Source organism: Scomber scombrus, chromosome 2, assembly GCF_963691925.1.
Source record: "Scomber scombrus chromosome 2, fScoSco1.1, whole genome shotgun sequence".
In the NCBI taxonomy this organism is placed as follows: Eukaryota; Metazoa; Chordata; class Actinopteri; order Scombriformes; family Scombridae; genus Scomber; species Scomber scombrus.
Genome location: NC_084971.1, coordinates 10,227,054 through 10,299,142, shown reverse-complemented (window position 1 = coordinate 10,299,142; position 72,089 = coordinate 10,227,054). Strand labels below are relative to the sequence as shown.

Here is a 72,089-nt window from a genome sequence, read left to right as displayed (position 1 = left end):
TACCTTCACAAACCACACCAGCATCCTCATGGTGACCACAGTTGTGAGATCCAATCCCTCCGTGTCCACACTCACTGAGCTCTGATTCGCTGTCTGTGCACATGACATCATCCAACCAAATAGGCCCTCTGCCCTGTCCAAAGCGTGCATTACGTGGTGCTGACAGGACCGTGCCACAGCCCAACTGTCTACACACCACCTGAGCATCAGTCAGGTCCCAGTGATCATCACACACTGTGCCCCACTGTCCTCGGTGGAAGATCTCCACCCTACCAGAGCAGGAGCTGTTTCCTCCGTCAGCCAGGCGGACCTGCCCCTCAACTGTTGTGTTGACAGTGGCCCCAGATGTCACCTCAGTGTTGGTGGAGTACTGTGCTCTTGGATCAGGTGTGGTTGGTAAAACTGTGCTACTGAATTCTGATTGAACTGAAAGAAAAGTCTCTGTCAACTCACAAGATAACCACAGCCTGAACTGCTATCAGCATTAATAAGCCAAAACCCCCTGTCTTTATCATAGCTTAACATGATTAGTTTATCACTGGGTACCAAACTTGGACCAATTGTGCTAAAAGCAATATATATTTTGTGTGGTAAAAAGTGAAACTTATTGATCAGGATATTATGTGAACAATAAACATTTACCTTCACAGATAACACTGGCATCCTCATGGTGACCACAGTTGTGAGATCCAATCCCTCCGTGTCCACACTCACTGAGCTCTGATTCGCTGTCTGTGCACATGACATCATCCAACCAAATAGGCCCTCTGCCCTGTCCAAAGTGTGCATTACGTGGTGCTGACAGGACCCTGCCACAGCCCAACTGTCTACACACCACCTGAGCATCAGTCAGGTCCCAGTTATCATCACACACTGTGCCCCACTGTCCTCGGTGGAAGATCTCCACCCTACCAGAGCAGGAGCTGTTTCCTCCGTCAGCCAGGCGGACCTGCCCCTCAACTGTTGTGTTGACAGTTAAAAAATTACACAGTGAATATGTGTCATAATGTGTAACCCAAGATGATAAGATGTCAGATGGTTTACCTGAGGTGCTTCCTGCAATAATCTGCAAAATGAGGATCAATAATAAACCCCTCAGCACCCCCATTGTGGACAACATCCAAGACACAAACCTGTTAAAGAAGACAACAAACATGTCTTGATACAACACAATACAGACAACACAACACATTACAGAATCACACTGCGATAAATGTGTTTTCAGAGGACACAAAGTGATGAACATATCTGGGCATGCTTGTTGTTACCACAGTTGTGACTCATGACGTTCTTGAAGTCAGATATCTGTCAGTGGTGTTGGAAAATGAGCTAAAAATTCATTTTTTTGGTTATTTTAACGTTGTGATCACATGATCACATAAGATATTATCGAAGGCATCAGGGTTAAATAGTTTGAGCAGGTAGACAGAGGTAGTTACATACATTTCTTGACAACATTAACAAAGAAATAAAGCTTCAAAGTGTCTGGAGGAATGATATCATCTTATAAATTAAAAAAATACCCAGGTAAAATCTCCTTTTAACACAGTGGAGCAATCCTTTAGCCCTCTTCCTTTCAAACCACCAGGCCTCAATACCTCAATACCTCAATACCTCAATACCTAGCTACTGGAGATTATATTTAATAAACCATTGGCAACTATCCAAGTCTATCTCAACACAGGGAGGGTGAGTAATCTGATACAGGAAGTTCAGACTCCTGTTTTGGCAAGCATCCACCCTGCTGAGGTTTCAGGCACTGTTCACCGTTGTTACCATCTATCAATTGCGAGCATGCTGGGCCATAGTTGACTGTGACCCTTGACCCTTTCTATGGAGAGGGTAGAGACAATGGGCCTCATTCACAAACAGTGTGTACGCACAAATCTGTGCAAACTGTACACACGATTGACACATAAATCTGGGATTCATCAATATGTTCTTACCTAAATTTGTTCGTACTCTGCGACCAAATTTAGAACTTCCTCAGACCATGCCTATGCACAAATGATGGCAGGGCTGCAGTGCTCTACGCCTTAATGCAGCATCTTCAATAATGCTAAGTTAAAATGCCTTTTTACCAAATGTAAACTGAATAAATTTGTGAAATAATTCACTTTTCCTCATGGGTTTATCTTCATTTTTCTGAAGTCATGCACTTATTCATTTGCAAACATATACAATAAATGTTCCAGTGTTTCATTAATGTTTTCTATTGCATCATCCGGGCCTAAAAATTATATTCTTAGCCTTATTACCGTAAAAACCCGGTGTATAAGACGCACCTTTAACGCGATTTTTTTCCTTTAAAAGTGGGGTGCGTCTTATACACCGGTGTCCTATACACCAGTAAAATACAGTGAGAGGTTGGATCTGGATATGATTTTAGGTATGTAAAAGGCCGTCCAAACTAAGAATGATAACTATCACAATAATTATAAACATAATGATGTGAGCATCCACACTTATGAACTAGGCTATAATGTAGATAACTGCTGTATGTTGTACAGAAAAATAAAAAAATAAAACCAGGCGGGTTCACTGGCGGGAGGTGATCCAGTGTGTTGATCGGATGTATTTTGGGACACCGGGTCGAGACCGACATTTAGTTAGTTTAATATTCAACATTCATTTGACATTTGAAATACAAACCTATTATGCGCTTCAACCATTTGAGTGAATGATGTCAAACCAACTGTATAACATACAGATTAATATCCCTCATGTGCCACAAGTCTTATTTTTCAAATATATCTTTTCGTCAACGTTTACAATTAAAATGAATAAATAAAGTTATTATGCTCCTTGACCTTTTGATCTCAGGATGTCAAACCAACTGTAAAACATAGGTACAGACTAATACATGTTGGATATTAAACTAACTTAATGTCGGCTAGTTAGCGACAGCAGCAGATGTTGAAGCGAGATATGCAAAAGAGCACAGATGAGCAGCTTTTATTGAGCTGTGGCAGCGACACACAGAACCAGCATATATTTGAAGCCTAAAATATTCACTAACTTTGGTGTTTTCCACTGGATGGAACAGAGGATGATGCTTTGTTTGACTCTGGGACTGACACAGAGTCCGAGGACAGTGTGCTTGGTGAGACTTACTGCGACTTGGGCACAATATTTGCGCACAACGACAGCTCTGATGAAGAGTTTTTGGGACTCCAGTAAGCACACAGGTACACACTGTATCAAAGGTTACCATGTTCTTTTAAAACGCTTAATTGAAACTCATAGCTCAATCCGAACCCGGTCTGAGTTAATACATACCGGCCCTGCTCAGTTAAACAAACCATTACCCATCAACCCGACACACTATTTCAGGTGTGTCTTTTGATGCTTTTTCAAATAAAAGTAAATTGAGAAGTTTTGGAGTTTGAACGTATATGTTTATAAATTAATAGCTAGTGGTGCATTCAAATAAACCAGTCTTTAATAGAAAAGCGTCCCCCCCCCCCCCCCCCCCCCCGCCCCGCCCCCCCCCCCATAGACGGCGTCTACTGTCAGATCGGGTGTTCCTTGTCCTTCTCTTGTTTCTATATGGTATCTGATCTGCGATTCGTGTTTTGGCATCAACTTTGATGTCAAACCATTTTTTTTACATGTACCAAAGTGGTGGACACAATATTCACAGCATCAGTAATTGCTGACCAGGTTTTTTTTTTTTTTTTTTTTTAACATCGTCACTCCGGAGGACACGCTACGGTAAAGTGCGCCTTTTCTGGCTTCCACCTCCAACACAATTATTTCAATTTCTGCTGTTGTGAAATTTTTCAGATTTTTACCTTTTGGGGTCATATCTTATAACTCAACTTCTTTCAACTTCTCTGTTCAGCTCAACGCTCTCTTCATGATGACAACAACTCTGTTGTCCTCTAGATAAAATTTATTCGATTTTGGATACAGGGCACATCCCTTGACTGGCATCACTTTACCCAAGACACAGAGGTGCATAAGGTATATTGTAGATGTAATTCCTTCCCTTTCTCTAAAGCCTGATAAACAAATAATCCACTCAACACTGATTTAGATTCATTTCCATATTTTAACGTTTTTTAAAGATACAATGGAAAATGGAAATTATTTATGAGCTTTGCACGTGTTTGTGTGTGTGTGTGTGTGTGTGTGTGTGTGTGTGTGTGTGTGTGTGTGTGTGTGTGTGTGTGTGTGTGTGTGTGTTGGGTATTTCTGAAAGAAAATATAGATTTTATGTTTACTGCAATGAATTTCACATCTTTTAAGAATCTGCCAATTCGTTTTCATATAATTATTGAATGAACTGTTGTAAGCTTTTTATCACAATGTAGTATGCTCTTAACTATTGTAAATTGACATTTTTTTTATTATCTTAGGATGCTTTACAAAGGGATTACTGATGAAAACTAGCCTTTTGGTTAACTTGGTCAAATAAATTGAATTAAAAATTGAACAGAAATTCATCCAAATCTTCATACCCATTGTAGTTTAGGAGATAGAACTTACAAAAAAGTATCATCCTGTATTGTTTTCAGGTATTAAAAATGTTACAAGAAGATGAGATAAGACAAAATAATAAAGAGCTGTCTAAAACAATAAAAATACATAAGGCCGATCTAAGCATAATGACATACATCGAGATTCTGAAATACCACAGAAAAAGAGAATGCAGAATGTATGCAATGGTCTAAACTCAACTTCAGGTGGTCCTAGACAGAGCCAACTACAGATAGTAGTTATGATGAGTAGTAGTAGTAGTAGTAATGATTCCAAAATTGAGTTTAGAGAGGAACAGCCCACTTTAACCAATTAATATTAGACTTTAAAAAAAGAGTGTGCAGGTTACTTGCAGGTACTTGATTCCGAGGTTTCTCTGATGATGCTTCAGCTCTTTGTTAGACTCGTTTTCTTCTTCTTCTTCTTCTTCTTCTTCTTCTTCTTCTTCTTCTTCTTCTTCTTCTTCTTCTTCTTCTTCTTCTTCTTCTTCTCCTTCAGGCCGACTGCTCTTTCACTGCTTTTATCCCTTTTCTGACTGTCCACACCCCAGCACTGTTGTGACAATTATCTTGTCATGTCTTTGTTTGTCCCAACTGGTTCTGACTCAGGACATTTTCTAAGATTACTGCTTGGCACGCAACTGTTTTTCACAAATCAAGAGTGTAGGTTTGATTTGATGTATGACAGGGAGAAATAAATAGTTACAAATAGTTGTGCACTCATTCATAGCCAGAGGGAGTTGCCATCTTTCCATATAAACTGCTGGAGCTGTTCATGGTGCTGAAAGCACTGAAACACTTTGCCCCACTGCTGACAGACAAGCATGTGGTGGTGAGGACAGACAACATGACAATAGTGGTGTATATAAATCGCCAGGGCAGTATTCTCTCAGCTCGGCTTTTGGAAATGGCCAGAAGTCTCCCAACAGAAATGGGCCAAATGTAATTTGGGAGGTCCAACATAAGTGTGGAGATTGAATCCCACACTTATTCAAATGCTGTGGGACAAATTCAGGAACGGGGAGGTGGATCTGTTTGCCTCACAAGGAGATGCAGAGTTTGTGTTATGGTTCTCCATAAACACACAAAATGACTCTCCACTGGGAGTGGATGCCTTCGCTCACCGATTGTGGCCCTAGCTCTCCTTTATGCTTTGTTTCCAGTCCCCTGATTCCTCATCTTCTAACGCACACAAGGAGGAATACATGGATAGTTTATGGTTCCTGACAATGATACACCTGCTACTGGGGAAGCCATGGTGGCACAGAGGTGAACTCACAGCTCTAGATGGTTCGTCCTGCACTTACAGTACCAGTAGTTATGGTAGTAGTAGTACAGTAGTAGTAGTAGTAGTAGTAGTTATGGGTGGAAATTATTGTTCTTCATGTCTGAGCATGTCTTTATTCTAGACTTAAGGACATTAAGCATTTAAAAAAAAAAATAATAATAATAATAAAAATTATAAGGAAACGGATGCCCTTGACATGTGTCAAAGTTTCCAGAGAACACAAACTAAAAGAGACACTTGGCAGTGAAAATAATTTGGTTTGGAAGATCAACAAAGATGTATTGTTACACATTCCACTGACTTAACAGTCAGAATGTTTCCTCATTCACAAAAATAGTGTTATGTTTTTCCAAGTAGGCTATGTGTTAAAACAATGACAATGTGTCAATTTGGACATTGAAACTGTTTTTTGTTTTGCAATTGTTCCTCCTCAGGGTTTTAATATTCTAGGGTAATGCCTTATGATTAAACCTATTGGCAACAGGTAGGCAAGTTAATGGATTTACTAAATTTAACATTGAAAAACTTTGATTTAACTTGTATATTTTACTGTTGGGTCACGGGGCATATGCATGTAAACTAGAGACAGAGAGGACTACACTACAAAGGACACACACACACACACACACACACACACACACACACACACACACACACACACACACACACACACACACACACACACACACACACACACACACACACACACACTCTCTCTCTCTCTCTCTCTCTCGCTCTCTCTCTCTCGCTCTCTCTCTATTATATATTATGTCAAGGCAATCCGTTTCCTTATAAGGACATAATATATTAATTTTTATTTGACATGTGTCAAAGTTTCCAGGAAACAAAAACTAAAAGAGATAATTGGTTTGGAAGATCAACAAGGATGTATTTTTACACATTCCACTGACTTACAGTTTCCTCATACACAAAAATAGTGTCATGTTTTTTCAAGTACTTTGGACACCTGATGCTTAGGCATTTACAGAAGTTAAGGTACACAGAACGCCTGAGGCTGACGTGTTTACAGAAGTTGAGACACACACGACACAAAAAATCCCTCACATAGACTTTAAGACATTAAGCATTATTTTTTTTAAATTATGTTTAAGTATTTTTGTAATAAAGTGAAAAACAACCACAGAATAACATACTGATTTGCAGTGGATTTCTAGTATACAAACAGTTAAGTTTTGTTATACAGCAGAGAATTCCCTGACCCTTATACATTTGGCTGTGAACTCTGAAACTCACTGCTCTGCATGCAACACTTCATCAATTGTGTTATTATAGGATATAAAGCAACAATTGAGCAAAGATAACAATTGTACATGCAGTACATAAATAGCAGCTTGTTTGTTCTTGGCGTGTTCAACAATTTGGACATTGAAACTGGTTTTGCTTACTGTAATTGCTCCTTCTGTTCAAAACAGCCATGATTAGATCTCTCCTGAATGTGATAAAATCTAGACTTTATTCTAAAATGTTATTCTAAAAACAAAATTTTGTTGTGTTTTTATAAATATATAAAGTTCATCTGAAGTTAACATCTACATCAACAGTCATCTACTTAGCCTTTTTACCATTAAATTCCCTCTTTGTGTTACTATCCTTCCACCAAAGCACAGCAAGCAAACTATGTCCAGGAAAAATAAAAAGTAGGAATTTTGTCCCAAAAAGTCTGAAACTTTGGAAGACAATCACTCAACAACCAACTCTGAAATTTTATCTTAGCTTTAAGTAAATTTACACATACATTTTTGTACAGAACAAGACATTTGGATTTATTCCTTACCACTTACATTAATCAATCAATCAATCAATCAATCAATCAATCAATCAATCAATCAATTTTTATTTGTATAGCGCCAAATCACAACAAAGTCATCTCAAGGCACTTCACACATAGAGCAGGTTCTAAACCGTACTCTTCAGGTTTTAATTTTAAAGAGACCCAACATTCCCACATCGGGTCTAAGAGACAGGTTGATGGTTTGGAGGAAGTAATCATTGAGGTTAGTTCTATAAGAGATGTTTTCTGTTGTTTTTTTTAAGGGAGCGATGGAGTCCCGAGTTGTTCTCAGTAAGTCGGCAGTGCTATTGACAATACAGTCAATCTGGGGGGGACTGAAATCAGAATAAGTCATCTCTGTTGTATTGATACATGGCATTGAGTTCAACATTGATGGAATGATTTCTTTAAATTTAGTGACAACACCATCAGACAGACATCTTGTAAGAACATGTCTGTCCAATGGTGTATAGTCCAGTAATAAAAATTCAAATGTTATTAAGTAATGGTCTGATAAAGAAGGATTATGAGGGAAAACTATTAAATGTTCAACTTCAATACCATATGTCAGAACAAGGTCGAGGGTGTGGTTATAACAGTGAGTTGGCTCATTCACATTTTGAGAGAAGCCAATTGAATCTAATAATGCAATAAATGCAGTGTTAAGGCTATCATTCTCAACATCCACATGAATGTTAAAGTCACCTACTATAATTATTTTATCAGTACTGAGGACTAAATTTGATAAAAGCTCTGAGAAGTCAGATACAAATTGGGCGTACGGGCCAGGAGGACGGTAGATTACAACAAATAAGACTGGCTGTAAAGTTTTCCAGGCTGGGTGAGAAAGGCTGAGAACAAGACTTTCAAATGATTTATAATTAAGTTTAGGTCTAGGGTTGATTGTTAAGTCTGAGTTAAAAATGGCTGCAACTCCACCTCCTCGGCCGGTGTCTCGAGGAATGTGAGTATTAATATGACTGGGAGGAGCGGATTAATTTAGACTGACATATTCATCCTGACGCAGCCAAGTTTCAGTAAGACAGAATAAGTCAATATGATGATCTGATATTATATCATTGATTAATACACCTTTAGAGGAGAGAGATCTAGTGTTTAAGAGTCCACATTTAACTCTCTTATTTTGATGATCCATTACTGAAGTGGTATTAATTTTGGTCAGGCTTTTGTGTATCGCTCTTCTATTGAAAGCTGATTTAATTGGTTTAGGACGGGGGACAGACACAGTCTCTAGATGCATGTTAAAGCCCAGACACACCAAACCAACATAAAGAAAGTTGCACTTCAACACACCTCAAAGACTGGTGGTAGCCTGTATTCATCTTTCAAAAAGGGAAAACCTAGGAATGCAGATATACAAACCATAAATAAAGCATTGTTGCTTACCATTTTCACACCACTCTCACTCACCACTAGCATTGACAGTTTTGTAACATAGATACTTCTAGTCAAGAATATGTCTGATAAGAACATGTCCTTGGCCTTTTGGTTGTGGAAGAAGAAAGGAATACACAGAGGCATTTCAGTCTGGACCAAAGTCACGCATCATGGCTGCAATTTGGTTATACATTTTCTTCTTTAACTACAGCGTATTCCACCATCAAGGTACAGGGTTTTGTTTAAAGAAAAGGTGACAGTTTACCCTGTAATATGGAAGATCGGTTACTGGATTAAAATAAGAATCCATGCTATTGTTTAGAAACATAATTTCATAATTTTTATGGACAGGATTTCTAGGCGCAGCCAGGGCGTTGAGGGGTTCCGGTTTGGTGACCTCAGGATTGGGTCACTGCTTTTTGCAGACGACGTGGTCCTGCTGGCTTCATCAGACCGTGATCTCCAACTCTCACTGGATCGGTTCGCCGCCGAGTGTGAAGCGGCCGGGATGAGAATCAGCACCTCCAAATCCGAGTCCATGGTCCTCAGCCGGAAAAGGGTGGAGTGCACCCTCCGGGTCGGGGATGAGATCCTGCCCCAAGTGGAGGAGTTCAAGTACCTCGGGATCTTGTTCACGAGTGAGGGAAGGATGGAGCGGGAGATCGACAGGCGGATCGGTGCGGCGTCTGCAGTAATGCGGGCTCTGCACAGATCCGTCGTGGTGAAGAGGGAGCTGAGCCGAAAGGCGAAGCTCTCCATTTACCAGTCGATTTTCGTTCCTACCCTCACCTATGAGCTTTGGGTAGTGACCGAAAGAACGAGATCGCGGGTACAAGCGGCCGAAATGAGCTTCCTCCGCAGGGTGGCGGGGCTCTCCATTAGAGATAGGGTGAGAAGCTCGGTCATCCGGGAGGAGCTCGGAGTAGACCCGCTGCTCCTCCGCGTTGAGAAGAGCCAGATAAGGTGGCTCGGGCATCTAGTTAGGATGCCTCCCGGACGCCTCCCGGGTGAGATGTTCAGGGCACGTCCCACCGGTAGGAGACCCCGGGGAAGACCCAGGACACGCTGGAGAGACTATGTCTCTCGGCTGGCCTGGGAACGCCTCGGGATCCCCCGGGAAGAGCTGGACGAAGTGGCTGGGGAGAGGGAAGTCTGGGTTTCCCTGCTTAGGCTGCTGCCCACGCGACCCGACCCCGGATAAGCGGAAACAAGATGGATGGATGGATGGATGGATGGATGTTTAGATACATGCAACAGAGGAAATATTTTGTAAACAAATGCAAGAAAAACTTTTTTTTAAAGGAAAGTGATGCAAAAATGGCTTAGTTTTAATATTTAACCCCCCCCCCCGCCCAATCCTCATGTTATGTTTGACAGATATGGCTGTACTGAAAATAAACACAGAGAAGCAGAAAAAGTACTATTATTAATTATGATGTATCATTTTATTATGACTCATATAATTTGTCGTATTGAAGGATAATACAAAGTATGGTGGGATTTAATTGTTCGTTGTAACCAGATTTTAGAAATGTATGTCTTCATGAATATAAAAACATCTTAAAAGAAAATAATATCACATCACAACACGTGTGTGCGTTGTTACTGTATGTAACCAGCTCACTCCGGTGACTTGTCCCCTACAGACGAAGACAAAAGGGAAAACCGTCTTATTATTCCATATAGTTTATTGTGTTGAAACATCAGATGAGAACAGATTGTAAATCATACTCACACATGATTGGTCCAATAGTGTGTGGCTTCATAGGAGCAGAAGTCGAAACAGAGCGAGGTGTCCTCCTTGTGCAAGACTGCGTGGTGGGATTAAACAATACCATTAAAACCCAGTGTTTAAGCAACTTTGATTATTGATTGACAAAGCTATTGATAAAGTGACACGTGTGACTCACTGGAACACAGGAGGAGCTCTTCTGGTCACACAGGCTGAGGCTGCAGTGAAGGAAAACGTCTTGGTGTTCACCCTGGAGCAGGAAGAACAGGGCAGAGAAACGAGCCCTGCGAGATGAGCCGCTCTCAACCACTGACACCTGTTGGCGGTCAGTGGGACACCTGGTAGAGAGGATGGGGTGGGTCATCAGGGCCATTTCACATCACTATACATTGAACTTTTCCCCCCATTTTCATTATACTATACAAAGCATCTGCTGAGGGACACATACTTGTTCTGGATGAGAGTGTATCGCATGGGATCGTCAGGGTTTGATGAGTGAGTGGCGTAGCAGTCCTCCAGAACAGCTGCAAAGTTTGTATCCCTCTCATCCACAGAGACCCCCACGAACAATGGAGAGCCCACTGGTAGGGTCACCCGTCCTGCTGGATAAATCTCTGTGTAGTTGGAGTTGCGGAACAGAGACATGGAGGCTCTGGCTTTGATACCTGAGCCCGAAATGCCACCTGCCAGTCTGTCAAGAAAATTATGACAATGATTTACAGCCCTGTAGATTTATGGTCACCCCTATAGAGGCCACTGCAGCACTGTCATTGTTATATGTGAAGCAGAGACTTGCAAAATAAGACTAGCAGAGAGCTAAGCTAAGATAGCAGCCAGTAAGCATGTGTGCTAGTGTAATCTTCATGAATGACCACTCTGTTGAATAACAAGTTAAGCTGCATGAGTGTACTTCATGACAGTGACTGACTCATCTTGTAATCATGTTTATATGTAAAATTGGTTTCAAATTAAAAGGTAAAGGTAACTATTTTTCTATCTAGTGCATGATAGCCTTAAAAGTCAAAAATATAACTAAAATTGTATAGACTTTGGTGGGTCTCAGTGTTTAATCATGTAACACTTTTCTATTTTACAACTGGACATGGTGAAAGACACCATAATCCCCTTTAATAAAAGACTACTCACTCCAGGAAGGGTCTGATAGCCACATTCAGGCTGGTGTTTGTGACCAAGGGATAGGCACAGGAGAAGGGAACACTCACAGGAACGACGAAGGACATGTTGTCCATTGGATAGATGAATAAACTGTTGGAGTATGTAGCATGTGTGTGGTTGGTCTGAAAGACGGAAGATGATAAATTATCAGTCAGTACTATTAGCAGCACCTGCTGACCCGAAAACCAGTGTTAATTATAACAATAGTATTTGGTTGGACTAACATACAGGTAGCACAAACATAATCAGAACCAATATGATCTGCATCACTGCTGACTGTGGCTTCCATTTATGTCCCATACACCAGTGAAGCAGGTAACTTTTATTATTTATTATCTTGTCTGTCAGAAATAACATGCTTGATGTTGCAAAATGTTCCCCCGGCTTAATCAAAAATCATTCTTTTTGTCCTCCAAAGTCCACCCACAATTTTACAAATAAATCTTGGCTCCCTGTCAGGCCTGGACTGGGACAAAAATTCAGCCCTGGACCCTGGACCAGAGTGGCCCACTACAATCCAACTGTATGACAACCACTTTCTAAAGGTGCCGTCCTCGCAGCGGAAAACTCTCTGCAATTTGGGGTCCCTTGTTGATTGTTGAGGGTGATGATTTAAAAACAGCTGAAGGGTGTCTGTGTTGGGACGGCTGAAATAATCTACAGGTGGGCTTGGGGTCTCTGGTAAGCTCATCTCCACAGGAGATGATCTACCGGGACTGCTGCTGTCAAACCTGGACATGAAGAGTAGAGAAATAGTGTGGAATAAGTTTACAAGATTACATGCAAATAATGAGTCTGAATGCAAAGAGAACTTTAGCTAGTTGACTAAAGTATGGAAAATAATAGTATAATGATTCCGATTCTGAACAATCAACACTTTTTATAGCTCAACATACTGACAAGTATGACAGAAGAGGAAATACTTGTAATTTTGTAATAGTATTGTTAATATTTTACATGACTATACATATTACTTTTGTAACTTTTTGGTACTGTATTTAACACAAATAGCTCAGTTTGTCATGACTTTTCATGAGCATATGTTTGCTTTACAATTGTCCATCAATAAAAATTAAAAGATTATCAGACATTTGAGCTTATCTTATTGTTAAAGTTTTAATTTTGATACATAATTTACAGTTAAAATCCCAAGGAATCACAGTATATTGCAATATATTTAATATCTCAATAATACTGTATATACTTTTTATTGTATCACATATCCTGACCAAATTGGACTGTGTACAGAAGAAAGGTGCATGATGATACATAAAACACTTTAATTCTGAGTTGGGGAATGTAATTATAGGTTACAAATTGTGAAAATAGCATTTATACATGCTCAAACCACATCTAGTATAAAATAGTGGTTAATAAACGCGTCAATTAATCATATGAATATGGTTATCATTTTCCCATACTTTAGATAACTAGATGTAGTTGTACACTAACACTCCACGCTATGCAGAGTTTGCGATTGTGTCAAGTAATGTTTATTACAATTAACGGTGTTAATTGTTTATCCACAACGTGTTAGCCTAGCACACACCTGCCATCACCACCACTAAGCTCCTCTAGCACCATGGCTGCAGGAGCCTCACTTTCTCCCTCCTCCTCCTCCTGATGAGAGGGACCCGCAGCTGCAGCTGAAGACCCTGAGGCGACACCGGCCCGCGCAGCGAACATATTTAAAATATTACCACTCTTCGCGGCATCTTGAGCTAGTGCTTTTTTCTTTTTTTCTCGCAATTTTTCGGCACCACCTTTTCATTTTTTCTCCATTTTGCGTGCGTGTTGTGCTGCGCTATTTCTCTCTGTCTTTTTCTCTACCTGTCATAACAATTGGTCATCATTAAAGCTGATCAGATGAGGGGGGGTCTAGAACGTGCATGGGTGGGACTCCTGGGCCTGTGTAGCCCATCATTGGGCCAGCCAGGTAGACAGACAAGTCACAAGCCACAGGGCATCAGTATGCATTTGATGTGTGAGAATTACCATTGCGAGACGCAGAAAAAAAAAGAAAGAAAAAAAAAGGGCAGCCACTGCCGGCCCATTATTAAACGGCCCACCGGGAAAACTCCCGGGATGAGAGCCCAGGATGAGAGCCCTCAACTGATTATATGTGTCATTGGGAGAAAGGCCCTGATCATTATTTGTGCGAATGCACCAAACAGCAGTTAAGAGTATTTGAGCTTCTTGATGTTTCTGGGTGTGGTCCTGCTTTGTGACTCCATCGTTCTACTTTAGGACTTCAGCGTGGACAACAATGAAGGAACCTGAAGGGAAGTGATTGGGAGGAAATACCGGTCTGATCTGAACCCAAGTGGTGCTTTGTTATTGGACCTCTGTGCTAGTCATGTATTGGCCCTAATGGGTGAACTGTAAATATCTGGTGGAGACCCTTGTCTGCAGGACCTTTGGCTTCCACCTCCGGAGGAATTTCTCTTGCCTCAGAGTTGTTGAAAAATGCTTTATAAATACTGTATAATAAAGATTATAAACATTAGTATTATAATGATTATGTGTAACCCAACAAGGACAGGTTTATAACTGGTGAGATGTCAGGAGGTGCCAGGCCTGGCTTCATCCCACAGTGGCCAGAACCGCCATATACTGCACACTTGACCTTAAAGCAGAATATCTGAACGTTAATGTGTCAAGTGTAGTCTACAACAGCTAACTAAAAAAAAGAAGAATGGCTCCTGTTTGCTGAGGATGTGGACTGGATCATGGAAGCCACAGTCCACAGTGATGGCGACCAGAAGCACTGATCACCACCAGGTGGTAGGAGTAAAGTACAAGTACAGGAGCTGAAATCTCTAAGGAGGAGGTAGTGAAGGGGAGAATGAGACCTCTTTAGCAGATCTTTGTAATATCATGAAGATGAAAACCATCATCCTCTGCAGTGCACACTGGCACAGAAGAAGGGGCAAAGAAAGCCTGAAAGCAAGCTGCAATCATGCCAAACCAAGTTCACCAAGAAACTGCTTGGGTAGAGGTGAAGTGGCCTCTTGATGTGCTCGAAAGAGGAGATTAACCAGTGCCTCAACAACACTTATAGACACAGGGCCCTATCTTACAGGCAGTGGACAGCATGTGTCTTTGCTAGTTTAAGACTGACACAGTTGCCATTTTCCCGTCCAGCGCCCATGTTGCTTAAATAGCAAATACACTCATCTGTGTGCATATGAGCGTGTTGGTCTCAAAATGAGATGTGCTGAGGTGCATTGTTGGTGCATTGCTATTTTGAGGCAGAGTAAACTGATTGCATATTTCATTGTTATTTTAAGGGTGCATTTATCAAGATTTTAATAGCCAGGTGCACAGTGTGTAGACTCTGCCTGTTACACACACACGGACATTTAAAAAAAATAAAAAAAAAATAAAAGGATGACATCAACATATACATTTCATAATGGTTAGTCTTAATATTTATCAGTATTAATTAATTGCAAAAATAACGGATTCAATGAGAATGAGCCTTCCACTACTGCAGGGCCTTCAAATTCTTTACAAAATCAAAGGACTGCATAGTCAAGACAGCCATCAGGAACATCACTAATGCCACAACAAGGCATTAAGATGGTTGTGAATCATTAGCTATGAACCATGCGTTCTACTTGGACACAAGGTGAGGAGGATAAACCCTGGTTTGATTGTCAGGATGATGGTGTCTGATGTTGAAAAACCCAAAACACTCCATGACCCCAGGTTATATTACTGACTATGTGTCTATAGGCATCACAATATGTACAACAACAACAAAATTGAACACTAAAAATGTTAAGTAAGTGTATTTTCATAATGTTGCAATGACTCTACAGACTTAGTAGTGTAGCAGTTCACCTTCAGCTGTATCTCCAACCAGCTAATGTTCATTTAGGATGATGACTATTGTAGCTAACACTATGCTAACAGTCTGGGTTTAACCTTGAACAACATATACAATATATAACACAACAGAGAGTATGTTGGAGCAGTTTTATAGACATGTACTTAGGTTAACAGAAGAAGAAAAAACAACAACAATACAAAAGTCTTTACCGTCAGTGTGTTTCCACAGGCTCCTGCCAGGGTCTCCACTTCATACCAAACTACACCATCATGCACTCTGACTGAGGAGCAGTTGCGGACTGCCAGGTTGCCAGTGAATGGGTTCAAACCAGAGGATGTCGTGCTAGCCAAATCCAGGCCTACTTGGAGTTTATCACGGCCACAAATAAGTTGGGGACGCTGGAGTGGAGGATACTTGACTAAAGAAAAAGATAAAAGTTTGAATAAAAGTGTGAAAGCAAATGAAATGAGATGGTAAATGCTACACACAAGATGAAAATCTCCATAAACCTTCTCCTCTGTGTGTAATTTAGACATTTGACAATATAAAAGGAAACCTACATTCACAAACAAAGTTTATCACTGGGTACCAAACTTGGACCAATTGTGCTAAAAGCAATATATATTTTGTATGGTAAAAAGTGAAACTTATTGATCAGGATATTGCCTGGTTAATGTGAACAATAAACATTTACCTTCACAGATAACACTGGCATCTTCAATGTGACCACAGTTGTGGACCCCAAATCCTTGATGTCTGCACTCTGTTATCGATGATTCGTTTCCAAAACAAGAGACATCATCCAACCAGATGGGTCCGCTGCCCTGTCCGAAGGCTGCATTTTGTAGTGCATTACGAGCCCTGCCACAGCCCAACTGTCTACACACCACGTGAGCATCAATCAGGCCCCAGCCATCGTCACACACTGTCCCCCACTGTCCTTCATGGTAGACCTCCACTCTGCCAGAGCAGCGGTTGTCAGAGTTGACCAGCCTCACTGGTGAACCAGCTAACAGAAAAACATACAACATAAAGTTTCTGAAATATGGACTTTATGAAAACAATGATATCTTTGGGAACTAAAAACAGAAATAATAAAAGTTACACAGTGAGATTTCATTGGCTTTAACTGCATTTGTGTTTACCTTCACAAACCACACCAGCATCCTCATGGTGACCACAGTTGTGTGATCCAATCCCTCGGTGTCCACACTCATTGAGCTCTGATTCGCTGCCTGTGCACATGACATCATCCAACCAGATGGGTCCACTGCCTTGTCCAAAAGCTGCATTTAGTGATGCATTATGAGCCCTGCCACAGCCCAGCTGTCTACACACCACCTGAGCATCAGCCAGGTCCCAGCCATCGTCACACACTGTGCCCCACTGTCCTCGGTGGAAGATCTCCACCCTACCAGAGCAGGAGCTGTTTCCTCCATCAGCCAGGCGGACCTGACCCGAAGTTGTTGTGTTGTTACCTGCTGTTGTGTTGACAGTGGCCCCAGATGTCACCTCAGCACTGGTGGAGTTTTGTGGTCGTGGATCAGGTGTGGTTGGTAAAACGGTGCTGTTGAATCCTGGTTGAACTGAAAGAAAAGTCTCTGTCAACTCACAAGATAACCACAGCCTGCACTGCTATCAGCATTAAAAAGCAAAAGCCCCCTGTCTTTATCATAGCTTAACATGGGCGCCAAATTTGGACTTATTGTTCTAAAAGCAATTATTAGAGCCATTTCTGCATATTTAGTTTGATTATTTTTATGTATCATAATACGGCATTATAGACAATTAAATAAATAATGGCTCTTAGTTTATGTTTTAGTTTAACGGTGTAAATGTTTATATGATGAGGTCCTCCCAGGAAATGACATAGAGGAGCGAGGTAACAGGTGTTGCTGATGAGACAGGGGAGAGCCGTATTGTTTTTGGACGGCTCTTTTTTTCCGTTATCGCCTAATTGGGGCTTATGTTTTGCTGTGGACACTGCACCATCTAAAGTAGAATAAAAACTCTGTTCGATCCAAGCCATGCAGTGATTGTTTTATTGGAGCGCGTCAGGACCGCAGGTCTCCTCTGAACTAAGGAAGGTGGCCGAGACCCATAGAAAGGCCACCATAGCAATATATATTTTATGTGGTAAAAAAGTGAAACTTATTGATCAGGATATTGCCTGGTTAATGTGAACAATAAACATTTACCTTCACAGATAACACTGGCATCTTCAATGTGACCACAGTTGTGGACCCCAAATCCTTGATGTCTGCACTCTGTTATCGATGGTTCGTTTCCAAAACAAGAGACATCATCCAACCAGATGGGTCCGCTGCCCTGTCCGAAGGCTGCATTTTGTAGTGCATTAAGAGCCCTGCCACAGCCCAACTGTCTGCACACCACGTGAGCATCAATCAGGCCCCAGCCATCGTCACACACTGTCCCCCACTGTCCTTCATGGTAGACCTCCACTCTGCCAGAGCAGCGGTTGTCAGAGTTGACCAGCCTCACTGGTGAACCAGCTAACAGAAAAACATACAACATAAAGTTTCTGAAATATGGACTTTATGAAAACAATGATATCTTTGGGAACTAAAAACAGAAATAATAAAAGTTACACAGTGAGATTTCATTGGCTTTAACTGCATTTGTGTTTACCTTCACAAACCACACCAGCATCCTCATGGTGACCACAGTTATGAGATCCAATCCCTCGGTGTCTACACTCATTGAGCTCTGATTCGCTGCCTGTGCACATGACATCATCCAACCAGATGGGTCCACTGCCTTGTCCAAAAGCTGCATTTAGTGATGCATTATGAGCCCTGCCACAGCCCAGCTGTCTACACACCACCTGAGCATCAGCCAGGTCCCAGCCATCGTCACACACTGTGCCCCACTGTCCTCGGTGGAAGATCTCCACCCTACCAGAGCAGGAGCTGTTTCCTCCATCAGCCAGGCGGACCTGACCCGAAGTTGTTGTGTTGTTACCTGCTGTTGTGTTGACAGTGGCCCCAGATGTCACCTCAGCACTGGTGGAGTTTTGTGGTCGTGGATCAGGTGTGGTTGGTAAAACGGTGCTGTTGAATCCTGGTTGAACTGAAAGAAAAGTCTCTGTCAACTCACAAGATAACCACAGCCTGCACTGCTATCAGCATTAAAAAGCAAAAGCCCCCTGTCTTTATCATAGCTTAACATGGGCGCCAAATTTGGACTTATTGTTCTAAAAGCAATTATTAGAGCCATTTCTGCATATTTAGTTTGATTATTTTTATGTATCATAATACGGCATTATAGACAATTAAATAAATAATGGCTCTTAGTTTATGTTTTAGTTTAACGGTGTAAATGTTTATATGATGAGGTCCTCCCAGGAAATGACATAGAGGAGCGAGGTAACAGGTGTTGCTGATGAGACAGGGGAGAGCCGTATTGTTTTTGGACGGCTCTTTTTTTCCGTTATCGCCTAATTGGGGCTTATGTTTTGCTGTGGACACTGCACCATCTAAAGTAGAATAAAAACTCTGTTCGATCCAAGCCATGCAGTGATTGTGTTATTGGAGCGCGTCAGGACCGCAGGTCTCCTCTGAACTAAGGAAGGTGGCCGAGACCCATAGAAAGGCCACCATAGCAATATATATTTTATGTGGTAAAAAAGTGAAAATTATTGATCAGGATATTGCCTGGTTAATGTGAACAATAAACATTTACCTTCACAGATAACACTGGCATCTTCAATGTGACCACAGTTGTGGACCCCAAATCCTTGATGTCTGCACTCTGTTATCGATGGTTCGTTTCCAAAACAAGAGACATCATCCAACCAGATGGGTCCGCTGCCCTGTCCGAAGGCTGCATTTTGTAGTGCATTAAGAGCCCTGCCACAGCCCAACTGTCTGCACACCACGTGAGCATCAATCAGGCCCCAGCCATCGTCACACACTGTCCCCCACTGTCCTTCATGGTAGACCTCCACTCTGCCAGAGCAGCGGTTGTCAGAGTTGACCAGCCTCACTGGTGAACCAGCTAACAGAAAAACATACAACATAAAGTTTCTGAAATATGGACTTTATGAAAACAATGATATCTTTGGGAACTAAAAACAGAAATAATAAAAGTTACACAGTGAGATTTCATTGGCTTTAACTGCATTTGTGTTTACCTTCACAAACCACACCAGCATCCTCATGGTGACCACAGTTATGAGATCCAATCCCTCGGTGTCTACACTCATTGAGCTCTGATTCGCTGCCTGTGCACATGACATCATCCAACCAGATGGGTCCACTGCCTTGTCCAAAAGCTGCATTTAGTGATGCATTATGAGCCCTGCCACAGCCCAGCTGTCTACACACCACCTGAGCATCAGCCAGGTCCCAGCCATCGTCACACACTGTGCCCCACTGTCCTCGGTGGAAGATCTCCACCCTACCAGAGCAGGAGCTGTTTCCTCCGTCAGCCAGGCGGACCTGTCCCTCAACTATTGTGTTGTTACCTGCTGTTGTGTTGACAATGGCCCCAGATGTCACCTCAGCACTTGTGGAGTTTTGTGGTCTTGGATCAGGTGTGGTTGAAATAAATGCAGGTTCTGTACTGTTAACGTCTGTAACAATGAAAAAACAAAATCTTTTAAAAAATCTAAAAACAAGTGGACAGTGGTCTAATTCATTCATTAGTCTAAAACCTATACATTAATAGACTAAGTAAGCAGATTGATTTTTTTTGCATCAGTATAAAGATTTTTCATATAAAACAATACCTGTGCAGTATGCAAATGAACATCCGGTTGGCTTCACAAGTTTGTAGACATAGTAGTTTCCATAGCATAGCTTGACTTGGATGATGTTTGAGTTAAAACCACAGCAGCTTCCAAACCAGGAACCGCACACATTGCGATTTACAATTTCATTTGACTGTGTGGGGTGAGGTTGTGTTATCCACAGAGGAGCATGGGTTCCACATCTGTTCTCAGCCACACATCTCTCAGGAATATGAGCATTGGTTTGCCCCAGGAACAGGCGATACCAGCCTTTCCAGTTAACATCTCGATCACAGTGTAGGATCTGATTCATTGTATTATTAGTTGAACGCCACTCATCATCCACTACAGTGTAGTGGTCACAGGGGTCAGCACAACTAGTTCCATTATTTCCAATGCAGTCCATACCTAAGGGACAAACACCATGTCCACAGTTGAACTGGACAGACTGGGAGGAGGGGCCTGATCTGGTGCTGGAGGAAGGCTCTGTGCATTTGAAGGAGCCTGGTGTGTTTTGGCAAACCTGAGATGGAGAACAGGGCGAGACTGGGAGGGAGCACTCGTCAGTGTCCACACAGCCGCTGTCTGGTGACCAGTGATAACCTTGGCTACAGCAAGAAGAGTCACTGCAGAGTTTTGTGTTGTAACAGGTGAGACCGTCGCCTACAAAGCCATCTTTACAGACACAAGAAAGCGCCTGGCCGGCAAAGGTGTCACCTCTTTCTCGTGACTCCTGGCAGGTGGCTTCATCATGACATGAATCACAGCTGGAAACAAGAATCCCTGTAAAAAGCAACAGGATAGTTTCATTTTCAGGAGCTTTTCTAAATGAAACAATTAAATTCAGCTAGTACATGCAAGTGAAATAAATATAATAAACTGGATAATTTAATTAATTAGGTATTCTGTAAGTAAAGTTCCACTGAATTATAAATGATTCTTTAAATCTCCTCACTGAGTGATATCTCTAAAAATAAATTGACAGACTAAGAGTGTGATTGCCAGCTTTTACATCTGAATTAGATATCTGCCTTTTAATAATATTTTGGATTATTATTACTAAGGTGTATTGATCATTAAAGTATAGTATGTCTGAAATCATGTTCAGGACATCTCATATTTTCCATTTGATGTAATAGGGTGGTCATAAAAAAGGCTTTTCAAATGTTGATATCTAAGTCAGTGTAAGAAAAATTCCTGACTTCTGCAGGTAAGAATATTTGAAACTAATAGTCTCAAATGTTACCTAAATTTGAAATGAAAATATGAGGGAAAAACTGAGAATTGTTACAGTGTATAGCTTTATCATTATTATTTATGAGGGCAGAATCTGTGTAATTCATCCTGATATTTATGGTGTTTTCAGTTATGAAGTGTAAGGAAGCAATTCAAGGATCAAGCATCCAAGGCACCGTTTGATTAAAGTCTTTCAATGGAAGTCCTTTCACGTTTTACAGAAAATGTGGAAAATGTAACAAATGCAAATTAAAAAAAAAAAATCCAAAGGGAAAGAGCCATTACACAGTGAAAATAACCCAAGATGATAAGATGACGGATGGTTTACCTGAAGTGCTTCTTGTGATAATCTGCAAAATTAGGATCAATAACAAAGCCCCAGGCACCCCCATGGTGGACAACATCCGGGACACAAACCTGTTAAAAAGACAACAAAAATGTCTTGATAATCCCCAGAAAACTGCATGATAAGACGACTTAGAGAAATGACAAATTCAACACAAATGTACAATGTTAAAATTATATTTTCAAACTGCTGCCATGCATAAAATTCATTCGTTTTTTGTCGGAGTTGTACGTACCTAAGAGAGACTGAGTGAGAATCCAGGAAAAAGTTGACAGTGAAAATGTCCCAGTGGATGCGATGGTGAGAATTTATAGGCCTCATTGGTGAGGCAGTTCATGTAAATGTGTCATTGACAGCAATGATTCATATCACATCAGAACAGTTAATTATTTATCAAAAATTAAATAATACCTAACACTTCTGTTTGAAAGAGCTGGAGCACAAATAAAAAGTCATGGGTTGATACATTTTATGGTTCTACAATCAGTTTCAGGTCAGGTCACTGTTGAAAGACAATAGAGGCCTGTCAGTCTTCACTAGTTTTCACATTCCAGTGTTAATGTATCTGCCGAGTAGCCCATTTATAACCACCTTTTGTCAACAGCTTTGACTGAAATGCCAGAAAGTACACTGAGTTTAAGAATGAATTTCATTTGCCTCCATTTCCAGAAACTGCCAGTGAACTTTGAATTAGGTCAAAGAAAGAAGTTAATACATGCAATTATAAAGATATTTAAAAGAAGATCAACCATGTGATGATCCCTTGATGTTATCTTGGACACCATCTTCTATTTCTGCATTTCTATTTGAGAAAGTTTGTCTCTATTAATCTGTTTAAATATGTATGGAACAACAAACCTTAGCTGTTCTCCCCATGCACAGTGCATGAAACATTTATTGTGTTTTTATTTGATATACCTGTCTCTTATTTTTTACTGAAATCATTGTTAACTCTGTCTTACTATCATATTTCAAAACTCACTTCCTCTTCAAGTTTTATCATTCCAAGGTAAATCATTGACTTAGTGCTTTGTACCATTACTAGAAGAGTGTTCTAATATGATTTTTACAGCACTTTATACAGTACAGATAAGAGTTTGTATAAATCAGTTTGCATAATACTGAAAGTATGCTACAAAGTGTTCAAAGGCATCATTCAAAAAGAAAACCTTACTAAGATACAACTTTCAGACACACAGGCCGTAACAATGTTAACAAAACACATGTTTGTGTACCTCTCAGGAAGTGTTTGAATTCATTTGCTCAAACACTTTCACTTACGCCAAATAATCAAAGCCAAAAGTAAAGAACACAGTGACAGAGTGACATTTTTTGATGTTTGACATCATGAATGGGTATGTTCTTTTACATAATTTACCTCAGTGATGGCATCTTGTGTGAACTTTGCGTTGTTGTCCATTTGTGACATTCAGATCTGAAGTGTTCAATCTTTGGCAGAACACTTGTCATGTTTTACCTCATTGCTCACAGTAAGAAGCTGCTTAGTTGAGGGCCTTTAAGGTGTTAAATCAATGTTACTTTGGACCTACTGCAGCTCCCTCTCTCTGCTCTCCTCTTTACTGACAAGGTCCTGCTCTGATCTGCTGGTGCAGTGCAGTTTGGTGAGTGTTGTCCATGTATCAGTACCAGATGTCAGTTATAAAACTGAGTAGTAACTGTTGTTAAGGCACCCTATTACAAATATTTGCTATTGTTAAAATGTAATAATTAATAATTATTACATTATTATATATTAGTATTAATGGAAAATGTATAGATGAATTGATCATGTAAAACAGTTCTGGGAAGTCAAGCACTGATTACTTGATCACAAGGTCACTGTTTAATGGTAAATAAAAAATGTTTATTACGTGATTCTCTGAACTAACATGATAATTGCTGCAGATATTCACATTAGCAGCAGTGGGCGTAGCACTGAGAATGTGATCTAACAAAAGAGGGGTCCTTATGACATTTTAGTTGATACTCAAAACAGGACTCAATATCAGTACTGTCAATACTTTGGGGATTGATCTGCCCACCCTTAAAGCAAATGTTATTTATATGGTACATTCCAGAGTGTTTTACAGGAAGAAGAAATTAGGAACTAGTGAAAGAGTCTGCAGCTATGCTGGGAGGTTCTGTGAGGTATGTCTTTAATTTGTTCTGTTTTTATTCTATTTTTTTATATTAAAAAAATTATTCTTTATTTTGTCACTTGTTCTGTCTTATTATCAGCTTGTCAATCAACTAACTGTAAAGCACTTTGAACTATGCCTGTCTGTATGAAAGGTGCTATATAAGTAAAGTTTGATTAATTGATAGATAAATCACAAAATTGGGTGTAATCCAATATAAAGTTCATTTTAACCATCCATCCATCTTCTTTCAGAATGTTATGTCTTCATTAATATAAAAACATCTTAAAAGAAAATAATATCACATCACAACACGTGTGTGTATGTAACCAGCTCACTCCGGTGAGAAAACCGTCTTATTATTCCATATAGTTTATTGTGTTGAAACATCAGATGAGAACAGATTGTAAATCATACTCACACATTATTGGTCCAATAGTGAGTGGCTTCATAGGAGCAGAGGTCAAAATAGAGCGACGTGTCCTCCTTGTGCAAGACTGCGTGGTGGGATTAAACAATACCATTAAAACCCAGTGTTTAAGCAACATTGATTATTGATTGACAAAGCTATTGATAAAGTGACACGTGTGACTCACTGGAACACAGGAAGACCTCTCCTGGTCACACAGGCTGAGGCTGCAGTGAAGGAAAACGTCTCGGTTTTCACCCTGGAGCAGGAAGAACAGGGCAGAGAAACGAGCCCTGCGAGATGAGCCGCTTTCAATCACTGACACCTGTTGGCGGTCAGTGGGACACCTGGTAGAGAGGATGGGGTGGGTCATCATTAGCGACACCTATGACTGTTAAGCTTTTTTGCTTACACACATGCTTGTAGTGTGACTGTTGCGGTCTCATGCTACACGCCTCTTAATTTTAGATCCCATATACTTTTAGAAATTACAAAATACAAATTTCATCTGAACACGTTTGTTTACAAAACAAAGTTTGGTTAAAATAGCTCAAGCCAATTTTGATTTATGAACATTTGCGTAAAATTGAATTTAAAGACATGTTTAAAAATGTATAGTTTCAAAAATGATTGATGTATCAAATTTTCTTCAATAACTCAAGATCAGTGAAGTCAGCAGACAATCATGACGTTTTGCGATTTTTAGAGCAGAAGACCCGTGGACCAAGTATGCAGATGCCAAGTATGCAGAAATTATGAAAAAATGTTGACTCTAGGCCCAGCCGAGATAATTGTGAAAACCTAAACTTGATTATTACATCACCACCTTGAGGAAAGTCAATGAGTGTTGTTTTATGTGCTTGAGTAATAGGTGGAATTTGTAACCCACCTGCCTATTTTCTTTTTTCTAGGTCTAATGGTTTTTGTTGCACAAACACTTGTAGTGAAGAAAAATAATAATGAGAACAAAAACAATATGTTCCTATCAGCTTTGCTGCCTGGGCCACTAAGTAACATTCACTTCTGTTTAAAAAAAAACCTGGCACACAAACAAAGTCTTTAGTTAATATATTTTATGGTTATACAATCAGTGTAAGGTCATGTCAGTGTTGAAAGACAGCCTTCACCAGTTTTGACATTGCAGCGTTAATATTTATAACCCATTTATAACCACCTTTTGTCAACAGCTGTGATTGAAATGCCAGAAAGAGTTTGATAGTCATGAATTAGCGCGGGAGCATGAAAGTTGTTGTCTTTATTGCTTCTTCAGTGTTCATTGTCAAGAGGTTTTTACCAGGAGCCAAATTATTAACAGAAGTCTCTTCCTTTCCAAAACAAACAGACCCAGTGATTAAGACGGGTGAAAACACTGAACAAAGCTGTTTCACATAAAATATCAATGTTTTTCCGATGCATGTTAAACATACACAGACATCTGGGAGGAGCTGTGTCTGAGCTGAATTGCCACAACCACAACACTAATGTATTATCTTGTGTGCATTTTCTCTTTGGTAGATGCCATTGTTGCAAACAACCACAACGCTGATGCATGCGAACAAGATGATTATCATCTTTGGTAAAGGGGATATGACTCCATTGACAAATGAAACAGACCATTACTTTGGTTAAAATTACTGATTTCTCTGGGTTTGAATATTGTTGGAAACATTTGGGGTAATGCAAGTACACAATGAGTTGTGTACTTGCATTGAAAAAAAATATTGATATCATGTATTACTGTATAGCATGTGCATATTTGAAACCATCTTATGTTTCTGCATTATTTATTTAACAGTCCGGCTTTGAGAAAGTTTGTCTTTATGAATTCAACAGGTTTCTTCAGAGAAACTCAGTTTAAATATGTACTGTAGGGCGCAAACATTTGCGTTAGAGATAACATTGTGTTTTAATTGCAAATTTGAACCCATTTGCGCTGAAAATAAAACCAACCTTATATAAAAACTAGAGATTTTTCCTACCAGCTTTGTTTGGTTATCCACATCAGTGTTCAAAGATGGTTGGTTATTGGATAATTAAATGCTTCATTTCGGTTTCTCTGCAAGTTAAAGTCCTCCATAGATGTCCACCTTTAAAGAAAATCATGTTATTTATACAATTTTGTTTTTATAGAATCTGCAATATTTATAACTTGAGTGCCTATGAAAAGTACTGACCTCCTTGAAAGTGTTGTCTTACAACATTGAATCAAAGTAGATGTAATGTGAATTTTCTAACACAGATTAACAAAGAAAAACTACAATGCTATTGTTCATTTTAATGATGAATTTGCTGACCAAAGCTAAAATAGGGCTACAGTAGGCCTACTAACTTCATCATTCGGTTAACTCTGAAGAAGCACAAAGGAATTTTGAAAGTAGAACAGGAGCAACACACTGATTATGTCAGACGGCTGTGATTTGTTGATCGCAATGTTCGTCCAGGAACATAATGTGAGATGTCAATTAAGAAATATATCATACTTGGCTAAATCATGTCGTGTGACCATCCAATCTTCTTCTTTGTCTGTTTGTGGGAAATGGTGTCAGGCTAAATGAGCAATTTTGCTGTAGTTATGTTGAATTTATGGCAATTTTATGAAAATGTGAAAAATTTGATCAATTAGTACAGTAGAAACACACATGTATACATATGAAAATGTATGCGTTTTATTCTGTAAAAAATCTTATGGATGTGCTGGTTGATTAATATAATAATATAAATCAGTGTCACAATGCTGACTAAACTAAAATCATTTTGCCTCAGCCTTGGCAGAATTTCTTTACAACATAAAAATCAGGGTAATTAATCACCAGACATTTCCTGTTATAAAGATAAATAAAATGTAATCTGTTCATTATTAACACACACGCCATTGCTGTTGTTCTGTAAATACAGATTTGGTCTCCAGCAGCTCATCTAAAATCATAATATTATTTCTCTAAATTACTTCTTCATTCATACAAATGCTGCAAAATGTCCCTTGAAAATAATAATGAATATAATGCTATAAATATAGTATTACACTTCTGGTCAATAGTAATCTAATGTTGTAATCTCTGAGATGCCTCAATGATTTCCAAAGTCAGGTTTAGCAGATACAACGTTAAGTGCAACACTTTCCTTAGACTGGAAAATGAGGGGCATCACTCCTCCTGACAGTCAGTAAATCAGTCGTTGGATGTAGTTTTCAACATCATAACACCCCAGTTATTCCAGTTCAGAAATTTCACTGATCCTTTTTGTTGCTACATTGCTTTTGTTCAGTGTCAAACATCTTCTTCTCCAAACTGTGATTGGGAATTTCTGTGTCAGTCACTGAGGAGGTTTCCTGACTCCATCTGCTGCAGCGCTGCCTCCACACTGTTTTTATACCTGAAGTCCTGCAGATCAGCGGCTTGGAGAATCTCCAGAACAGAGGGCTAAAGGAGGGAGGAGGACAGGGACCGAGGTGTGTGGAGACAAAACAGAATGAGCATATTTTATTTTGTTGTATTACATTAGGAACTGAATTTCTTCCCAATAAAATGAGATAATAATTATATGTTATCAACAAAATACATTTAATGGCCAACATCTATCTGAACCCTATCAGTACTTAATATAAATCTGTGAGGCAGTGAGGGCTGGTTTTTGTACCTGCAGTCTGGCAAAGACAAAGCACACATTGTGGAGTTTGAACTGCCTGAGCAGGTCCCGCAGCTCGCTGATCACCGTGTAATCAATGACGCTGACATGATGGCAATCCAGGACCACTGACCGCGGAGGAGACACTGAAGGAGCGATGTTAAGAAGAGAAAGATGGGAAAGTAACTGTTGTAACTCTGTCATGTGTCACATACAGCATTCAAAAAGTCAGCGTGCTCTACACAAAGACAGATTATCAAAGAAATCCTCACCCTGCAGAGCCTGAGTGTAAATGACGTGGCTGAGATGCTCCGTGGCAGGAAAGCTGAGTCCACTGCCCAACTCAATCAACAATACACCGTGATCCGACACCTGCACACAGGTTAACACGAAACATCAGTTATGTAAGATAGCATTCATTTATCATCAACGCACTCCAGAAATCTTTTGGTTTTTTTGGTCTTCTCATCTTCTTCGACTTCAGTTTGCATTCTTCCATTGATTTAATGCAAAACAAGAAGCACCTCAACCTCATCAAAAGTTATGTTAGCGCTGGTAACTTCTAAACTGTTTGCATTTACTCTTGCTTTTGAAATGTGAAGCATTTTGGTTAAATTAATTAAACACATTATCACCACATGGACTGAATGAAGAGTTAAACTTGAGGTGTTTTCTTTTAGATTTGATGCAATATTATGGAAATTACACTGGAATTTGGTTTATTGTTTGTTTTCTTGGTTGGTTTGATTTGTTATGATTGAACCACAAGATGGTGCTAGAAGGTAAAGCAAAGACATAAAGCAAAGAACGGTCACAATACAGGTAAAACAGATGAGGGCATGATTACTGAATGATTAAAGTGCGACCCTAACCCTAACCCCTAAAAAATGAAACTAAAACAGGGAATTTTGCACAAAAAATACTTCATATGAACTTAAATGTAATCTTTAAATGGCCAGTATGAAAAGGAGGAAGGATTACAGCAAGGAAAACCTGTTTCAATGAAGGTTCGGACCTGTTTTAAGTCGGACTTGAAAAACTCTTCAAGAAGAAATCTGTTTGTTCGAGTGGTTCAAACATGTTGTGCAGTTTAATCTTCGCTTAAGTATCAGATTCACTCATACACAGTAATGTGAACAGTATCACTCTATGGTACCTTTATCTGGGGTCTGGCCGTGTTGTAGAGCAGCAGGGCTCCAGATACAGCTACACCTCCAATGATGCCGTACTGCACCTGCCAGAAACTCAGCAGGAACGTCACAAAGAAAGGCAGCAGGTCCAGCTCTGTGGAAGGCACAATGGCCAGAGAATTTAATCAAACAAACAAATACATGTAAAAAATACACTTGTGTTAAAAACGGAGCTGACACCTACTGCGTATTCTCCACATCTTCACCACCACGCGGTAATCCACCATAGGAGCTACCGCACAGATGATAACAGCAGCGAGAGAGGCTTTGGGAATGTAGTAGAAGGCCGGCATGAGGAATGCCAATGAAAGCAACACAATTACACCTGCAAAAAACACACAGACAGAAGGAATTCAGTAAAAATGTCTCATTTCCAAACTGTGGAACAAGCACAAACTCATCAAGAAGAGAGAAAGTCACATACATATACATATAATGACTTTTGTTGCTTCAGATGAGAATTTAAAAATGAATAATAAATAAATAGAAACGAAGAGGTTGAAGTGACAAAATAATGAAAGGGCATCCTTCTACCTACAGTATGTGATGTTTAATTGAACCAGGAAGGCTAAAATATACAAATAGAGATCTTTCAACACACTTCGTGATAAACTGAGAACTTTATTTAATGGTCTTTTTTGAACGATCACACAAAATCCTTCTTCTCTTCTCTGACCCCTCAACCACTGATCACATAATCAGGCTGATGCTCACATTTGTGCTTTAACCTTGTCATTGGGGTCCACATACTGGGCTGCCTCTGTTTAATATTAATATAATCTTCTATAATCTCTAAAGACCACAAGAGGGCGAAAGAGACCAAAAACATATAGTGAAACTTGAAAGTGTCATGACTCACTGGTGACAATCCCACCCGCTGGAGTGCAAACACCAGTCTGGGAGTTTACCGCTGTCCTGAATGTGGAGAGATGACATAATATTAAATAAATAGTAAATATATTGACCTCAAGTTCAGGTCAATTCAATTCACCTGGCTTTATTGTCAGTACCAGTGTGTGTGTGTGTGTGTGTGTGTGTGTGTGTGTGTGGGAGGGGGGGTAATTAAGCGAGTAATTTTCTTTTGGTTGTTATGATTTAAATATGTCATCCTTTTGTGGTCAATGAGCCTGCACTTACTTAGGATCTATATCTGCTTTCTATCTCTGACAGTAGATAGCAGATAACCAGATAATATTAGAGTCTACTTTGGCTTTTAGTTTCTTCTTTCCAATGTTCCAGATAGGTCTCTTTACATTGCATTATCTTTTGGTTTAATATGATCGTTGTTTGTAAAGCAGTGTTGGTGTGATACTGGTCTGAGAGGGGTAGTTAGTCTCAGCACCAACTGACATTGGGGACTCTTTTCTGCGCTCAGCTCTTGGGTTTGGAGGACTTTGGAACAGAGGGGTGTAGGGGGCAGGATTTAGGCTGTTTATCAATTTGAGTGCTCTCTTTTGAATTTTAATTATCAGTGTGTATCTGTGTAATTCTGCTCTACATGCATTTATTGGTGTTAAAATGGATCTGCAGATTTCCGCATGTAAAGTTTCTGTTGGCCAGGAAAAACACACTGATCCAGCTGAACAGCAAGTTCATTAAATACTCTCATGCACATACACAAACACAAACCTCCCAAAGCTGCCAGTGACAGGGTAAGCTGACACAAACGAGCCCAGGATGTTGGTCACACCAATTGCTAACAGCTCCTGGTTGGCATCGATTCTGTAGTCGTTCTGGCTGGCTGAAGAAAACCAGAAGGTCAAAAAAAATAAAAAATCAGTCAGCAGTCTGATGAAGCACTCAAGCTATAGCTGCCTTGATTATCTAATGCTGGTGTGTAGAAAAGTGCTTTTGCAACATGACATGCTTTACACATGTTAATTTAGCTCTTACCAAAAGCTTTCGCGATAGCAATGCTCTCCAATAGACCCATGAAAGGGATCACAGCAAGCCCGCCTCCAAAGCCCTGCACACAAAGAACACAGAGAGAAAAACTGGCTAGTCAGCTGCACTTCCTGGGAGATTTTGGGAAGTGAAAGTTGCAACTCAATCATTCATCAAAAAAAACAAAAAACCAAACAAACAAAAATAGCTGATTCACTGCCATCATGCTGTTAGTGGCTGTTCCCTCTGCTCCTCACCTCTACAATCTCTCCAAATGTGACGACGGTGCCGTTGGCTGTGGTGTCTGAGGTGGGCGGGGGCCTGAATGGCGGGAGCCCCTGGGACGTTTTCCCAGTGATAGTGAACACGTGATGGCCGTAAACATCCCAGGAAAACGCGACCAATGATGCTGCCACGACCACCAGAGCGTTACGCACTGACCAAAACAGAAGAAATGAAGACATTGAAGTTTTAAATATGTATTCAAAACATGGAGCCGGCACACTGTCTGGAGTGTACTGGAACACTATCCTGGGAAACAGTGATAAGACTTACTTGTTAAATGTATGCTTTGTAAAACTGAAACACTGTCATTGGCGTGTATGACAGAACACACACACACACACACACACACACACACACACACACACACACACACACACACACACACACACACACACACACACACACACACACACACACACACACACACACACACACACACACACACACACACACACACACACACACACACACACACACACACACACTCTATAGCGGATACTGACTGGTAGCAACAGCCCACACTAGTTTCCTGGCGGCTCTGGAGTAGGCGGGAGCATCGTCAGAGCCCAGATTCGTCTTCATCAACATCAGCATGACCAGCAGAGTGAGACAAATCAGACCCAGGACCACATCACCTATCCTGGTCTCTGGGATCTTGTAGAAGGTGTAGTAAACCTGCTGGAAGAACTCGTGGGGGATGTCCTGGAGTCCAAGAAGATTCTAGACAAAGAAACAACAGGTTGGCTACCAGCTGGCACCAGGAGGTGTTGTAGATCTGGTCAAATGTCAAATTATGAACACAGAGGGTGCAGAATAAGAGAGCTCTTTGCTTTTTAGGTAGGCAAAATGAGTTTGCATAGGGTTGAGCTCAGCAGAGGGGAGTGTGCAGATTAGAACTGTCTAACAGCAGTAGATAAAATCTGAATGGTCTGGGAGACTGAGAAGAACAACTTGCATAAATGATACAAAATGTACAGAATCTCCCCAGCCCCAGTTAAATACTGGAAATGATGGACACAATTTATTCCTCCCAGTTGGCTACCAGGTCAAGCTAGACTTAAAATCAAAGTGCTTATCCGAATTTGATAAATTAAAAAAGTTAAAATGAAATCTTGCTGTTCTGTAAACTGTACACTGGAGTAGAGCCACACTGATGTTGGATTTCATACTGATATATATTTATTGACTGATAGACGTGCAACAAGTTTTTTTGTTTTTGTTTTTTAAAAAGGAACTGCGACCAAGATAAAGCTGAATTATAAACTGAAATATACTCACACTGATATATCTATGAAACCCTGAGATTGGTCAATGTTAAATTCTACTCAAATTTAACCTCCAGACTCAAGAATCCTCATTTCTAACGACGCATTAATTATTAAGATTTTTGGTGCTTGTTTTATTGCAAGTGAAATTACTTGTTAACTGTACAAATAACATAACGTGGGTTTCAGTAGTTAGTGTTACTTTTTGTGGGTACTGAGTCCCGCTGTGAGGTTTTTTTTTTTTTTTACAAGTGAGTGGTGATCTTGGGGCAGGCAGATGTGCATGATTAGGTGCACCAAGCTGTGAGTCACTAGGTACTGTCTAGTTGAAGTAGGATGGATAAACCTTTTCTTGTAGTAAATGACATTCTGTATAATTTGGTGCACTCATGGCTGCTCTCTTGTGACCAGAGGAAATTGTGACTGTGAGCAGAAACAGAAAAATCCTACATCAATGTTGTTTTATACGCTTTGCACACTTTGCATCAGTTTATCTCAACCTGTGGTTACTCGAGTAGATGGTATGCTCCGGGTACGACTGATAAGGTCAAATGCAGGTCATTGATCAATTGCAAGTTTTGATTCATTTTTACCGGTTTTAGTAATATTTTTGTAAATAAACATCACCCTCTTTTGCACAAACTCCTGCCTGCTTCCTCGACACCCCTTTTCATTTTCTACCCTTTATATGGGGTGACAGCAAATGTGAAACTGCAGTTTCAGTTGCGCACCATAAGATAATGAATGTAGGAACTAGTACGTTGTGGTTTTGATGTGAGTGTTGCTGTTTCTGTGGGTGTCTGCGTATGTGACAACTATGTGCCCGTGTTTGATTCTCACCTTGACTTGTCCAAAGCCGATGGTTATTGCAGCAGCGCAAGTGAAGCCTTTTATTACAGGGAAAGAGATGAAGTCCAAGAGGAAGCCTGCAGAACAGCAATGAATGATTTAGAGAGGTCTCGAAACTAAAATAAAAGCATAGCTGAGATGCACAGATTTCATAAAAGCTGTACCTAAAAGTAGTTAAAAACACACAGGAAGTCATAGAAGTGGGGGCAGGAAGTGACTCTCCTGAATTCACAAACTAATCTCTTTCTTTAAATCTTTTCTGTCATGGCTTTTTAAAATGTTGTATGTTAGACTCTGTCTCTGTCTTCTAAACAATTAATTTTATATATATTGTACCAGGTTTTGATACAGGGAGACTTCACCCATTTGGCTCATGAGGGAAAGTGTTACTAAATTGAGAAAAACCCCAAACTTGTGTCAAATAACTGGAGTCACAAGCTTTTCACATGACAGCACTGCCCTTCCCTCACCTAATCTCAGTAATGCCATTACAGCCTGGATGAGTCCACAGAGGAGACTGAGCAGCACGGCTCGGCAGGGCTGCCCCCCCACCACAGAGAAACACAAAAGGGACATGATGGCTGTAGGACCCAGAGTCACATCCTTAGAGGTCCCCAGGAGGGTGTAGATGAATCCCCCCATGAAGGCAGAGTACAGTCCATACTGTGGAGAGAAAAACTTTTAGATTTAATAAACAGGGTTCATTATTTTTATCATCACTCAGTCTATTTTTACTCAATGACCTTTTCAGTTTATGAAAGGTTGTGGGATGTCTTGTGTGACAAACAGTTCAAAACCTAAAGATATTCACTTCACAACGATATAAGACTAAATATTTGCATTTAGGAGGCTGGAACCAGCAACTGTTGAATTGATCAATTATGAAAAGTTCTTATGATGAATAAAAAAAGATTTGGATCTTTAGGTGAAAGTGAAAGCATCAGTAGAAATCTGAATCATTCAGGATGTCATTAGGAAAGATCATGATTTCAACTATTCCACCAAAGTGACAAAAACATGAAGGGAATGTAGACTTGTTCATGTTATCCTTGATATCTCACGTCTCACTGCAACAATGTGATTTTAACAACTTGATGACTCAACACAGCTCTGCTAGGACTCACCTGCACAGGAAGACCTGCTACTTCAGCGTAGGCTAGCGCCTGCGGTACAGTTGTCAGCCCGACGGTGAGACCTGCGAGCACATCCATCTGAAGCCACTTCAGCTTGTACCTGGGCAGCCAGGAGAGGATCGGCAGCCATGCCTTCAAGGTGCTGAAGGAGCAGCAGCCTCGGGCCAAGGCTCTTCCCAGCAGAGGCCGGTCCATCATATAGAAGTTAGAAGTAAAAAAGGAGAACCTGGAGAGGTGGAGGATGGCAGAAAGAATGAAGAGATAGCTGCAGGTGTACAAAGGTGTCCTTTCTTTTAACCTGTTTTACATATTCAAATGAGCATATGAGTGAGCTGAATACAAGATAATACTTACACGAAGCGATTAAATGTCCTCCTTTGCTTTATATGTCACTCATCAGCTCTTGTGAAGACGTACTTGTTGTCTTTAGTTTTGGTTTGTCTCCAGAGAGACGTCTTACACTACAGGCTGAGCATTCAAGAAAACACAACAAAGGTGTGCTCTGTCTGCACACATGCAGCGGTTTGTGTGTGTTTCCTGGACAAATATACAGCGCCATATCTTCAGATGCATGTTGTGATCTGTGTGAGATGGAAAAAGTCATCGGTTGAGCTGCTGAGACACACAGATAACAACCGCTTACTGCAGGTTAAGGAGGTCATCTGAGGAAATATATTCAATATGTTTTCCTGTGACCCTGACCCTAAAGAGCTTTGAGGGCCTATAATCATGTGATGATCATATGACAGCTCAGTGCTTTGGACACCTGTCTGATCTGTTATTGATTTACAACAGGCACTTTTCTCCACAGTCATCCGCACAATATGATATAATAAAACATAAGACTGACTATATGACAAAGAAATATTCCAACACAGTATTCCTCAAGGTTTGATATTTTATTTAAAAACATATATTTAAAAAACACACACAGAAACATAAAACATGTGTTTCTGTTATGTAGGCCATAATATTCCTCTAAAACTGATTTGACAATAAAATGTTGGGGAAGAATATAAATAATTTGAAAGAATTAGTAAGCTGTGTGATAGAAACAAACTGAACAGAATACATTTGGACAGTAAAGAAGAGAAAAAAGACAGAAAAACAAAAGAATTAAATGCAATAAGACAGACATGAACATGATATAATAAAATATTAAATCTTACTCAGTCTGATGTCTTCTTCTTCTGCATTATTCCGTGGTTCAGCTGTGATTTCTCTCTTCTGTCAAAGGGGAACAGCTGTAACCTTCTCTGAAACCACTTCCTAAAATGAATTTGCTCTAAAGCGCTCTAGCGGCTCTCGTCATGTGACCTCTGTCATGTGACAGCAGGTGGGCGGGGCTAATGTTGTTTCAGGAAGTTAATGAGCTCCACTACATTACAAGTCTCTTTATTTCTGCTGGTTTGACCACTGAAATCATGTTGTTTGAAGGGTTAATTTGTTGTAAATGATTCAAAGTCAGACAGCACGTGGTCCTGAAACTTTAAGAGTAGGTTCGTTTTTTGGGTAACAGTGAAGAGGACTCATCATCATCATCATCATCATCATCATCATGCTGATCAAGTTGTTTATTCTCTCTTTGGCATGTTATATTGGGGAGTCGAAGAACCGAAATGTACTTCTGATAATTGGTGAGTTAAGCAGTCTGAAGGCTGTGCAACATATATATATTTTGCTTTCTTACATTTTGGATATTATAATATTGTGATATGGCAGTACTGTAAGTGTTGTCTTTTCCTGGTTTTAAAAGGCTGCATTACAGTAAAGTTCCTAATAAAGTGGCTAATAAAGTGTATATATGTATAATTCACATTATTATAAAGTTAATCCTAATATTCTAAGACATTACTTTATGGTTTATCTATAAATGATGAATCAGTGATTGAAGTATTGGATCCTGAAACTTTTTTCATGCAACAAATCTGAATTTGTGAACAGATGAAACTGTTCTGAATAGTATGTGGGCACTGCTGTTTTAATGCTATACAATTTGGGACTTAATACTTCTAACTTTGTTGCACCAGTTGGGAAAAGGGCCCTATCTTGTTTATGGCTATAAATAAACAAAGGTCAGTTTAAAAAGGGGGAATGTTTGTTATGAAAGAAACTGACTGGCCTTACCTCAACTCCATCCAACACCTTGTGGATGAACTATAATGACTTTGAGTGAGGCCTTATCGCTTATCGCCCATCAGTGTCTGAGGGCAGTAATGCTCTTGTGGCTGAATGGGAGCAAATCACTGTGCACAGCCAGGTTCCACATGCATTTTACTTCACAACCCTTCACATACACACACAGAGACACACATCATAATGAGTCCCCGTCTGTTCCCTTTTCCAGCCGATGATGCAGGTTTTGAGACGGAGGTGTATAACAACTCTGTGGTCCACACCCCCAACCTGCGCGCTCTGGCCCAGCGCAGCCTGGTGTTCAGCAATGCCTTCACCTCTGTCAGCAGCTGCTCCCCCAGCCGCTCCGCCATCCTCACTGGCCTGCCGCAGGTAACACACACACACACACACACACACACACACACACACACACACACACACACACACACAGTTTGACTATAACATCAATGAGTTGTGTTTGTCCTGTGTTCTCAGCACCAGAACGGTATGTACGGACTTCATCAGGGGGTCCATCATTTCAACTCGTTTGACGGAGTTCAAAGTCTGCCGCTGCTCCTCGGCGAGGCTAACATACACACAGGTAAATCACAAAGTGACCTGTTCATATTTGAGCTCAGTAATACACACAAAAACTATTTTTATGTTATCTTTTTCTCTCTCATTGCCACAGGTATAATTGGAAAGAAGCACGTTGGTCCTGGATCTGTATACCCTTTTGATTATGCCTACACAGAGGAGAACAACTCTGTCCTCCAGGTGGGGAGGAACATCACCCGCATCAAACTCCTGGTCCGCAAGTTTTTCAAGACCCACAAAGACGAAGCCTTTGAGCGAAGGCAAAAGAAAGAAGAGAACAAAGGAGACAGAGACAGTATAAAAGATGAAGAGAGGCCTTTTTTCCTTTATGTTGCCTTCCATGACACCCACAGATGTGGACACTCACAGCCTCAGTATGGAGCTTTCTGTGAGAAGTTTGGGAATGGTGAAATGGGAATGGGCAGAATTCCTGACTGGACACCTGAATATTACAAACCAGAACAAGTAAAGGTCAGTGATTCAAAATGTATGTATTTAGATTAAATTTTTTGAGCGTTCATCTTCTGCTCTTGTTAGTTTGATGTTAAACTTTATGACATTTGCAAACAAATCAAAAACATAAACATAAATAAAAACATCTGAATGACACATAAAGAAGAAAAAAGTTCTATAAATGACAATCAAATCACACATTAATCTGGTCTGTCCTCATTCCGTGTACTTCAGGTTCCTCCATTTGTACCGGATACACCTACAGCTCGAGCAGACTTGGCTGCACAGTACACCACTGTTAGCAGGCTAGATCAGGGTATGTGAACTATACTTATACATACACATAAAAACAGGATGGAGGGGATGTCATAATGGTGTAAATTTCCTCTATAGGTATTGGATTAGTTCTTCAGGAGCTCAGGGACGCCGGTTATGAGAACGACACGCTGGTCATCTACAGCTCGGATAATGGCATCCCCTTCCCTAACGGCAGAACCAACCTGTATCACTCCGGGATCGCAGAGCCCATGCTGGTGTCCTCTCCGGAGAACAGGGAGCGATGTGGAGACACCAGCCAGGCCTTTGTCAGCCTGTTAGGTAAGTGTTGGATGGGAGAAAGAGGACAGTTATCTTCGGGGTCACTTTATCTGAGGTTTATATGAGGCTTCATTTGGACAGCTGAATCTTCATATTACTTCAGATCAACTTTTAAATACATGTTTGCACAGTAGACTATGGATTTTGTTCCTCATCACTTACATTGTAGGTGCATTATGAGTGGATCTTGTAATGGTCAGTATGAACAGGAGAAATGATTATGGCATTAAGAACATTTTTTTCTATATATATCATTTTTTGTGAAGTGAGGAAGAAGAAGGACACAATACAAATAACCTTTCAACATATTTGTCATTCCTTCTAGAAATTAAATTACATAAATTTAATCTGCTTTAACTGCTCGACCGCTAACTTCCATACAATCATATTCAAATCTCATCAAAGGTATTAAATTATCCTCACGCACCCAATTATATGCACACACCTTATGCATACTCCTAAACCCTCAAACACAGAGAGTCACAGAAATGTTTTTTAAAAATGTATTTCTTTAATTATCTCCTGCTGTCACAGATTTATCATGAGACCGCACTGATGGGTCCCGATCCTCATGAACAAACAGGGAAGTCAGTGTGTGTGTAGTCGGCCGCAAGAGGGAGACTTAATGATTGCATCAGGAGCAGATCACTGAGAAAATGAGACTAACTGGAAATGATCCCTGAGGGGATAATAGATAAATGAAAATATCAATTAAAACAAAAGTAACAGCAAAAAAAAGAGTAGAAACAGTTGTCATAGAAATGACTGCAGATGTTAATTATAACATTAAATAGACTGGAAGGTATTGAAGTATTTAACTTAACTTTCACTTTAACGTTAAATGTTGGAGACATTAATATCAATATTTGATGCTGTCCTATGGAAACCAGTTATCTCCAATATGTGTCAATTTATGATGAGCAAGAAAACACAGCCCTGTGTTTACTGTAACTTTGTGATGATTCAGATAATCCAGGGAGTTTTTAAATGGTTTATTCATCATAAAGTGAAGGATAATCGAGCCTTCAATTCATCAGAAAAATTAAAAAAATTACCAAAATTGGAGATGCACGATTTTCACTGGGATATTACTTACTATACAATATGAAACAATGTGCTTATTATGAGTACATGTGCAGTACTTAAGAATTCCTTTAATTACACGTTTATGTATAATAACATTACATTGAAATGTGATTTATTATATCAACTGTAGTAGCTTGTGACTGTCTCTCTCTTTCTGACTCCTCTTTTTTCTTGCGGCAGACATCACTCCAACCATACTGGACTGGTTCTCTATTCCCTACCCGTCCTACAGCCTCCCTGGCAGCCCTACAGACCCGGTCCACCTCACCGGTCGCTCCTTACTGCCTGCTCTGGTCAAGGAACCCAGCAGCCGGCACACCGTCTACGGCAGCCAGTCCCTCCACGAGGTCTGTGAGGATCGCTGCTTTCAGACAGGATGCCGTTACCAATGACTGTCAGAAACAGACTTTTCATGAACAGTGTTTGACTGCTTTCTTGTCATTTTACTTTCAGGTAACCATGTACTACCCAATCCGCTCTGTCCACCAGGGGGCCTACCACCTTCTCCACAACCTACACTACCGCATGCCCTTCCCCATCGACCAGGACCTGTACGTCTCACCCACCTTCCAGGACCTGCTGAACCGCACCAGGCTGAGTCAGCCGACGCACTGGTTCAAAAGTCTGCAGCAGTATTATTACAGAGAGCGCTGGGAGCTGTATGACACCAGGTCTGTGAAGGCAACTATTGCTCAGTGTTCATCGTGTTGTTTTCAGATAAAGAGGGAAAAATGTTCACTGTGATGACTCGCAGACAAATATCATTTAGTTAAAATGGTATTTGTCAAATGAAGATGAAGCCCTCACAGATAAAATGATCACTGTACTCGAGTGTAATTGGTGGAAGACACAAGCTCCTCTGATACAAATTAAATAAACCTGCAGCTGATGATAGTTTAGACATCAGTCAATGAATAAAGGAAAAGAAAAAGGAGAAAAAAGGTACTAAATTACATTTTAATACTGTCAACTATATATGAATATATTTAGAATATATTTAGTATATGTATATTGAAATTTGAGTACCCATAAGGACACTGTAAGTCCCCCAAACATTAATATACGATTTAATATAACCTGCTTTGATCTAACAGTTTATCTGTTGGTTATTTATATATTTACTGCATTTTATAGCACAATATTAACAGTATAAATTAAGAGTGCTGCTGAAAACATAACTCATGTGCTGTGTTGTCTTGATAATTCACAGAAATTATACCCATAAATAAAATTAAATCTAGGAAGAAAAATGGGCTTAAATATAAAAAACTTAAGAATGTAGCAAAAAATCATCAGGCCCAATAACAGTGTACTGTGAACTACACTGGACTAAATTAGGAGTCAATAGAGTGTTTGATGACAGTCGCCTGGTTGGATCCACCACATCTGGAGCTGCATGTGACCTGTCGTCCACATACTGTAGAATAAAATAATGAAGAGCTGAACCCCAAACAGAGTCCGATGTTTCTGAAGGGATTCTTGCTCACACTGTTTTCTGTCATTAATCAGATTGAGTTTTTAAGGGATGTTTTTCAGACTAACACACCAAAAAAAAAAAGAGAAGATAATAGCGGTTCAGATCTGGCTGCAGGTACTTAGTTTCAATTATACATTAACTTCAAAAAGCCTCGAATTCTTTATAATTCATGTTTTAAGGCCTGACTCTGGTTTTCTCTGGACTCTTCAGAGCTGTAGTGTTCATTGAAGACACTGGTTTCTAGGAATTAGGAGGTTAAGCATCCTTACACATGCTGGGTACTGTTTAGACTTATTCTAGTAGTTTTAAATTGAGAATATTAAAGTTTGACTTCTTTTAGGCCGACAATATCAATAAACAAACAGAAGATTCAGTGTTCTGTGCAGGTTCATAGTTTATTGATATTCCTTGAAAGTTTCCTAGAAAGAACTGTCATCTGATATTAATTATAGGAAATTGTTCTGAGATTGTTTGAGTGTCTGGTGGTAATAATTGATAACAGTTGTTGTTCTCTGAAAAGAACTGATCCACTTGAATAAAACAATATTTGAGTTACTAACTGAGTGAATAAAATGTAGAAAATCCAAATCAATTTAATGATTTGCTTTTTCACCTGAGTATTTCTGAATCCTTTGCTGCAGCCCTGAGTCTGTTTATGATGTTTAAATATTAACAAACAATTCACCAACACAGGTCAGACCCGCTGGAAACGAGGAACCTGGCGTCAGACCCGTCCCTCAGCGCTGTGCTGGAGAGCCTGAGGCAGAGTCTGCAGAAGTGGCAGTGGGAGACGGGGGACCCCTGGGTTTGCGGACCAGACTACGTCCTGGAGGCCAAACTGGAGCCACACTGCAGACCACTCTACAATGGACTCTAATAGACTCTTCATGGTGCTTTCACTCATCTTGATAGACTAGATGGATGCATACACGCACACGTTTTACTTAAAGAATAAATTATGTTTGTTTGTTTCTATATTTTTGTATGTCAGAGCTGCTTTTAATGCTCAAAAATAAAACATTTTAAATCCCCTTAATCCATATCTTGTTTTCAGTGTAGTATCCTCCCTTCTATGTGACTGGATAATTTATCATTCAATTCAGTTGTCTTTCTAATCCATTTCTATACATTAAAGGTACATTTCCCATCATCCAGACCCCCTCATAATCCTGTTTCATAGAGAGGCAACATGGTTACACCCCATTTAACTGTTTTTGTGATTATTTAATTGAACAAAAGTAGTCGCATCCCTCATTGTAAAAGACTCCATCACTGTTAGTTCTTCTACTGATCTGCAGATTACACAGAGGTGGAGTTGATGAAGCATGACCGGTGAGGTCAGTAAATCAATCAGGGAAAGGGTTTGTATTGATAAAGGCCTGTTTCTCCTCAGCACTCAAGTTTGAAATGAGACTGAATCACAGTCAGTCTGTGTAAAAAGCTGCTGAAACTTAAAACAATTTGGATCAGTCGATTATTCACACATGTTTATTGATCTGCTTGTCTTTTTACTCCTAAGCTGTCCATTTCCACTAGTTCTTGGGTCTTTTGAAGCCATGCACACTGACTCTGCTTTGTGGCTGCATGCAGCAGGTAAGCGTTGACTCCCAGACACATGAATCCACATCTCTTCATCGTGTCAAATCACTTTTCACTTGTGTCCAATCAGGAGTTAATCTGGAAATGAAGTCTGCCCTTTTTAAGTTTATGAGATGCTTTTAAACTTTCAGGACATCTGACTCTAACAATTAGATTGTCAATTTAGGGAGAAAAACATCTTTGACCACTTACGTCACTGGCTGTCCTGGGCCACTGATGTTAATCTATTTCACTTTTGCCTCCATAAGCGTCAGAGGAGGACTGACGTCTCTATATGTCTCCAACCCCCTCATATCCTATACCACACACATACACACACACACACACACACACACACACACACTACCCCTCCCCTGGCTCCACCAGACCATCAACTACGGATCAATTCGGATTGGTCTTTTTTCTTCGCCGCATAAACACGGATCACCATCCGCCCACCTCAAATTTGATTTGACGAACGTCCTAGGTCACGATAACGTCGCACAGCCAGCCTATATAAGCAGCAGAAAGTTTTGCAAACACCCAACAAAACGTAAAGTCGACTACTGAACAACAACAGATCACTAAAGCGCAGCGAAGACATAGTGACAAGACGGTTCCAGACATGGAGAGGTCAATCAGGTTTGCCGTGGTGTGCGTCGCAGTGTCTCTGCTCATCTCTTGCCATCCAGTCGAAGCCTGGTACAAGCAGTCGACCGGGCCCAGTTACTACTCGGTGGGTCGTGCATCAGGTTTGCTGTCCGGTATCAGGAGGTCGCCGTATGTCCGGAGGTCCGAATCCGAAGAGACGCTGATGGAGAGCGGTGAGACAGTAGGTAACAACGCGATTCCAGAGACTAACAGGCAGATCTCCATCCTCAAAAGCATGGTAAGTACATATAACATACTGCAAACTTTATTCCTGTTTAAGCGGGATTTGTTTTTTTTGTTTTTTTACTCCGGTCATAAAATCAAGGCGCGTAAAATGTGCTTTCCATTCAGTGCTATAAATCACATTTATGACCATTCTTAAATACGTAAAGTGTGAAATGATTTCAAGTAAACAACTGTTAGACCGAGATTAGGCTTCACTTTTTATGTGGCATAATAACGACGAACAGTTTAGATCAAAACTCTAAAAAGTTGAACTCGTGCGTAAAAGCGCAAACCAGTGGATGCTGTCATTGCCCAGCAATAAAACAAACTTCTGACCTTTAAATCATTATCTCAGGAAAACACCAGAATAAATGCAAAAAATATACAGGTGGATATGAAATGATTAGGTTTTTTTCTAATGTTCTATAGCATTTTAATTACTGCAACAAGATCAACACAGATTTGGAAAGTGGCTCGTAGTATTATATATACATAAATTAAAAAGGCTATAGGGTGAGTTTACAGGAGGACGATAGTGGTAGAAAAGTTTAATAAAATTATTAAAACCTGATTTTTCCGGATTTTCGGTTGTAATCTTTAAATAGTCTCATCGCTGCTTTCCACCTCCTGCAGGCCATCTGCGTGAAGGACATCTCTCCAAACCTGAAGAGCTGTGAGCTGCTGCGGGACGGGACGGGTACCTTCCAGTGCAAGGCGGACGTCTTCCTCACCCTGGACTCCCTGGACTGCCTGTCCGCGTGAGTCCCGGTAAGACCCCCGGAGACAGTCTCGGTTCTCCACCGAGACCCGGGAGCGATGCTCTGGAAATGAAGAATTAAAAAGAAAGGAACGAGGGTTGGATGAAGCTGAGGGCGCAGAGGAAAACCAGATCATTGTCGACAATGGACCGATGCAGACTCTGAATGTTCTCCTATTTAAAAACACAATCATTGTTCAGTTTTTTGCTTTGGTTGCGTAGACAGGAGTATAAAGGGAAAAAAAACAAGAAAAAAAAATAAGTGTGAAAGATGTTAGTTGAAACCATTTTCTTTCCAGAAGACTTCCCATCTGCATTGTTTAACCTGTTACATGTACCCGCTTTGCCAACATATATTAAATGTCCAGAAAGTTTCTTGTAAAGTACTTTTATTTATTTTATCTATTAAAATGAACAAACACTGGTAGCCTGTGGTGTGGTGTAAATTTGTCTTTAAATATTCAACTAGTGGGGGGGTGGAAACTTAAAAATGTGTGATCCTGGACTCCCTTCATATTTACATTACCTTGAAAACTGAAACATGGAGTCAAAATTCGGTTGGCAGCCTCTCACTTTTATTTTGTATGGTAGCTTCAGTACAATACAGTATAAAAAACAATAAAGTAACAGAACATGATCTATAAGTTGAACAGCAGTTGTATCAAATATCAAGAATTGTACTGAAAGTGGGGAAAAAACTGAAGAAAAAAAAAACACATTAAGAGATTAATGTAGGAGTATGAAGTGTAAACGGCTTCATGATAAGGCACTTGGGGGTGTTTTTCTCTTTTCAGTCACTTTCAGTAACCGTATCAGTCATTACCACATCGTGTTTATTACTGGAGTCAGACAGCTGCTGGTGTGATAGCACAGCAAGTCGCTCAGGCGAGCCTTCAGAGCAGTCAGACCCCAGCAGAGTTAATGCCACACAAATCACATACATGAGGCATCATCCTGGTTGAGAAATCAGGGTTTATGAGCGTGTGTGTCAGATATTTAAAAATAATCATCATACGTGAAATAAAGGAAATTAAACACAAGATGGAGGCTTCAGGGATGTTATTTGTAAGTTTCTTTATATACATATTTCCCATTTCTAATAAGTTATTGCAGGTTTCCAGCGTCATCAATGACTGGTGAGCATCATGGTAACAAGCAAAGGCGCATTCAAAATGAATGGAGTGTGGATGACGAGTAAACACAAACTAGGGTGCTTTTACAGTGATCACCGGCTCATTAGGAGGGTGTGACGCACAGGATGTGTACAGCGGAGACACTGTGATGGATGAGTGGAAAACATGCAATGGTATGCATGAGTGAACCCTGCACAGAAGACCTAACGGACAAACAGTAAATCCTCACCCCCTCTGTGTCCTTCCCACACAGGCAAATAAATGGCACGATTGTATTTCAAGCTTTCATAAAAGAAGCATCACTGTTCATAGTCTGATTTGGGTTTTAAGGTACAGTACAAAAATATAAATGCCCATCATCCTCAATACAAGAATTTCAAACTTTAGGACTCAACCCCAGAGGCAAAAAATAGTTGAGAGGTTTTCTCCTTCAATGTTTTTTTTTCCAAAGCTACATGAAATCAAGTGTTGCAGTTTTATAGACAAAAAGCATCACAGAAGATGAAATGCAACAGTGGAGAAGAGCATCTGAATGCCAAGGCTGCACCTTATATGAGAGAAAAGAGACAAAGAGTTTGGATGAGATGATCTTAATGTTCTGTTCGATGCCTTTTTGGCTATTTAGTCTTTTTTTTAAAAAAGTGTCTGTTGTGTCACATCCAAAGGTCGACAGGCACCGACTGTCCAGCAAGGTCTCAGTCTGCGGCGGCTACAGGAGCGACACTGCCTCCAGGTTCTCTTTGATTATCGTGTCCATAACGACCTGGAAGACTACCTGGACGTTGGAGGTGTCGGTTGCTGTGGTGAAATGATGGTAGATGAGTTTGCTGGGCGTGGTGTTGAGCGAGACGAAGGTGGCGGCGATGAAACGGGCGGCCGAATCCACGTCACAGTCCGCACCTGTAAGAGAGGCTTCACAGTGAAACATCTGGCTCCACCTTCAACGCACACACGGGAAACTGAGAAATGAGTCCTGGGTGTGTATCAGACTAGTCATCACAACTGAGGTCAGTGTGAAATGGACGCTTGCTCTGCTGGTTGACCCCAATCCTGAGTTTTAACATTTATATTGACATTTGCATGAGAGCAGAGAGGACACATCCCCTGTTGAGCCCACTGTGATGTGGGGAGCAAAATGCTGAGCAGAGCGGATACAAAAACCCTGAAAAATAACACAACTGATAAAGTGTCTGCAGGAGAACTTAACAGTCCAGCAGTGTGTTTTTTTTATAAATTAAGGTTGTGTCTGAAATTATACTCCAAACTCGTGGATCTATATTTTGCGAGGCGAACATGGTCTAGCAGTCCTACCTTTAAACTGTGGCAGGTATAACCTCAGGTGTCGCCCAGAGTGTAGAATCTTGTCTTGAAAGAGGTCTATCTTGTTCATGAATAAAATCTGCAATATAGACATAAAACAATCTGCTGAGAATTCCAGAAGGTCATCACAAGTCACAATCTCCTTCTCCAGTGGGAAAAAAAAGGAAAATCAATGCAAAAGATCATGAGAAAAAAAAAGAAAATGTTGATTTGATGACTTCTATCTGTAGCGCTCCAATAATTCACCAAACAATGAAACCAATAAATCACTTTTTTAAATTATCGTCACATTTATTGCCGCTTTTTAGATATTTCTACACAATGCAAAAATCAATAGTTGTGTTGACACGAGCATGAGGAGATGATGGTGGATCAATTACCTCGCTCCACACATCAGTGTGCAATCAATCACTCTTGTGATCTCCAGTGCAGGCGCTCAACAACCTCAGTTACTTCTTTAATAAATCTCTGTATTCCTGCTGTTTTTTGTTGCCGCCTCTAAACTCAACTTCTGCATGACCACCGCCACATTACACAGGTACTTTGGGCGGCTTTGTAGTCGACCAATTAAAACTACGACCAAGTTCTCTCTTCCGGCCCGTTTTTGATCGCGAAAACAAAACAAAAATATGCACACACAAGAAAGGATCCGATAATAACGAGGGAAGGATGAGGTAGAGCAGCTATTGAATGAGGAGGATACAGAGCAACACCTAGGTGTGTAATTATCACTGACCAGCCACAGTGAAGAGTTAATTGAGGTGGAGGTTACAAATTTCCCTCCCACGTAAAAAAAAAGGTATCATTAAACACTTTTGTTTAATGAGCCTGTTAGCCGCCCTATCGTGTAGGCTCGCACATAAACCAGTCAAAGACATTTAATTGCCCATTTGGCTCTGATGAAGCCTGAAATAAATGTCTTTATAGTTAAAAAAGGGAACATTTCACTAGAAGAGATGCTTTGGTGCAACACTGCAACACTTTCTTTTTAAGATCTTTGAGATTTTCTAAAGACAAAAATCTGTAATGGTTACATTTTGTTTGTCTGGGGTGTTCATTTTGATGGCCTAACACCACACAGGAAGCTATGATTGTTTTATTGTTTTTTTAATATTCTCAACTAAACAAAGTTAGAGCATTTTGTTTTGATTTATAAAATGTCAAATGTGCCTTAATTTGTTCAGGGATCCCAGTTTAATCAGAAATGTTACAGTATTCCCAGTGAAAGGTTATTGAAACATTGCAGAAAACGCTCTCGAGTGAACAGCAGTTGACACTCCTGTCAACATGCAGCGGCTTATAATAAAGGTGAGCTTTAAATGTGCGTTTAGTGGAATAAATTGAACAAGCTCGTTACACGGTTGTTTTAATGTGATCATTAACCGGAAACGGGAATGGAAAAACATAGAGAGGGGGAAATGTCACCTCGCCAAAGCTCATCCTAATTACAACTTACTGTTTAATTACGAGTGACAGACGACACAGAGACAAGGGGCACGAGGCCAAGCTCTGGTTGTGTGTGTGTGTGTGTGCGTGCACGTGTGTGGAAACAGCATTTATCAAGTTATTCTTGTTTCACGGGGTCATAGAGAACAAATGTGGAGCTACAAAGAGATTTTGATCGTGTTTCCTCCATTTGCTCTGTCCACCAGCTGCTGAGTGAACATGACTGAATGTCCTTCAGTGTTCAGTAACAACAGCAATGGTTCACAAATTATTTAACTGGTCTCCTGTGAGTAACTTTTTAAATCAGGAATAATTCATTTCAATTAAAGTAGATCTTTTCCATTTAAATGAATTAATTCATCTCTAAGACCTTTTTTTCTCTCACATGAATTATGTTGCATCCCCCAAAATGATTTAGTGACTCTCTAAGCAGTGGCTCCCAACATGGATCATAACTAAAAGGGACTGCAAGAAAAATCTGAGGTCAGTTAAAATGATAGGAAAGGTGAATCAGTGGAAAAATTGGTTTGTTTTTTTCTTTTTTAAGAATAAGTGTTTGTAATAAAAAATGATCTGGTTCCAGACCTCTAAATTGCCACTCTGATTTCTGATTTTATTCAGCAATTCAAGCATGCTGCTGTTGTCCTGTTTGGAAGCTATTTCTGCTGATTGGAGCAACAGTCGATCAGTCAGAGCTTTGTAGGCGAGATTTAAATTTGTAATATTTCTGCTTAGCTACATCCAAGGAAAATTATGACAGTGTCAGTTGTAGAAGTTGTTGTAAATTGTCATACTGTACAGAAAAAAAACATCTCTTAAAGTCTTTAATCTCTGAAATGTATTCTAATGTTAAAAAACTCCTCCTGCCTGGTAACTGCTACCACAGCTTACATGTCAACGGATGATGATGTTGGCAAGATTGGATATTTCACTCGCTCATTAAGTGAATGAATGACACAAAATTAAAATTTAGTCTGATTATCAGGTTAAAAAAGGAACCCATGGCAAGTACATATATCTTTGTTTAAGGAGCCAAAAGGGTTGAACCTCAAATAAAAACTCCTGCAGTATAGTATAGAAGGTACATTTAAAAAGGAGAAAAATTAATTATTTTCGATTAAGATATGGACTCTCATCGTTTTGGTTGAGTTTGACAGAAGTTTGTACTTTACCAACATATTTCTGATTCCTCCATTAACAGTATACGTCATGAAACGGCATATCTATGAATATATGATCTCTTCCTTTGATGGTGCTCTGTGGACTTTAGTGCCTTCTCAGTTTTATACTGACAGTTATTGTGACTTTGTAACGGTAGAATAATTCATTTCTCACCATGGATGTGCTGCGGAAGAAGACGTTGTTGCAGATGGAGGAGAACAGCTTCAAGCTCTCCTGCAGACGATTCTGCAGAGAGAAGACATTAACACCATTGAACAGCTACAGAGGTGCAGAGGAGCACAGAGGGCAGACTCTGTCATTTTTTAAAACATGGTCTACGAGGGTCATACAAGCCATACACTGATTGGGTGAGACTTTAATGAGAAGTCTCTTGTTATTAGGAGTGGAAAGGATGAATACTGTGAGGGTGTGATTGAGTGTACCATAGCGGGGTCTTCCACTAAGGTCATGTCGTAACCACTGAGCGACACCACGAAAAGCACTGCCCTGACGTCCTCGAAACATCCAATCCACTTCCTCCGCTCAGTGCGCTGGCCTCCAACGTCGTACATCCTACACACAGGGGGAGGAAGATGAAGTGCAGAGGAAAGGAGAGGAAAATGAACAAAAATATAAATAATGAAAACATTTATTATCAGCTCTCCATCCATGTATAAACTTAATAGCAACATTTGTTACTTAAAGCTGGGCAACTGGGGGCAGTAGAACAAGTCGTAAACATAGCATTGACTACATAAAGGTAAAATCAAACTTTATTGAGGGAAATTCAGCCTTACAGCAGCACTAAAGAAAGAAAGCCAAGAGGTAGATAGGACCATGATACACACACACACACACACACACACACACACACACACACACACACACACACACACACACACACACACACACACACACACACACACACACACACACACAATATACATAAGAAGAAGAACAAGGAGTCCTGCAACAGATGGTCTGGGCCCCCACAGACCCCTGATCTCAACATCACAGAGTCAGTCTGGGAACTTCTCAAACAAAAAAGATCAAAGTTACAACAGTTACAAGATCAAAGTTCAGTAGAGACTATTACCCTGCACACTTATTGCACATATACTTATTAAGTGGTTAAATTATCTTAAATCAGTCTCTTAAACTGCTATATCCTCCATTATGTTCACCAGCCAGTTACTCATTTTGTCTGTCTGCTGTTTTGAGCGGAGCAGGTACAGTGAGTGGGTTTTTTTTTTTTTTTGGGGGGGGGGGGAACGACTCCCTGCTGCTGCTGCTACAAACCACAGTGACAGTAATCCAAAGTTGTAGAAAACAACAGTGGGCTGAAAGATGCTGTTTTGAGGCATCTGATAAAAGGTTTGTACAACAGGAGGTTCATGTAATCAGGTTCAGTTGTGTTACTGCTTTTTGTGAGAGGTGCGAAAATATTTCTTTAGTGTGTTTGTGCCATGTGCCAGTGCCTATTTATGCTCCTGTTTGGTTTTGGTTTATTTTAAGTGTGAATATGAGCCATACTTTACCATCACTGGTTAGCTGTACTCAACTTTATAATGAATCTCACTTCCATTATATTGGAAGAAGGCCTTTTAGGTGTAGCAAATAGCCACTGTATTAAAAACAAACTTAATTTAAATGTTATTCCTTCACAGCCCCGGTCCACCCACACAGGTATCATTTCAATGATTAGAGCTCTTTACGACTGTGTTTTAATGTACAGACTGCAACTTCAATCTCCTATTTGCTTTGTTACACAATTTACACCTTTATTATTCTTAACCTTACAATACCTCACAAAGTTTCCAGCACAACCTCAACCTGTGAAGAGGTCAAATAAGGACAAAACACCTGTTGGGTTCTCTAACAGGTTCATCAGTCCATGAACTCAACTAAGAATAAAAAGGAGAAGACTCCATCTGCCTTTTTCCCAATGTTTTGACATGTTAAAGCATTAAAAAAAACCCAGTTGTAATTAATAACAATCACGATGGCTGCATACCATTTAGGTGTGCCAGATTCAGACTTGTTTATGTTGGCTCATTGGCATGGGTTACTTGGACCAGTCCAATTGTTGTAACCCAGTGGGAGGCAAACAAATAAAAAACAACTAGGGAGAAGAAAATCAAAGGCAAGTTACAACAGAAGCTGCACATGTGTAGATGAATAAGAGAGATTCACGCTGAAATACTGGACCCAGGTGCTTCTGATTTATCAGGCCAACTCACTTCAATCAGGCACCTTCAAGAGAGTAAACAGACAACACACACAGCGACTCTCACACCACAGAGAAGCTACTGTTCAGTCATGTCTTGAATCAAATCATTTTTGACCATATGCTCTTTTCTGAGTTTCAGCTCTCATAGAGAAGCAACAACAGCAGAAATGAAGCCACATTGTATGCTGTAGTAAATACAACTAAACCAATCTCCATGCCGAGGCAATACAGCTGTTTATTTATCATCCCGACAGTAAAGATGCAACTTTTCTGCTGGTAATTGGATTATGATAAAGGACATGTCAGTTATAATGAGATTTCTCTCTCTCTCTCTCTCACACACACACACACACACGTATATATAATATATAATTACCAGCCACTTCATCAGGTACACCTGTGCAATGTAATAAAATCTAATAAAACAGCTCTGCCATAAATTCTACTTTTACCAAGCTTATGCACTTTTTAGTTTTTGTTGTGATAATTGTACTTTATGTTTATCATTGAGGTTGTATTGGGTGGTGGTGGCGTACTGGTGTGCATTATATTGAATGGTGTTCCTAATATTTTGTCTACTCCATTTACATACATATTATATATATTTGTGTGTGTGTGACGTGTGACAAATGACATCTCATCATGACTGACATGTCCTTTAGCAGGATCCAATTTCCAGCAGAAAAGTAAGGCTGTGCTTTCAGTGTGTTCATGACCTTCCATACTAATGGTGTAGCCTACTGTAAGTCTAATCAATGAAAGATTGGTATTGGTTTTGGATAAGGTCAGATACATCTATGGTCAGATATTCCTCAAGTATGATATTTACACACAAAAAGAGGAGCGAGTCACACACGTCTTTGCAGAGTGGATCCCCGCCTCTCCTTTTCAATTTTCCCCAAGACAATCACAACATTTTCCCCGAGACAATCACAACACGGCAGCACGAAGAGCGTAAAGGTCAACCTTCTCCAAAAGGACCAGAGAGAAAAACAAAACAGGAATAAGAGATACACAGAGAGACACAGATCAGTTCGTCCCACTTCAACCATTTTCAGAGCCAGATGTGCCATCTTCCGTCTTCCATCTGAGCATCCATGGAGTTAATGCAGCTCTTTATTGAGAGGGGAAATGAACACGTGGAAACACAGACGCACTGAGAGGGAAACAAACAGCGAAGACGGAACAACGTAAAGATGAGATAAGATTCCTGATGGAAATTTTCCGTGGAAATTGAAGCCCGGCACCTGACATGTGAAGTGAAGCTGATACTTCATTACACACTAGCACATGTGCACCCTAATAACACATACTTTGACAAATAAGTGTGTAGGTGCACACACACACACACACACATACACAGACACACTGACTGCAGAGAGTCAGCTTTTGGTCACATATTCAGTTCAGTCCTGCGTCCAGAAACATGTTTGCAACCATGTCTGAGCCGGAAAACTGATCCACAACAATAAATACAGTGAATCAACAGCACAGGCTACTTTCATCTCAGACAAAGGAAGGCAGAAGTGCGCCTGGAGTCACATGACTTGGACTTAAGTCAAACTCAAGTGACAAATATGATGATTTCAGACTCCATAAAACTCACTAAATGGCTTGCACTTCAGCTTTGAATTTAACACCAGTGACTGTTGTTCTTACATATACAGATCCTCACTATCTAAAGTGGAAGAGTCAGCAGCAACACTTTGTTTTATTTAGCATTTGTCTTATAAAAGACAAAAATAAAACATTTTATTTAATGTGTCACTATAACACATAAGTCAGCTGTGTGCATATTTAAACCATCTTCCTTTAACTATCCTCTTCTGGCATTTACGAAGGCTTTTACAGATGTGCTTCACTGTGCCAGAAAAGGCTAGGAAGTGGACCTTGAGTTAAGATTTTCTTAACTGACTTGTTGCTCAGGTGTGATTGGAGCACTGAGAGGAAAGAGGAGAGATTTAATAGTGTTTAGTTCTAGTTACATACAGTAAGTGTTTCTGTTGAGTTTACACATTTACAGTCGTGAAGTAAGTTTTGAAAATGAATAAAGGACTCTTCATTAGGCATTAATCATCTGAATTTATCTTGTACATACTGTTAGTATGGGGTTGAGGCAGATGGCCGCCCACTTGGAGCCTGGTTCTGGGAGGTTTTTTCCCGTTAAAAGGTAGTTTTTCCTTGCTACTGTCGCCAAGTGCTTGCTAATGTGGGAATGTTGGGTCTCTATAAACTAAAGAGTACGGTCTAGACCTGCTCTATGTGTAAAGTGCTTTAAGATCACTTTTGTTGTGATTTGGCACTATATAAATAAAGTTTAATTGATTGGTTGATTGAGTATTAATTGCTGTTAACATTTTGAATTGGCATTCAATTGGTTTGGTTTCTGGCAAACGCATTATGATGCAAAACCAAAAATTTGGCATGTAGGACTTGACTTTGATTGTCAAAATCTGCAAAACAATAATTAGTGCTCTGCCAAACTGATGAAAAGCTGAGGCTAATGCAGGTCTTTTTTGTTTTGTGCTTTGTGTTTAAAGAGAGATCGGATCTGTCTTCTATGTATTAACTGCCTATTTTAATATACTTCAAATCAAAACTGACAAAACTAACTGAACAGAGAGCCAACATGCTCCACACCTCGACCTTGTCTATATAAAGCAACACTTTTCTTTACATTTCACACCTCTTCATTATCTTCTCCTCCTCTCTGCCCTCCACACCTGCTGTTCTTGCCCCGTAATGTTCACCCTCATCTGCAGAGTTGTAATTGTAATTATCAGAGCAGTTGATGTTAATGACGCAGGGGGAAAAAATATCCAGATCCTTATTATACTGAGGGGTCAAAGGACAAAGTGGATGTCTGTATGCAAACTAGTCTGTGTCTGGGTGTAAAAGTAGTGAGACTTCGATCTTTCACGCACACACATGCACACGCAAACACCTGAAACATGACGGTTAAATGAAAGGCTGTCATCTGTTGCACTGTTGAAGTGTTAGATAACGAGACCTAAATAGCTGTTTATGTATCGATTATTCTGGGTGAGAGTGTCTGTGTGGTAAAAAATGCTTTGTTCATATAATTGAAAAATGGGAGAAAATCGATACCACTCTCATGTCCGAGAACAGCTAGTCTGCCTCTGCCCAAAGTTCAAATTACCTCTAAAGCTCTCTAATTAACACGTATCTCATTTATACACAAAAAGAAGTCTAAAAATGACAAGTTGTGGTTTTGGGGGTTGTTACTTTTAATTAAGGCTAATCTACTTGACTCACGTCTCTAGCTCCAGATGAACTATACAGACATGAGAGTGATATCAATGTTCTTATCAAATAATAATATTTAATCAATATATAATCAAATATAAAAACATTTTCTCAAGAAAAGTCCCAAAAGTTCACACCTGCAATGTCTAAATTAGGCTATGCAGTGCGAGTAAGTTGAGTTTGCTTTCTGTGCAGCAGGATCGAGGCAGTCAAAACTCAAGACTGATATCACACCATCGTACTGTGTGGGATCATTTTCTTTGCCAGTAGAAGATGTTTAAGGTGAATTATTCAAATCTTGAACATTTGGTCACATTTATTATTCAGAATCTCTCTGAAACACTGAAGGAAGTGAAGTTTGATGTGAAACTTTTGGAGAGTTGTTAATATTTTACTCTGTGTTTACTTCTACATGACAGACCCCTCACAGTACTTTTGGGTTAGGATTTGATTAGGAATAGGGCGTCTTGTGATGTGAGTGCCGGGAATGCAATTAATCAGTATGATTGATCGAGCAGAGGCTGGAGAAAAGATGATTAACTCATCCCTGTCCGGTGTCTCTTTTGTGCTTTCTGACATGCTGATGGCTTTAGCACTACAGCCGACTGACACTAGATTTTTTAAGCCAATAGCGACAGATATTTGAGTGTTTTAAAATCTGATAATAATCAGCTGACATTCAGTTTAATGTAAATATCACAAATATTTTAGGAGGGAATTTAAATTTAGTAATTAAAGAATCATATGTAATAAGTAGGACATATTGTCAGTGCTCTCTGGTGGACAAACTATGTAATGACAACACTGTTTCATTGTAGTTTCCTATAACTTATCCCCTAATAACAAATATCGGACAACATATGATATAGATAAAACATCATAAAACACCCTAAAAACAATTTTTCCTACAAAATGAATGTGTCATTGTATGTACTTCTACAATCTGTAATTCTAATAACTTCCAGGAAGTTTCCTTGAAAACAATGATGTCATTTGGTGCAAATCATGGAAAATACAGGAATGGTTCAACAGTAGATGTACAGTATTTTTCTTACACAGGCCTACATTCTGTTTTAAGATTATATTTATTGCAGTTTTCCTTTGACGTGACAGAAGACAGTCTGAAGAGACGGGGGGAACAAGGGGAGAAGGAGGGTGACGATGACCTGCATCAAAGCTCTCCAGCCTGAATCGAACTGGGAATGCTGGGGATACATGGTGTGCATCATAGAGCACTTAAAGCTTGAAATGTATAGATTCAGCAGAGCGAACACACCCTGCAACATTACCGAAAGATCGATAATGTGCATCTAATTTTAAATCCGTCACAGTCCTAAAACGTCACAGTGAGACATAAGACAAGTCTTAAATAATAAAAAGAGGAGTGCAGGGCGCAGATGTTGGCACAGATGAGAAAACCTTCTGCATAATCCTACTAGAGAGAGACAGTCATTGAAGTGAGGGAGACAGTTTGACAGCGTGTTAGCTACAAGTGCAGCCTCAATATTCACCAAATTAAACTCTATTTCCATATTTTCTCTGCAGTCTCTGCTGCTTTCTAAAACATCTGCTGAATGAGCTGATATAATTCTGGTATTGAAAAAATTTAGTGGCTCAGTAAAACTACAGACTGTGTGTGTCTGAAAAGGAAAAACCCCCGCTGCATGCATACTGTCTTTATTTTCTCCATCCTTCTGACAAACACACTCCACGAAAACACAAACCTACTTCTCCAAATCCCTTTAATATCCTTTTTGTTGAGAAGTTTGAAATAATTAAAATCAACTTATGCAAAGCTCCTCATTAATCCCAAGGGCTCGATCTCTCCAAGTAACACGCACACACACACACACACACACACACACACACACACACACACACACACACACACACACACACACACACACACACACACACACACACACACACACACACACACACACACACACACACACTGTGTGTTGTGTGTCAGTTAACTAAACCCAATTATTCATCTCCTCAAGAACTGAGACAGATAAGAGACGGGGGAGGCTGGGCTCCGTCCTGCAGCACCACCTGGGACTCTGCTCTCGCTCCTCAGATCCGACACCGTTGCCATCATCCCAGCGTTTCACAGAAAAGAAAACACGCACAAAAAAACTTTAAAAAAGCACACAAACAACAACTGTCTTCTGAGGGACACAACTGTGACGCAAACAGTGAGGCTGCGAGGAAAACATTTATCAGCGCACGATAATCATTTAGTTATGATCAAAGTGTTTCTTTGCTGGTGAAGATTTTCCTCATGTGAGATATTAAATACTCGAGTCATATGTGGTGCATGACGTTTAACACAAAAACACACACAAGTCAGCAGCATCTGGAGACGTAGAGGAAGCATTTAGATGTGACAGAAATGCCCCAGGCATCTGCTGACAACCTGGCGCTCTTTACAATGTTTATATGCTAAACAGAGATCTTATGAAAAGCTGTGTGGGTTTTATTATTATAATTCCATGTGAGGTGCAATGTGAATGATGAAGGACAGGTTGATATTGTGTTTGGGTAAGTAAAGGAGGTGCTCCTAAGGTAGACATTACTAAAAAAGTAATCCGATTTTCTTGATGTTATATATACACTGTAGACACACACACACACACACATACACACACACACACACACACACACACACACACACACACACACACACACACACACACACACACACACACACACACACAGGTGTATATTATTGAATGTAACCTGTTAACCCTTTCACAGGCCATTACCTTTCCAATAAAACCAAATTGTGGAAAATCACTCGCAATACTTCATGCTGCGGTCACGAGCCAACACCCTCACCTGACCTCTTGATTCTCTAATTCTACAGACCACAAATATTCAGTGTTCACTAGAAACTCAATAAGAAATTACTGCTCAAGAGTCTTAATCATGTCATCATGTTGTAGACCTTCAGAAATACCACCCTCGGTCAAACAGACGGCGAGCAGAGGAGAGAGACGGAGACATCGATGCAACCTGGTCACCATGTTTTAAGAGTCCTGGCCGCACACGCTGCAAGCCTTTTTTTTTGGCAGGGGGCTTCAGACCCACTGGCCAAAGGCTGACACCCAGAAACATCTCAAACACAGCAAAATAATAAGACATTTTGATTTAGGAAAATCCTGCATCGTTTGCATTTTCCAGATTCAGTTTTATTTTTTAACCATTTCAAATTATTTAACTGCAGAGTGTCAACTTTCTAAATGTATTTGAACATCATTATCCTTTGACGTTAGTTTGAAAGCTCTGTTCTGCATCACTGAGGCTGATGAGAAATCAAGTTCATTAATATCTATCACTCTGTCATGACCATCAATGGCTTCAGGAAATGAGTTTAGCCATTGGAGGATGATAAAGTAGTTGGTAATATGTGAGACCGGCTCATTGATCAGAGATGAATATTGTCATATGACATCAGCCCCATGAGCTCGGATACCTTCCCTCTGCTCCTCCGCTGATAAGACTGACGCTTGTGTGGGTGTGTGTGTGTGCGTGTGTGGTCAGTAGATGAACTGAAAGGTGCCATATTGACGTATTGAAAGAAGCCTCCCATCTCGCATCTCAGACCTATCACATGGCTGTAAATGGAGATAAGACTGTCACAGCTGACAAAGTGAAGTAACCTGGGAGAAATCTGCATCAAGTGCAGACCTGACGGTAGCAGCTCTGCGTCAGCCAGCGTTCATAAGCACTCTTATTCTGCAGCAGTTCGTCTCAATGAAAGCGAAAAGGGGTCTAACCTGAAAATGAGGTGGTTGACTTTGAACTGGGTCTCTATCACGCCTGTTGTCCTCAGTCGTACTCGTAGAACATCTGTCTCTGTGGGCACGTAGTCTGGAGACGTGATGCGGCTCATGTTCTCGAAGAAACTACGAAACAAGAATGAGGACGAGGAGGACACAGGCACAGACAGAAAGAGAGGAAGACGGGTGCAAAAAGGCCAGAAGTTGAAAGAGAGAGGAGAAATGGGTGGAACAAGAAAAAGAGAGGGAGAGAAATTTAACAACCTGCAGACAAACTTGAGATCAAAAGAGAAAATTAGGTATCAGTTGCAGTTTTGTAGCCTCGTACTGTGAGCGAGAGTATGTGTGTGTGTGTGTGTGTGTGTGTGTGTGTGTGTGTGTGTGTCATGACCGTGTCAACTGCCAGGTGGCGGGCAGGGTGTGCAGTGATAAGGCTGGAGCCCCAGGGGGCACAGCGGCACATCACGATGAATATTCACACCATGGTTTACCACAATAACACACTGAGGCTAAGCTTTCAAACACAGATTAGCTAATAACAGAGCTAGTGTAATCAACTGTATCATGCGTGTGCACACACTTGGTGAGATGTGATCTTTTTCCAAACACACACACACACACACACACACACACACACACACACACACACACACACACACACACACACACACACACACACACACACACACACACACACACACACACACACACACACACACACTCACAGTGACGTCTCCACCTGGCTGTACTGAGTGTGACATTCTCAACTAGTCATCCTGAATCAGTTTCTTGGACAGTATCACACATCCTGCTGCTTAAAAAAAACGTACTGCCTGCCGGACGCTGCACAGGGCAGACAAGATGCGAGTGTGTGTTTGTGTACTTCTGTCTTTGTGAGGACCAATCTGAGTTTCAGACTTGAAAGAGCAGTCACTGTTAGCAAGTGATTTTTTTTGCCATTTGTTAGTTCTTCAAACTACAATTTAAAGCTGCATTAATTGATTTATGGTTCTTTGTGTTGACATAATTATATATAATTATATATACTGGGGCAAAAGTTTAGGGATCATAAAGGTGATTAGCATTCATCTTCTGATCATAATGGATATCTGTACCAAATTTTGATGAAAACCATCCGACTATTATGGAGAAATTTCATTCTAGGTCCAAAGAGTTATCCGTCTGACCTCTTTTTAGCGATGTTGGTATGTTCCCAAGTTCAGTTGTTTTAACCAATAAGAATATTGGCCAAATTACAAAATTGACACATTTTTACAAAAGTTCCCTTTAAGGTTATGGTAAGAGTCTAGAGACCACTTTATGTCAATAAAGGTCCTCACAAGTAAAGAGGTACAAAAGTGTGTGTGTGTGTGTTTGTCTCCCTGAGGAGAGCAGACTGTGATGGTGATGTATTGTGGTTCTCAGTGGGAACCAGCGGGCCTGTCGGTGTAGATAACCCCAGAGCCGAGGCCTCTCGCAGGGGTAGAGGATGAGAACAGACAGCCTCCCGTTGGGTCCCAGCTCTGTCTTATTTCTGCATCACACATGCCATCCCCGCACACTCGTCTGTGCTTTCATTGTTGTGTTTTCACATGTTTACTTTTTTTCAATATTCACAGTTTTAAACTCTTTCTGTAATCACATTTTTTCCACCTGAGTTTGAGTTCCTCATTTTAAAGTAATTTCTTTGATCCTACGTGCACACATCCAAAACTAAAAAACACATTTAGGTATTTTAAGGATGTTACATTAGTGCATATAATCACTGTGCGGAGGTACAAGTTACTGCAGTTTACTCAGGTCTGGCTCCCTCCTCTTTTTCTTTCCACTCGGCGACCGTGATTCCCAGTGACAGCGAGCTTATGGCTAAGCATCAGCTGTTAAATCCAGCTAATTAGACCCCTGCATCTCCTCAGCCCAGCATGAGTGTGTGCTGGAAGTGTACTCACTACAGCGCTGAGTCATTGAGCTCATACTCGAATCCCCGGGCCGCCGCGGCCCTCACCCCCTGGTCGGCCCACAGATAGGACAAGGCATGGCTCAGAAAAGGAAACAGCACCTGTTCCTCATCAAAACATCGCCCGCAAGACAGGACAGAATGGGCGTGAACCTGCAAGAAGAGACAGAGACAGAAATATGGATGGATGATCAGGAAGCAGCAGAGGCCAGATGGAAAAAAGGATGTGAGTCTCAGCAACGGGAAAGTTTGAGTCTGTGTAGACATGGTAATAAGTATGGGTGTATAAATGACTGGATATGTATGCACATACACACCCTGTTGACATTTAATAGAGGAAATACTTTGGTCATCATCCCCCAGCAGGATGTGGGTGGACAGTGTATGAGCTCTGATAACTTAACAATAAAGTTCAAATCAAATTGAACCTCACAGTCAAACCACCCACCTATCGTCTAACGCTCTGCTCTCTCATGCAAACAGACTTTTGCTGTGTGTGTGTGTGTGTGTGTGTTTGTGTGTCTGTGTGTGTGCTTGTGAAGATGCAGCAGCTGTGGCTGCAGTGGGGAGATGCCTCTCTCTAGTGGTGATCTGGGTGCAAGGCAGGGAAACCAGCAATGTAAAACTCAGGCTTACACTGAGGAGGAGCAGGATGAGAAAAGTAGGGAAGACAGAAAAAGATTTTGAGAAACGTCTCACTGGCAGACCAGTAAGAAGAAAATAAATCAACCTGTGAGACAGACAGTAAGACCAGCAGATGTAGACAAACACAGACAGACTACCTTGTTCCTGCTGTTAGCCAGGTTGATGCGGAGGACGCCCATACCATGGAGGACAAACTTCATGGAGGTCAAGAGGTTATCCAATACTGCAGGCTGTCAGAAATCAAAGTTTGGAGGTTGAGTACACGGGTAGCCATGGCAACAGTTAAAACTAGGAGAGAGCACACAATAGAGTGCAGGTCTCTGCCAGGTGTGTCTAGGTGTATGTATAGTTAAGATTTCTTTAAGATGTTTATAGTAGTGTAATGGCATTTTAACTCAGTGTCCTGGGTTCACCTAACTGTATACATTTAATAAGGCAACAATAAACAGGACAATAAGTCCAAACTTCTCAATTTATTTTTATTTATTTAGAATAATTTGTTGTAACACACCACACAAAGTAAAACCCATTCCCTGCCTCCCTCACAGTCAAGATGACAGCGAAGTAAACAACAATGGGGGTATTGTATCATACCTAACTTTAGTGAATTGTAGCATATCAGGTATGGAATTAATCTGCATGCTCTGGTACAAGATGAGACTAAAGTTTTCTGTTAATGTCAGTTTTTAAGCCACAACAAAGGCCAAAATCTGGCCTACAATGGACTTGACAGACCTACCAGCTGGTTAGGGGGGGGTGAGGAGTCAGCAGTCAATGGCGGTATAAAACATGTTATAAAATATGTTTTTCAATTGTGAATCACTGACAGTCATAAATGTGCACAAAACATATTAAGCTGATGGGTCATGTAGTAGTATGCAAAATTAGCTGTGAACAGATACACATAGACACACACACAACAAAGCACACAATCACCACCAGGCGTAAGCAGTCTGGTCAAAGAAAAAGTATTAACTTGATTCACTGACGCCCTCAAACTTTGCAATAGTGTTGGATATCATCTGTGTCTGCTAAGGGATAACTAAATCTTATGACAAGAGTTCCTAACTTTTTAGACTTTTTTTGAATAAGTTGATATTTAGGAAAACACACATATTCCCTTTCTTGATGAGGGTTAGATGAGAAGAGTCATGACATTCTCATGTCCTTAGGGTAAAAAAGAAGCTACAGTCAGGAGATGAGTGGCTTCACTCAGCATAAAGACTGGAAACGGGAAAACAGGTAGACTGGCTTAGTCAGAGGTAAAACTTTTTTTTTTTAAATCCACTTATAATCAACTATAAATTGTTTTTATTAAGATGGTATCTTATTTGTTTAATCCGTACAAAAATGAAAGTGTAAAAATGACATATAGGGATTTTCTGGGGGCTTATGTTCAGGATTATTTATGACAGAGTTTATTAAGCTAAGACCTCCTGAATTCAATGATTCAATGAGTTTTGCTGAGATGAAAGGAAACCAGTAGGTGTCTGGAAGATGCAATACGCACATTCATCAGTCTAAAAACCTGTGGAATATGATCTTTAAAGCAGCAATAACTTATGTTTTTGGCCACTTGGGGGCAGCAGAACAACCTGCAAACATTGACATATGGTCACCATATGATACACAATATAAAACAGCATAAATATAAACAGTAGCCTAGACATGGAGAAACATATGAATTCATTTGGATCCATGTGTCAGGTCACAAGTCCTCTGTTTTGATCTCCAACAACTCCTGAGAAAAATATCTGCTCATTTGCTGCTGAATGCTCCACTGTATTCACCAGCGAGCTGCTAACTGTATGTCAGTCATTTGGTGCTGGTCAGGTAGCGTACAGTGAGTTTAGCAGAACAATTTCTCTCAAAAGAGACACTAAACTAGAAATGCTTTAAAATCAAAACAATATGCTAAAAGATGCTGAAATGCTCCTAGTGCACTGATGAACTGCAGAGTGATCATTTTCTCTGGATTTGTCTCAGCAAGCGATACATTTAAATTCACAAATAGTAATCTGATCCATTGTTAATGTGAAAATATTGATTAGTGCAGCTATAAGATGCCTGAAGTGCATCCATACCAACAGGATTTAAGCCTTTATTGTTTTTTTTGTTATGTGGATGATAATACAGGGTGAATTAAAAAACAAAAAAGAGAAACAGACAAAGAGAAAACTGATGATTGCACTTTGGGAACTCTGATAAAAACACTCCTTGCTCCTTTAATTGTGCATGTGGGGCAAAGCATGTGTGTGTCTGCAGCTATCATACCCCACGCACCATCAAGCCTTTCACGAGAGTTCAGGGTGAAAGTGTAGCGTAACTCTCATAAATTGAACTCATAACTCTGTTTTAGTGCTCAGAAAGGGAACAGAGTGACTCCTACAAAACAGTTGGGGAAATGTCTCTGTGTGTGTTTCAGTGTCCAGATTGAGTTGTGTTGCTCTCCCAGTGAAATGTGTGAGGTGAGATAAGTCTGTAAGGTGACAGGGCTTTATCTTCTGAGGAAAGCTGCGCTGAGGGCTGCTGACACAACGGCATTATGGACAAATTAGTCTGTTTTAGGAGCATCTCAGCTGCCAGCGCTGCATTGATTTGTGTCAGAAATAAGCTGCTTTGTGCGTCAGTCTCCCTCTGCGTCACCTTCAGTGTCACCCTCATCTCCTCAGATACACAATTTCATGTTACACCAAATACACATTTTTCCAGTTTCTTCTAGTCTTAAGAACAATAAACAATGGATTCTTTAAGGTGCAATTTCTATGTTTTATGACCATGAATATAACTAAAAATCAAATCAGGCAACGGGTGATATTGGGGTGATGGTAAAGTCTCAAGGTTTGAGAAGTCCTAAACTTTTTCTAAAAAGGCTGCAGGGAGTGTCTGTGTCAGGAACAAATCCTGTAGTGCTCTTGAGCAAGACAATGAATCTATAACAGCTCTGGTTAGGTTTTTTAGTGAACAACAGAGGAGATCTTAGATGCTCTCAGGTATGTATGAGTATAAGTGACACTGCTAAAAAATCTACATCTTTTAACACATTAGGATTAAATTTCTTCTACTGAAAACTTGACTGGTTTCAAACCTGCTCTGCTAATAATGTGCATTTTCTTCTTCTTCAACTTAATAGTATTACGTTTGTAGAAGAAAAGCATTAAATCGTCCCATTTGGAAAGATAAACTAACAAACTTTTCACAGCTAGCCTGGCTCCGTAGAAGAAGGTGAATATGGGTATTCCCCAAAATGTCTAACTTATTCCTTTAAACCTCTGGGATACACACTGTGTGTTTTGGTGTGTTAACAATGGTTGTAACAGTAATTTTGTTTGTTTACAAGAAAACACCACACGGATACTTTTAACTAAAGCTAGTTTTGAAGAACCTGGTGAGATTCAACCACACAGTCAGTGTGGTCACATTTGATTCTCAGTGGGTGCTATGAGGAACTTTTTCATATCACATGTAAAGCAAAAGATGCACTTTGAGTTCTGTCAGGAAGCCGTTTATACAAACTATTGTGGTCCCACTCACCAAGATTAAAGGCCCAACACACTAATCAAGCCCAGTTTGTACAACCCACACAGTTCTGAGAGGGCGTCTAATCAGGCAACGTAAGTGAAAACACCTGTGTGATTGGACTCTGGAAGTGTAGGGGCCTCGAGGATAAATGCAGGTCCACAGCACACATTGAATCAGGCTTCATCACACTGATGATATACCTCTTCTTACATTACAAATGCATGTTGAAGGGACATTGGAGCTTTTACTAACTATAGCATTTCATGGGAGATGTTTTTTTGTCTTTATTTGACAGTCAAAAGTGCAGAGAGACAGGAAATAGGGATAGAGAGAGGGTTATGACAAAAGTCAGTGGCCTGAATTCAACCGCAGACTTTGCTGTTATGTGGAATGTGTCTTAACCAAGAGGCTATGAGGTTAATTTCTTTGCTCAAATGTAATATATCAACCTATCATGAGACCTTGAGATAAAGCCTTATCTTCTGTTACCAGGATCAATCTCAGAGTTCAGTCTTGGCAAGTCATATGTTGACTCACTGACTAAACTCAGCCTGGCAAAATACTTAAACCTTAATGGTGGGTACCCCTGAAGGCAATGAATATTTCACTGTCCACCCTTAAATCAGTTCACAGTATGCACTGACTGAGATCAAAGTCATTTGTACAAAACGAATTTACAACAAATCCCAGCTAAAAAAAGTTATATATTGACATTTTTTACAATGACAATGTATGAAATGACGTAATGTGAGAGGCGTTGCTCACGCAGTGATAAACCTGCAGAGAAAAATCATCAGCATCAGCAGCTGCTCTCGGCTTTCTCAGTGTTAAGCTGTCAGGCTGAAAACTTAAATGTCTCTGTGTTCTTATAACATTTGGCAGCATGGCAGGCAGCTGTTTCCAGGAAAAAAAACCTTTAAAAACCAACTGTAAGATACCTGCTCAGCACCAAACAGCACAGTTCGCGGCTAGCTGGTGAACACAGTGGAGCATTTAGAAGCTGAAGAAGCAGAAATTTCCCTCAGGAGTTGAGACCATTCAACATAATCTGAGGATGTGTCAATGTTGTGTTTGTTTCCGTGGCCCCAAAGTAACCAGAAAAATCAGTTTATGCAGGCTTAAAGAGATAATTAAAGGAAGAAATTCTTCTTCTTCTTCATTCTTTCTCTTACAAATGAAAAGATGAATTCATAAGCAACACAAAACACACCAGCTAAATTTAATACACTCTGGTTTGAGTGCTACAGCCTTACTTGGTCTGGCAGAACCAGTAGCTAATGTTACTTTATGTCAGCAAAGTTAAGATAGATACTTCTCCACTTCTTTTACTGTTATATTAAGTTTCAGCTTTTGTTTTTTACAAACTCAGCAGATTTGCATCTTTATAAGCATCATAAAGGCAGCACTATTTGGATTTATTACATTTAATTTTATTACAGGAGGTGTGCTGCTAATGTGTCCACCCTCGTGGACTCGGACCAAACTGAACAACTGCCTCTTTCATGTCAGTGATCCAGTTGTGTCTGCCTTCAGTTATTTCATTCTTCGTCCTTCCTTCCCTCCCTTCACCTTTGTCCCCCTTATCAATTGTTTCCCAGTTCCTCCCGCTCTGAGTCAAGGCTTACTTTAGTGTTGTGTTGACAGGGAACGGACGAGGCAAAGCGGAGGCCACAGCTAAACCTCTATGACAGCAGATCCTTTGTGAGAATGTGTCGAGAGAGCTACTTTGTAGCCGTTTCTTTAGATGACAAACAGTGCCAGAAAGTGTAAAACTGAAACCAAAAATACTTTAAACTGAATGGTTACATGAGCATATTATTTATAACCTTTGGTTGAACAACACAAGCAATATCAGTATGTTACTTTTGCCTCTGAGAAATTGTTATGAACTTTTACAATATTTTCTAACGACAAAGTAGAAGATTTCATGAAATATTCAGCAGAATAAGTGATAAAGAAAATACTTATTTGCAGCCCTTCATGTCTAGACAGACATGCACACGCACACACACACGCACACACACACGCACACACGCACACACACACACACACACACACACACACACACACACACACACACAGAGAGAGCCTGGGGCCACAGGTGTGCCATTGTATGGTAATCCGAATCTAACATCAGCTATTCGTCACCTCTCTGGATAAGTAGAGGTAAGAAGACACCCTGTTTTCACCTGTGTGTGTGTGCATATGTATAAGTCTGTGTGTCTCTGTGTGCATGTGTGAGTTTACATTGAAGGGGCAAAATCCAAAGCCAATCTCACACCTCTCTAGCTATTGTTTCCTCCTGGCTGTTATTACTCATACCAGCATCACAATCAAAGTTTAAACTATTTTGGTACACTATGCTTCAGCAGAGACAGTACAACCGTCATTACAATAATGTTATTTCTAAATCTATCCAGATACACTCAACTATTGTTCTTGTTTCAGCTCCCTGAACATAGAAAAGTGTTTTAGCATTTGCTACAAAAACACAACAAAGAATGCAGCTGAACTCACGGTGGTTGATATTTACTGATATTTACTCAATAACCATACAGCTCTGCTAACAATATATAACTAAATATGTGTGTGTGTTTGTGTATTTTAAGCTCTACTGATTTCGCAAACCAAAACCTTGCAGCCATTTGGAAAGAAAACTCCCAATGCTCTCAAACACCTGAATCAACAAAGAGATTCCAGGCTGAAAAATACTAATTCAGTTCAGAAATGTTAACCAATGCTACGCCAACATGTGAGCACACACAAAAAGCATCACTTTTGTTGACATGGGTTTGTGTGCATTGGAAGAGAATGAAGGTAAAACCCTCAGTCCATCAACCTATCTGCAGTAAAAACAACACCACAGCCTCAGGCTGCAAATAAAGAAGGGATGAGACAAAGAGGAGCCCCCTTCCTACCTTTTCCTGCACTCACTCCCCCCTGGCAGGCTCTCCTGTCATGGTCCTAATGAAGCCCAAACCTGGCTGGCAGGGCCACAAAGAGCCAGACAGAGACAGAGAGACAGGGGGTTTTCAGTTTGAGGGAGCAGGGATAACCTGTCCAGTTCAAGACAGGGTCGAGCTGGTGGACACACAAACACTTGTTCAAGAAGTCAGGTAAGACGTAAGAGACAGAAACTATGTGAAACTATATGCAGTAATTGCACTCAGGACTGATAAAGAACGATGAGCTCATGTGTGTGTGTGCACAGGGTAGGGTGTGTCTGTGTTTGCTGTGGGTCAGGGAAGGGCAGGTTCGTGGGTTAGTGTCATTTTTCCACTTGAAAATATGGGCGTCACCTGGGAACCAAGGAAAACCCAACTGACAGCAAAGACAACAAAGGACATTTTAGTCCTGGAATCAAACATATGTGCATGCTCACACATGTAAAATATTTCCGTACTGATCACATAAATGTTTCAATGCTATATAAAATGAAAAACCGGAAAACCGGAAAAAAAGGTTCTGCTCCTGACAGACATTCAAGTGTTTTATATATTTGATTATATTATTCTTCTATAGATTATTATACTTAAGTGTCACAGGAAACTTGGTGGTGCTCCATGGTGCTCTCTTAACTTGACAAATATAAGCAAGTTTTTCAATGAATCCCTTTTTTTCATTAAACAAAAGAAAGCAAAGTGAAAGGAGAAATATGTAACACTGACAAGTGTTTTAATGGGTACTGCAGTCCAAATTTAATTATTGAAGAGAGTCGACTTGACTTGAAGCTCTCGCAGGATTTTAGGTGGGGTGGAATCTATCTCAGTTGATCCAGTTTGTTTCATTTCCTCCATGACTGCAGCACACTGTGTCTGTGTGCCATAGTTTCATCCCTGGCAACCTAGGGCGTCGAAATGGGCGCCAACCTGATCTCACAGAAATATGTGAAATGACCACCACCTGTTAACACCGAATTATGTTGTGGTGGCACGTAATGTGTTGAAATTCCATGCCAGCACCACAATCAGTTTGACTGGGCAGTGGGTCGAATCACACAGGCCAAAAACTTTAAAGGACAACATGGTGGCTCTAGTATTATAGTTTGAGATGCCAGTATTTCAACTTAGCATGTTTACTCAATCTCTTTACTTAATCACATATCATGGTCATTTTATGAGTTAGTACAGTAAATATATTACATATTAGTTCTTTAGGGCTGGCAAATTTCTATATTTCTCTGACTGTCATTTAATCTCAATCACGAATGAATTGGTCTTACTTATTAAGTTTTGTGTGTGTATCCAAAGCCTAATATATCGTATTCCTCTGTGCCATAGAGCTTTGTTGTTGTTCAAAAACTATTAAAAACACATCAGTGAGTCACATGGCTGCACTGGGTGACATTTTCCTTCATTATGAAGGCAATGGTTGGCGTAGTTTGTTTGGAGATGGCTCCAAAGATGAATAACAGCGATAACATTTTTCCCTCCCAGGAGAGAAGTTCTTCGTTAGGCCGATGCCACCTTCCATGCAAACTAAACATACTTAAGTTCTTTGAGAAGTGTACAATGTAGCGCAACGTCAAACGTCGTAGAAGAAACTTCTCTCCTGAGACTGAAAACATGATCGCTGTCATTCATCTTTGGAGCCATTTCTAAACAAGAATGGAGAGAAAGAGCCATATGACATTTTGATACCCAAACCCATTAGTAAGAAGTATGAGGTCATGGTTTGTGAAAAAATCACCATCCTCTACCTTTAAACGTTGTCTGAACAGCCGGAAAGAATGATACCTCTGCACAGAGCTACAGATAAGGTGGCTGTTACTGACACAAAAGACAACAGGAGGAGAAAGCCGAGCAGAGAGGGAGTTGAGGCGTCTTTAATATCTAGGAATGCACTGAAACGTCCCAGCTGCCTGCGCAAAAAACTGGGATCTTCATATGTCATATCAGTGTCTGGATTCATATCCTACCCGATGAGCAACTTCCAAAGCTTTGACAGTCTTTTGCATATTTCCACAACATCAATATTGAATATTTGGATATGTTTTGGATATAGGTGGATGCACAAACCCTCTATCCAAATGTACTTCTTTTCTAAATATGGTTTAAGTATGTTTTGGTTGAGTCTAGTTATTTTATTTTATTACTTTAAGATGTTAAAAAACTACTTTACCAACTAAATAGAGGCTAATTTGTATTTAAGTGGGTTTAAACTCCTTCATCTCCTTCATCTATGTCAGACATTTCCAGTGACAGAGCAGCTCTCTGGAGCATGATGAACACAGAGAAAGGCTTTTTTTGTCATCACGTACTCATTTTGTATTTGCATAACAGAGAAGAGGAGGAAGAGGAGGCAGAGAGAGAGAGACAGGGGAAGAGATACAAAACAGTAAAGGGGAAATTAGAGGGGGGAAAAAAAGGAGAGCAAATATACGGTAAGGTTAAAGGAGGGGGGATGTGGATGAAGATAAGCCTTCAGTGAAAACAAGCCGATGGGGTGAGTGCGATTTGTGTGTGTGTTGAACCGTTTCCATTCTCCCCACCCCATCCCAACCCCTAGAACAACGGAGGAATTTGGCTTTCAGGCGCTCTCTCACACACACAAACACACACACACACACACACACACACACACACACACACACACACACACACACACACACACACACACACACACACACACACACACACACACACACACAGTGAGAGAGAGAGAGAGAGAGAAGGAAGAGCAGATACGAGCCAAACCACTGCATACCAACTTGGATATGACCCTGGGTATCGTTAGAAATCTCAGTCCCCCACAGGAACTAAGCATCTCCTCGTTTTTCATCTGATCTCCTGTTCATCTCCATCACTGCCTCTCCAGCTTTTATCTCTGCTAAACTTTCATTTCAATCCTTTATGACGCATCGCTGTACCTGCGGGATAGCCTAACCTCTAAACTTCCTCCACTGGGATCTTACCTGAAATTAAGATGTGATAATTATCCAAACCAAAATAAGTGGCACATTGGTCTATTTAAAGCTATTCTTATTACTTTTTTTTTGTTATGCAGCAGCTGTATTATACTGGAAACCCATGTCCACTCTATGCTAATGGACTGTTATCTGATAAAAGTACAGTCAGGGTGAACCAGGCTGTTAGTCGGATTAGATGTGTGTGTGTGTGAGTGTGTTTCCAACCTTGAAGCTGGTGAGCTCTTGCTTGGTGAATCCATGGCTGTGGATAATCTTCATCTGTTTGACCAAAGTGCTTTTGCCGCTCTCTGCTGCACCTGAGATAGTAACATAATTGTAACATAATGGGTAAACTGCGTCTTATTTTTTTAATGCATTGGAGATATATAAAAAAAAAAGCATCTGTGATAAGTTTTAATCATTGAATCTGCAATGGTTAAAGTCCCTAATGAGGATTTGTGGGTTTGTCTCAACCTAAACTAACAGCCTGGGGATCTTTATGAGTTTCCAAAAGCTCCCAGCCACACTGGAATATATCCAGTTACAGACACAGGTGGTAGTAGATTAATACCACTCCACATACTACATAGTACACATACACACTGCAGATGATCTGGGACAACTTCCTCTCAGGTGCGTTTAAGGTGAGTTCATATGAAGATCAGTCTCACCTAGTAGGAGTATTTTAACCACATTCATGTCCCGTTTGGCGTACTCGTACAGGTCTCTGTCTATCTTGACACTGTGTATCCTCGCCTTCTTCTCCTCTTCTGTAACTTCGTTACCGAGGCACAGTCCCATCCTGAGCTTTCATCTCCTCCCTGACCCGGACACACAGGAAAACAAAAGTAGGGAAATCCAGACTGGGATCAACCCAAGCTCGTTTCTACGAGCAGCATGCCCCGAGTCCTCCTACTGCTCCTAAAACCGCAGGGTGTAGAAGAGAAGAGTTAGTGGGGGAGAAAAAAAAAAGTTCAGGCCATCTCCGAAACATCCTTCAAAAGTCGCAGCTTGTGGGTTAAACCGTGCGCGTCCGGACAAAAGTGATTTTACGCATCGCTCCAAGTGTTTTATTTCCCGTGTCAGGCGCAGATTTTAATGGGACTGCCCACCGCCGTGAAAACACCAAAGTATTATATCACTGTGCGCCACAGCGGTTCAAAATCTTCCCTGCCGCCTTGGCAAAGACCCCAGATAGTCCTCACTGCCTCCTCCCACCTCAGGCTGCTGGCCAGATGGAAAAGTTTTTGGACTTCCCTGGGAAGTGACGTGCCGGGAATAAAACCTGCTGATTGCGCAATTCCGTATATTTTACCTGTGCATTCTTAAAGACAGCCAAACATAATAATAATCTACATGGTGAGG

General features: G+C 40.4%; 4 protein-coding genes and 1 pseudogene across 5 annotated transcripts; 2 read left to right on the top strand and 3 right to left on the bottom strand.

The window, feature by feature from the left end:
- LOC134001291 (deleted in malignant brain tumors 1 protein-like) overlaps positions 1-22,101 on the bottom strand; it is a 25,757-nt pseudogene extending 3,656 nt beyond the window's left edge.
- A 4,943-nt stretch (positions 22,102-27,044) lies between these two features.
- Positions 27,045-36,095, bottom strand: slc26a11 (solute carrier family 26 member 11). Its single transcript, XM_062436019.1, has 15 exons — positions 35,981-36,095; positions 35,166-35,392; positions 34,803-35,037; positions 34,149-34,341; positions 33,670-33,755; positions 32,068-32,284; positions 31,537-31,715; positions 31,289-31,361; positions 31,025-31,136; positions 30,255-30,310; positions 29,580-29,720; positions 29,362-29,489; positions 28,478-28,577; positions 28,218-28,351; positions 27,045-28,000 (listed from the first exon to the last, which is right to left on the bottom strand). Exons 3-15 carry the CDS (start codon positions 35,007-35,009, stop codon positions 27,890-27,892), a joined length of 1,737 nt encoding a protein of 578 aa, XP_062292003.1. The 5' UTR covers positions 35,010-35,037; positions 35,166-35,392; positions 35,981-36,095; the 3' UTR covers positions 27,045-27,889.
- Positions 36,096-36,182: 87 nt separating this feature from the next.
- sgsh (N-sulfoglucosamine sulfohydrolase (sulfamidase)) lies at positions 36,183-42,169 on the top strand. Its single transcript, XM_062436030.1, has 9 exons — positions 36,183-36,448; positions 37,159-37,319; positions 37,425-37,530; positions 37,621-37,997; positions 38,214-38,295; positions 38,373-38,576; positions 39,843-40,009; positions 40,116-40,333; positions 41,833-42,169. The coding sequence occupies exons 1-9, from the start codon at positions 36,370-36,372 to the stop codon at positions 42,014-42,016; spliced, it is 1,578 nt and encodes a 525-aa protein (XP_062292014.1). The 5' UTR covers positions 36,183-36,369; the 3' UTR covers positions 42,017-42,169.
- Positions 42,170-43,342: 1,173 nt separating this feature from the next.
- Positions 43,343-44,355, top strand: npb (neuropeptide B). The gene is made up of 2 exons (XM_062431551.1): positions 43,343-43,606; positions 44,227-44,355. The coding sequence occupies exons 1-2, from the start codon at positions 43,343-43,345 to the stop codon at positions 44,353-44,355; spliced, it is 393 nt and encodes a 130-aa protein (XP_062287535.1).
- Positions 44,356-44,921: 566 nt separating this feature from the next.
- Positions 44,922-71,883, bottom strand: gnav1 (guanine nucleotide binding protein (G protein) alpha v1). Of its 2 annotated transcripts, XM_062431529.1 has the most exons (9): positions 71,396-71,883; positions 70,950-71,041; positions 61,432-61,524; positions 60,642-60,802; positions 58,690-58,818; positions 49,854-49,983; positions 49,585-49,656; positions 46,795-46,882; positions 44,922-46,383 (listed from the first exon to the last, which is right to left on the bottom strand). In XM_062431529.1, the coding sequence occupies exons 1-9, from the start codon at positions 71,523-71,525 to the stop codon at positions 46,193-46,195; spliced, it is 1,086 nt and encodes a 361-aa protein (XP_062287513.1). In that variant the 5' UTR covers positions 71,526-71,883; the 3' UTR covers positions 44,922-46,192. The 2 variants fall into 2 exon arrangements, with proteins under 2 accessions (XP_062287513.1, XP_062287522.1); XM_062431538.1 differs by lacking the exon at positions 46,795-46,882.
- Between the last annotated feature and the right edge of the window lie 206 nt (positions 71,884-72,089).

Bases quoted from the DNA above. Each gene is read 5' to 3' on its own strand.
- slc26a11 (XM_062436019.1), bottom strand. From the start codon at position 35,009: ATGATGGACCGGCCTCTGCTGGGAAGAGCCTTGGCCCGAGGCTGCTGC. The intron at 33,756-34,148 runs GTGAGGGAAGGG...GCTGTTCTGCAG, and splicing joins AATGGCATTACTGAGATTAG to GCTTCCTCTTGGACTTCATC. The intron at 28,001-28,217 runs GTACAAAAACCA...TCCCTCCTTTAG, and splicing joins TTGTCTTTGCCAGACTGCAG to CCCTCTGTTCTGGAGATTCT.
- sgsh (XM_062436030.1), top strand. From the start codon at position 36,370: ATGCTGATCAAGTTGTTTATTCTCTCTTTGGCATGTTATATTGGGGAG. The intron at 37,531-37,620 runs GTAAATCACAAA...TCATTGCCACAG, and splicing joins CGAGGCTAACATACACACAG to GTATAATTGGAAAGAAGCAC. The intron at 40,334-41,832 runs GTCTGTGAAGGC...TCACCAACACAG, and splicing joins TGGGAGCTGTATGACACCAG to GTCAGACCCGCTGGAAACGA.
- npb (XM_062431551.1), top strand. From the start codon at position 43,343: ATGGAGAGGTCAATCAGGTTTGCCGTGGTGTGCGTCGCAGTGTCTCTG. The intron at 43,607-44,226 runs GTAAGTACATAT...CACCTCCTGCAG, and splicing joins TCTCCATCCTCAAAAGCATG to GCCATCTGCGTGAAGGACAT.
- gnav1 (XM_062431529.1), bottom strand. From the start codon at position 71,525: ATGGGACTGTGCCTCGGTAACGAAGTTACAGAAGAGGAGAAGAAGGCG. The intron at 49,657-49,853 runs GTACACTCAATC...TTCTCTCTGCAG, and splicing joins TAGTGGAAGACCCCGCTATG to AATCGTCTGCAGGAGAGCTT. The intron at 46,883-49,584 runs GTGAGAAATGAA...TCTATATTGCAG, and splicing joins TCTTCCGCAGCACATCCATG to ATTTTATTCATGAACAAGAT.